The sequence below is a fragment of the Mobula birostris genome, chromosome 13 (genome assembly GCF_030028105.1).
Source record: "Mobula birostris isolate sMobBir1 chromosome 13, sMobBir1.hap1, whole genome shotgun sequence".
Taxonomy (NCBI): Eukaryota; Metazoa; Chordata; class Chondrichthyes; order Myliobatiformes; family Myliobatidae; genus Mobula; species Mobula birostris.
This window is the reverse complement of record NC_092382.1, coordinates 25,994,948-26,057,912: the sequence shown is the minus strand read 5'-3', so window position 1 is coordinate 26,057,912 and position 62,965 is coordinate 25,994,948. Positions and strand designations below refer to the sequence as shown.

The following is a 62,965-nucleotide window of genomic DNA, read 5'->3' as shown; positions in this document are numbered from 1 at the left end:
ACATTGTCCATATGTGATTCTCTTGCTAAATGATGCTTGAAAAAGTCAGATTTCCAAATATCACTCCATTTCTTCCCACTTGCAAATTCTCCAGCAACTTTTGCATCACCACAATACACACAGGTAACACCAGTTTCTGTATTGTACATAAATATTTCCCCTGAACCCTCCCCCAGGTGACTGATGGTGGTGAACTCAGTGATGGCAATGCCAATGAATATGAAGGGAAGGGCAGTAGTCTGTCTCATTGGAGTCTGGCACATTTGTGATGTGAAAGATACTTGTTGCCCAGGGCAAAGGTGTTTGATATCATTATGTACCCAGAGAGAGTGGGACAAAACATGTTCTCACGGGTAGAAAAGTCCAGAACAAGAGGGGGTGGAACAAGCAACAGACACAAAATGCTGGGGGAACTCAGCAGGCCAGGCAGCATCTATGGAAAAGAGTACTAATGCTGAGTTCCTCCAGCAATTTGTGTGTGTTGCTCGGATTTCCAGCATCTGCAGATTTTCTCTGGTTTGTGACTGGAGGCAGAACAAAGGTGATTTTCTCAACAGCTGATGTAAAAGATTTTGTTCCCTTTCTCCGAGTTCCCGATCCTTGCATTTAGACAGCTGGAGCTCAGCTCTGTCTGAGAGACCCATCGGTTCCCATTCCCTCATCAGCCGGAAGCTCCCCGGGGCCCGTGTACGGATGGTGGGGCTGAGAGAGAGGGAAGAGAGCAGGACTGTCCCGGGATTGCGGGTCACGGAGTCCGGAGTCACAGCAACTACCCGAAGTCGGTGTTGGAAACGCCGCCCGGTGAGACCCCCAACCCGGAGATCCCTTCTCACCTCAACCGATCATCCGGGGCCTTTTGTGCCCCGCGCGCTGGTGAGCTCGAGCTTGGTCGGTTTAACGGCTGGGCTACTAATCACGTGACCAGCCCCTCCCCCACCGCTGTCAACAGAGGAGTCACGCGCGGCGCTATTCCCATTGGTACGAAGCGATGTCAATCACTGCTTCCAGCCAATAGCGGAGGCGGACCTGCCGAGAGGGCGTTACCCCCGCTGACACCGTCTCCCGAACTTTCCGTCACGGCGGGACAACCGTCAAAGTAAATGTCCGCTTTCTGATTTATTTCCATTTCCCTCCGAGGGAAGTTGGGGCGTTTGTGAAGCGTCTCCTGCGGCCGGAGTCTGATGTGTCGCTGAGAGGTAGGAGGAGACCGCTCGGCCCGTCGGTTTGATGCCGGTTCCCCGGGGAGGGAGAGGATGAAGACGGGGAGAGAGGGGGCGGACAGGATGTTTGTCCCGGTGGGGACAGGAGGGGCTCATCTGTGGAAATGTCTGAGCCCACGGTGGTGGCGATTCACCACATTGGGGGGCAAACACCGGCAGACTGTTGCCCTGCAAGCGGGGCCAATGGTCCGGGCAAAGTGACAATTATTTGTGTTTTGTTGAGACTGTACCGGGAATATGGTGTAAAATCCCGCTCCCCACACTAACACGGGTCACACAGACCAAAGAACAAACTGCCGGAGGAACTCAGTGGGTCGGGCAGCATCTGTGGAGGGAAATGGACCGTCAACATTTCGGGCCGAGACCCTCCCTCTGGACTGAGAGTGGACGGGAAATAGTCCGAGAAAAGAGGTGAGGGGTGGGGATGGGGCAAGAGCTGGGGAGTGAGAGGTGGATCCAGGTGAGGGGGAGGTGGGAAGGTGGAAATAGTGACGGGGTGGGAGGTGAGTGGTTGGGGCAACACGGGGCTGCAGAAGATGGAAATTAATTCCATAGAGGATTAACAAAGAGGTTAGAGAGTATTTGTTATGGAGAGTGCAATGAAGATTCACCAGACTGATCCCTGGAGTGGTGGGGTCATCACATGAAGAAAGATCAAATGTGATAACCCTTTCATTTGGAGAATCGAGGACTGAGAGGTGAACACATTGAAATGCACAACATCATTACTGGCTGAACCAGGGATCCCAGTCTCTGAAAAAGGGGGTGGACTGTCCAGGACTGAGATGAGGGGAAATGTCTCCACTCCGAGGGTGGTGAATGTCTGTAAATCCCCACCACAGAGGTCGGTGAAGACTCAGTGATCGTCCTCACATAAAACAGAGGCCGGCAGATGTGTGGAGACCAGAGAGATCGAGGAAATGAGGATCGGGCAGAAACATGTGGCTGAGATGGGAGAGCAGCCTTCATCTTGTTGATGGTTAGAGGGGCTGAATGGCCACCTCCTCCTGTTTCTCACCTGATGTTTCAGTGTTCCTGTCCAGTGAGGCTGGAGGAATGTGAATAGAAATTAGTGTTTATAAACATGGACAGATTTAAATGAAACCTGCACATTTCCGGTTTGGGTCTGAATTGTGTGTTGGACCGGGATGGGAATCGGGCCTGTGACTCTGTGACCTGGGGGTGGAGGGAAAGGGACAGGGAAGATCTGGAGGAAGTAGTAAAAATGTATCTTGTGTAAATATGGAATGTGGGAAATGCAGCGGATGGGTCAGGCAGCGTGTGAGGGGCGAGGAGCAGAGTCATCGGTTCAGGTGGGAGACCCTCCACCCGTCACGCGATCCCATGTCCTGTTCACATTTTCCCGCAGATCTGCAGCATTTGCCGGTCACTGCTCTACGTGTCCGTGTAGCTTCATCTTTCGCCCGTTCAGACAAGGCAGTGAGATCCGGATCTGTCACGTCCTCTCGTTGTGGGTGGACAATGTTTTATTCTGCAATATTTTCAGCATGTTTCCATATAACCACATAACAATTACAGCACAGAAACAGGCCATCTTGGCCCTTCTAGTCTGTGCCGAATGCTTACTCTCACCAAGTCCCAGACCATAACCACTGGGCTGAGGCCTGGGACTAGGCCTCAACCAGTGTTTTTACCAGCTGAAGTGCAGCCAGTGTTTCTGAATGTCTGACCCATTCATGTGAAAATTAGCCTTTTCTATTTATCTGAGCTTCTCATAAATGTGTACAGTTTAGTTCAGCTTCACTCCAGAATTTCCAAAGCAACAACCCAGTCAGTCAAATAGTTCCACACAATTAAAATAGTTTACAGTATTACATTCTTAAAATGTTTTTGTACTACTTATATAATTTAACTATTTAATATGTATATTCTTATTTTAAATCACAATGGTTAAAATCTATTGTTATGAATTAGGTTCTATTGCTGCCGCAGAGACAACAAATTCCATGACATCTGCCGGTGCTATTAAACCTGATTCTGATAATTGGTCTGGGAGACCCACCACCGGTCACCTGATCCCAGTTACTGCAGATCGTAATGCGAGATTGAATCCTTTTCTACTTATTTGCTTTCCTCAGAAATGACAACAGTTAAGTTTCCCTCTGTGGTTTCAAAGCAGAAGCTCAGTCTGTCTAATATTTCCACACAATTAAAATGGGGAATTTGTTTATTCTTATCACGCACTAAGCTACAGTGAAAATCTTGCCCGACCTACCATCCACACAGATCAATACATTACTACGGTACATTGAGCTGATATACGACAAAACAATAACTGTAACAAAGCATTATGGCTGCAGAGAAAGTGCAGTGCAGATAGACATTTGGGGCAGGGTCACGTCGAGTTACATTGTGAGGTCGAGTTCATTCTATTGGACTGGAGACCATTAATTTGGCTGACAACTGCAGACAGGAAGCTGTCCATGAGCCTGGTGGTATGCGCTTTAAGGCTTTTGTATCTCTTCCCAGATGGGGGATTGGGTTTGCAGCAATAATGTCCAAAGTTGTGGGCATCTTTGAGTACACGGCCTGCTTTCCCGAGGCAGGGGAAGTGCAGGAAGAGTCCATAGAGGGGAGGCTTGTTTCTACGATGTTTCCAGATGAGACCAAAGTTCTCTGCAGTTCCTTGCAGTCATGGGCAGAGCTTTAGCCATACGAAGACGTGAAGTATCGACAAGAAGCTCAGAGACCTCGCCCTTCACCCTGATTTGTGTAGCTGGATCCTGGACTTCCTGTCAGATCGCCGGCAGGTGGTAAGAGTGGGCTCCCTCACTTCTGTCTCTCTGACCCTCAGCACACATGCCCCACAGGGTTGAATCCTTGGCCCCCTCCTTTACTCTCTGTGCACCCATGACTTGTGTCGCCACCCACAGCGCCAATCTGTTAATTAAATTTGCTGATGACGCTACATTGATTGGCCTAATCCCAAATAATAACTTTCAGTTGATCAAATGCTTCCTGACAAGGCTCGGTCCAAACAAACTTTTCACCCTTCTTCAGGAGATTAGTCAGAGGAAGAGCGATATCAGCAAAGTTCTTACAGAACTTACGATAATATCCAACCATTCCCAGAAACCTTCCAAGAGCCTTCTTACCAGTCTGTCACAAAAACTGTGGGTCAACTGTCTAAGAAAAATAACAAGATGGCTTGAGTCGTAAAAATAGATTGAGGTGCTTTTATTTACAAAAATAGTGGAAAAAGAAAAACTTGGATGTCCACATCAAAACAAGAAATTTTTAAAAAACTATATATATATATACATACAGCTTGCAATTGTCACCTGTCTGGTTAACAGCCACCCTCAGACTAGACAAAAAAGAACCCAAAGCCTTGGTAACTCGAGGCTTATAACTGCTAAGCCAACCCCCCCAGACTAACCAAAAGCTAATTAACTCAATTATCTTCCATTTCACACAATCTGAAACTCTACCACCAGTTCTCACAATAAACACATAGACTTCATCATAGGATTCACCATTTCCCAGTTAAGTAACTTGTATAAACCCCAAAACTTTACCACAAGATGAGTAATTAGGTAACATAACCCTTGTCCCAGGTAAAGATGGTATCCTCCACCATCGGCACACCTGTGCAGGTTGCTGCTGCCTCTATATAAGACAGCTCTATGCAGCAGCTCTGTTTCAGACCCAGTGACTGTGGAGGAGAGAAACGTCAGATTATCATGACACTTCGGCAAAACACTTATTGGAAAGATGAATATGAATAAATTGACCTGAGATAATAAAACTGTGACATAGTGTGTTTCTTTTTTTCATACCTATTACTGCTGGGGATGAGTGTAAAATTGTGACTGTTGATTTATTGTGACATGTGCACTCACCACAATAACAGAGGGGAATAATGTGTGTGGATGACCCTTTGAGTGTTTTACTGAGTGTGCCATGAAACATCTGTAATCAGTGACGGGCCTTTGTCACACAGTCGGAATAGGAACTTCAGAAATGGCCTGGATTTTGCCTGCACAGGAGCCAACTTGCCTTGACCTACAACACAGCCAAGACAGATCACAGTGGCATGGCCAAATTCACTCTTAGCTTAGTCAGCTGTAAGGTTGGCCCTGGAGAGCCTGTCAAACAGCTTTTCTACTACAGAGATATGCTCTTCCCAAGTGTCACTCCCTGTGACTAAGTCATCAATATAGGCATCTGTGTGTCCTAACCCTTGAATTACAGAATCCATCATTCTCTGGAATGTTCCTGGAGCATATTTCATTCCAAATGGTGAAACATTGTATTTATACAACCCAGAAGGTGTCACAAATGCAGAAATTTCTCTACCTCAGTCCGTCAATGGAACACACCAATACCCTTTCAACAGATCAATCTTTGTAAGAAATTACCTTTTCCAACCTTATCGATGCAATCATCCACCCTAGGGATAGGATAGGCATCTGTTTTTGTTACTGCATTTACCTTCCTATAATCAGTGCAAAATCTAACACTACCATCAGCTTTGGGCACAATAATGCAGGGTGAGCTCCAATCTGATGTTGAAGGCCTAATAATACTATTTTCAGCATATATTCAATTCTTTGCTCAGCCAATTTACACTTTTCTATGTTCATGCGATATGGGTGTTGTTTAATCGGTTTGGCTTGACCAATATCTACGTCATGTACTGCGACTGTGGTTTACTTGGGAGCATCAGGAAATAAATCTTTAAACTTCAGAATTAATTCCTTCAGCTGTTGTTGTTGCTTTGGCTGCAGATGAGCCAACTTGTTGTCAATGTTTTCGAGAACAACTGAGTTCATTAGCCTAACCGGGACCATGTTTGGCTTGTGAAAAGTCTCGGACAAGTCAATTGTTTCATTCTCAGGGCTGTCAGATTTATATGTTTGACAACACTCACCGATGGTGCCTGCTTGTCTGAATAAGGCTTTATCATATTGATGTGTACCACCCATGTTAGTTTACGTCAGTCGTGTGTTTTAATACCATAATTCACATCATTAATTTGAGAGACTATTTCATACAGTCCATTGAATTTCGCTTGAAGTGGATTCGTCAACATTGGAGATAAGGCAAGCACATTATCCCTTACCTTGTATTTTCTTTTGTTTTGGTCCGCTTATCAAACCAACACTTCATTTTGCTTTGAGAAATCTTCAAGTTTTGTCTCGTTAGACGACAGGCTTGGTATAGTTTATTTTTGAACTTCAAAACATAGTCTAACAAGTTAACATGTACATCCCCATCAATCCACTGTTCCTTTAACAAGGTCAAAGGTCCCCTCACTCTATGACCAAATACAAGTTCAAATGGACTAAAGCCCAGTGACTCCTGTACCAACTCTCTTAAGCCTGATTTATACTTGTGCGTCAAGTGTACACCGTAGGCACTATGTACCCTATGCCGTACCCACGCTGTACCTTACGCCGTAGGGTGACGCGCACCTCCTCTAAAAAGTAACTCACGCGTCGTGGCGACGCAGACCGCAACAACTGTGATTGGTATGCTTGGTAGCATCGCATTTCTGGTTGCTTTTCTCTGCCATGTCTGTACACTGATGCAAAATAAATGGTTGGAGACAATGAACCAACTCGTCAAATCTACCTGCCGACATCCGAAAATATTGGAAATGCATTTCCTCATCCATGTCTCTCACGAAGAAGCTCAACAGTGTCAGAGAAACCCCACCGCCAACTTGCGTTTTGGTGGTGAAGTGCAGAGTGATGCAGACACAACTACGCATGCTCGCTACGGTGTTGGGCTACGCAAAAATTAAATCGGGCCTATGGTGTAGGATATGGCGTATCCCGAATGCACAAGTATAAATCAGCCTTTAGCATGAACAAAAGCAAATGTATTCCTTCACCCCAGTGTTTTCCATTTTCAACACAGTATGTCTTAATCATTGTTTTGAGGGTAGAATGAAATCTTTCTAAAGCCCCTTGTGATTCCGGATGGTACGCAGACGATGTAATTTGTTTAGTTCCCAGTTCATAAACTACCTGCTAGAATAATCCAGATGTAAAATTACTTCCTTGATCAGACTGGATCTCTTTAGGCAAACCAAATAAAGTAAAAAACTTGTTAAGAGCCTTCGCCACAGTTTTAGCTTTAATATTTCTGAGAGGTATTGCCTCTGGGAATCTGGATGCAGTACACATAATAGTTAGCAAATACTGATGGACAGCTTTAGTCTTTGGTAATGGGCCAGCACAATCCACTATAAATTTGGAACAGGGTTCTCCGAATGCAGGTATAGGCTGGAGTGGGGTCACTGGGGTGACCTGATTAGGTTTACCCACAACTTGACAAGTGTGACAGGATCTGCAAAAGGTCACAACATCTTTTCTCAAATTAGGCCAGTAAAATTCCTTTATAATCCTGTTTACAGTTTTATTCACTCCAAAATGGCCACCTAAGGGCATACTGTGAGCCAAAGTTAAAATTTCAGTCCAATAAAATTTAGGAACTACAACTTGGTGAACAATTGCCCATTCCTCACTCGCAGGTATAGCAGGTGGCCTCCACTTCCTCGTTAACACTCCATCCTGGAGATAATACCCTACTGTCATTTTCTTAATTTCATCATCTGAGAGAGATGTTTCCTATAAAGCTTCAATCTCAGGGTCCCAGTTCTGTTCTGCTATAAACTCCTTCCTGGACAGGGATAAATCTTTCTCATCAGACTTGCTCCCTGAATCCTGTTGAAACAATGAAGGCAGAAAAGTCCCTGACAAGTCATCATAACCTGAATCCCAATTTTGGCTACCTTGGGTATCAGAATCGTGCTGCACAGAACCGTCTGCATTAGCAGACTTTTTCACCGTACTTCGAGTTACTGTGCAGGAAGGATAAATGTTAAAATCCATCTGTGGGTCGTCAGTGGTTGGCTTAGTTGTCGACTGCACTGCAGGAACAACATTATCATATGCCAGGTCATTCCCTGACAGCAAAGTAACATCGTCCACCGGTAAACTGGAGCATAATCCAATCTTAACAGGTCCCGAAACCAACCCTGACTGTAAAGTTACCTTGTGCAATGGCACAGAAACAATGCTGCCCCCAATGCCTTTAATAAGATTTACCTCACCAATGTCAGTCTCATCACCAAACTTTAGAATGCTGTCTAATATAAGTGACTGAGAAGCCCTAGTATCTCAAAGAATTTTCACTGGTACCGGGGTTGACCTTTCCATTACTAATACAAACCCACCTGACATAAAGTGATCGAATCCCTTCTTAACTCAGTCAGACCTCTCAGTTCTTAACTGAGCCTCAACAGAATGTTCAGAACCCTGTGGGTTTATAGGTGCTTCAACATACTGATCACAGGCATGTGGGACTGCCTCCTTTTCCTTCTTCAGGACAGAACAATTAGCCGTCATATGACCAGCTTTCTTACAATAGTAACAAGAGAGACCAGAATATTTCTCCTTCAACTGCTTCTCTTCATCCTTACTCTTGTCACTAGTCCCAGCTTTAATTTCTGATTTACCCTGGTTATCCCTGCTACTCTTTTGGAAACTCTTACTCGGGGTAAACATAACCTTGTGGGTTAAAGCAAACTCATCTGCTAATCTAGCAGACTCCTGCAAAGTGGCAGCATCCTTTTCATCTAAATCTAAATCAAGGATGCAACTTTTGAATTCTTCAATTAAAACCAACTCTTTCAAGCTGTTAAAATCATCATTTACATTTTTATATGTGCACCAGCGGTCAAAACACACAAACTTCTCATAAGCAAATTCCATATAACTCTGGTTCACAGGTTTCCTCGAATTTCTAAACTTTTGCCTGTATGCTTCTGGGACCAACTCGTAAGCCTTCAGCACAGCCTGTTTCACTATGTCATAATCAGCTGCTTCATCAACTGTCAAAGCAGAATAGGCTTGCTGAGCCTTTCCCTTAATTACACTTTGTAAGAGAATAGGCCAACCCTCTTTTGGGCACTTTAAACTCTGAGCAACCTTATCAAAATGCTGAAAGTATTTATCAACCTCTGCATCGTCAAATGGAGGTACCAATTTAACATCCTGACTGCCCTCAAATTTATCACCAGAGTCTAATGCTAGACCCCTTTGCTGCAATCTCTCTATCTTTTCCAGTTCAAACAGCCACTGTCTTTCTGCTTCCTCCCTGTTTTTCTGCCTCTTCTCTCTGTTTTCCTGCCTCTCTAGCCTCAACCTGCCTCTGCCTTTCCACAGCCTCCATCTTGAATTTTTCTAACTTGTACGGGAGGCCAAGCTCACTAGGTTTACTTTCAGGAAACACCTCCAACTCCTCCACTTTAAACACACCCTCAGATACATAATGTTCAGCTATTATCCTCTGCATCTGTGACCTCCTCATTGTCGATTTCACCTTAGCAAGTTTTAACCATTTAACAATACTCAACAACTCAATACTTCTGGTGTCCTTCAGTGCCTTAGAGGTTGGCGCTTCCAGAAATCTATCAACATCCATTGCTGCTTATTTTCCACACACAAATAAATCAAAAGGGATTTCTCCAGTGAAATCGATAATTAATCAATACACCTCCAAATCTTTTCCTATCCCGGATGCAAGTCCCAATTTTGTCCCCGTAACACTTTAGAAATGAGTCAGCAGCAATAGACTACACCTAGAGTCTGTTTTTGATGTTAAATCCACTATCTTTATTAGTACCTACAAACAATATAGTAACTTAAGCAAGACAAACAAAAGTTAACAGTGTTATGTGTATAAATGTGGGTAAGTATAACTCCCAAACTACTGAGCTCAGGGGAAACAAGGCTTGGAGTCTTGAGATGGTAAGCTATGAAAGTTCAGTTCAACCACAGAATAGTTGAGGAGAGAGAGATATTTGTAATCCAGGGTAAATGTCGAGAGGAGGCAATAACGTTGAATTCCACAGCATCCATGGTGGTAAAACGAGAGAACAGTCGCTGTAGATTTTATCCATCGTTGTTCCAAATCCACATACAAATTATCACCGAAAGTGACTTTTCACAAGGGGTATCGTCTTCAAGTGAATTTCCACACTACACCCAGGCAAGGGTTAACACATAAGTGGTCTTCACAGGATACCCCAAATCCGATCCACTCCTATGGATCAAATGAGGTGACAACCACACATTCAATGTATGCTGAATCGATAATTAATCCACCTTTGTGGGCATAGGAAAGTTTGAAACAGTGACCTTTGGCCACTAGTTCCCTTGTTTCGAACCTTCCATTTTTCCTCCTTCATCTCCGTCTGACTCTGAGTGTCTGTGTCCTTGGTTAAAACTAAACAAGCTGTGAGTGATGTAAACAAGCTGCAAGTCAGACTGATTTCCATTCTTAATCTCTCTCTCTCTCAAAATGACAGTCCACAGCAAACAAAATCTAGGGATTCATAACAATGGCCATTCCCCATTGTGAACTGACTGGTGTGCCAGCAGTTTGGATGACTGAGTGAATCCTTTCCCACATTCTGAGCTGGTGAATGGCTTCTCCCCAGTGTGAACTCGCTGATGACTCTGTAGGTTGGATGACTGAGTGAATCTCTTCCCGCAGACTGAGCAGGTGAACGGCTTCTCCCCAGTGTGAACTCGCTGATGTTTCTGCAGGGTGGATAACTGAGTGAATCTTTTCCCACAGACTAAGCAGGTGAATGGTTTCTCCCCAGTGTGAACTCGCTGATGATTCTGTAGGGTGGATGGGTGAGTGAATCTCTTCCCACAAACTGAGCAGGTGAATGGCCTCTCCCCAGTGTGAACTCGCTGATGACTCTGCAGGAGGGATGACTGAGTGAATCTCTTCCCACAGACTGAGCAGGTGAACGGCTTCTCCCCAGTGTGACCTTGCTGGTGTGCCACTAGGTTGGATGACTCAGTGAATCTCTTCTCAGAGACTGAGCAGGTGAACAGCATCTCTCCAGTGTGAACTCGCTGGTGAGCCATTAGCTTAGACGAGCAAGTGAATCCCTTCCCACAGTCTGAGCAGGTGAACGGCCACTCCCCACTGTGAACTGACTGGTGTGCCAGCAGTCTGGATGACTGAGTGAATCCTTTCCCACATTCTAAGCAGGTGAATGGCTTCTCCCCAGTGTGAACTCGCTGATGACTCTGTAGGTGGGATGACTGAGTGAATCTCTTCCCACAGTCTGAGCAGGTGAACGGCTTCTCCCCAGTGTGAACTCGCTGATGATTCTGCAGGCTGGATGAATCAGTGAATCTCTTCCCACATTCTGAGCAGGTGAATGGCTTCTCCCCAGTGTGAACTCGCTGATGACTCTGTAGGCTGGATAACCGAGTGAATCCCTTCCCACATTCTGAACAGGTGAACGGCTTCTCCCCAGTGTGAACTCGCTGATGACTCTGTAGGTTGGATGACTGAGTGAATCCCTTCCCACATTCTGAGCAGGTGAATGGCTTCTCCCCAGTGTGAACTCGCTGATGACTCTGTAGGTTGGATGACCCAGTGAATCTCTTCCCACAGACTGAGCAGGTGAATGGCTTCTCCCCAGTGTGGACTCGCTGATGTCTCTGTAGGCTGGATGACTCAGTGAATCTCTTCCCACAGACTGAGCAGGTGAACGGCTTCTCCCCAGTGTGAACTCGCTGATGTTTCTGTAGGCTGGATTGATCAGCTAATCTCTTCCCACAGACTGAGCAGGTGAACGGCTTCTCCCCAGTGTGAACTCGCTGATGTCTCTGTAGGGTGGATGAATTAGTGAATCTCTTCCCACAGACTGAGCAGGTGAACGGCTTCTCCCCAGTGTGAACTCGCTGATGACTCTGTAGGTTGGATGACTCATTGAATCTCTTCCCACAGACTGAGCAGGTGAATGGCTTCTCCCCAGTGTGAATTCGCTGATGTCTCTGTAGGGAGGATGAATCAGTGAATCTCTTCCCACAGACTGAGCAGGTGAACGGCTTCTCCCCAGTGTGAAACCGCTGGTGAGCCATTAGGTCAGATGACCGAGTGAATCCTTCCCCACAAATTCAGCAGATGACCAGCCTCTGCCCAGTGTGAGTTGCCTGGTGTGTCCACAGGTGGGATGACCGACTGAATCCCTTCTCACACACAGATCAGATGAATGGCCTTGTCTGGTGTGAACTTGTTGATGTACCTTCAATTGAGATAACCGAGTGAATCCACTCCCACTGTCTGAGCAGGTGAACGGCCTTTCCCCTGTGTAAAATGACGGGCGAGCCAGTCGGTCAGATGACCAAGTGAATCCCTCCCCACAGTCTGAGCAGGAAGGGTGGTTGATTGAAATCCTTGCTCCACTTCTCAAACATCTGGACAGAGACAGCAAAACTGGCGTGCCGTGTTTGAGATCCTAGGAGCTAAATTCCTTCTCGTTTTTAACCTGTAAAAAGATTTACAAAATCCATCACTGGGTTAGGACTAAATTTCAGATGAGATTACTTGAGTTGTCAAGGTTTGATCTGGTATCACACTGTTACAGTGAGGTTCAACCCAAGTTGGAGAGAGAAATCATCTTCTAACTGGGCACAGTGCTGGTATCTGGAATGACCATCAATTCCTTGATGCTGTTCCTGTCTCTATAAGAATGGGGCATTTCTGCCATCTCCAATTTGCTGCTTGGCTCAGTTTGACTCTCTCCATTGGTATTATTCCCTGTTCCTGCTGAGCAGCATGGTTGCCTGGCCCCACAGTAACTGAAACAGTATCAGGCAAATTGTCTTTCTTGTCAGGCACCTGGGATTTTCTTTTATGTATTATTAACTTAAAAGTGCCAGAGTTTTAACACCATATACAAAATTCCTGCTGAGATGAATGGTTGGTCCACACAGCTGTTAAAAGAACTTAGAGGGAATTTTTGTATTATTTCAGGTTCTTGTCACAGTCACAGAAAATTACAGCACAGAAACAGGCCCTTTGGACCATCTGGTTTGTGCTGAACTATTTAAACCACCCACTCCCATACCCCTACCATCCAGGTACCTATACAAACCTCTTAAATGTTGAAATTGAGCTCGCATGCACCACTTGTGCTGGCTGCTCATTCCACACCCGGATGACCGTCTGCGTGAAGAAGTTTCCCCTCATGTTCCCCTTAACGTTTCACCTTTTACCCATAACCCATGGTCTCTGGTTGTCGTCCCACCCCATCTCAGTGGTAAAAGCCAGCTTGCATTTACCCTATCTATACCCCTCATAATAGTGGTATACCTCCATCAAATCTCCCCTCAATCTTTTATGTTGCAAGGAATAAAGTCCTGACCTGTTCAATCTTTCCTAATAACCCAAGTCCTCCAGACCTGGCAACATCCTTGTGAATTTTCTCTGAACTCTTTCAACCTCTTTTACAACCTTCATGTAGGTAGGTGACCAAAACTGCACACAATACTCCAAATTAGGCCTCACCAATGTCTTCCACAAGTCAACATAACGTCTATCTATTGTTGTCAGTACTTTGGTTCATGAAGGCCAATGGGCCAAAGTCTTTCTTTCCGTCACATCCATGACACCATTTTCAATAGACAATAGGTGCAGGAGTAGGCCATTTGGCCCTTCAAGCCGGTACTGCCATTCACTGTGATCATGGCTGATCATCCACAATCAGTACCCCGTTCCTGCCTTCTCCCCATATCCCTTGACTCTGCTATCATTAAGAGATCTCTCCAACTCCTTCTTAAAAGCATTCAGAGAATTGGCCTCCACTGCATTCCACAGATCCACAACTCTCTGGCTGAAAAAGTTTTTCCTCAACTCCATGCTAAATGACCTACCCCTTATTCTCAAATTGTGGCCTCTGGTTCTGGACTCCCCCACTATCAGTGAATTAAAGACTTGTATTCCCAGATCCCTTTCTTCTACAACACTCCTCAGTGCCCTACCAGTCACTGTGAAAGACCTCCCTTGGTACGTCATACCAAAGTGCAACACCTCACACTTGTCTGCATTAAATTCCATTTTCCATTTCTCAAACCATTTTCCCAGTTGGTCCAGATTGCACAGCAAGCCATGACAGTCTTCCTCACTGTTCACTACACCACCAATCTTGGTGTCATCCGCAAATTTGCTGATCATCCAGATTACTGATATAGATGACAAACAATAACAGATCCAGCACTGATCCCTGTGGCACACCACTAGTCACAGGCCTCCGGTCAGAGAGGCAACCATCTGCTACCACACACTGGCTTCTCCCAAAGACAGTGTCTCATCCAATTTACTGTCTCATCTTGAATGCTGAGTGACTGAACCTTCTTGACCAACCTCCCATATGAGACTTTGTCCAGTGCCTTGCTCAAGTCCATGTGGATAACATCCACTGCCTTGCCTGATAACTTCCTCGGGAGACTCTACAAGATTGGTTAGACATGACCTACCATGCACAAAGCCCTGATGTCTATCCTTAATCAGTCCACACCTATCCAAATACTTACAGCATATCTCCAGTTCCTGCACATGCATTCCAATAACTTTCCCACTACTGATGTCAAGCTCACCAATGTACAATCTCTTAGTTTATTTTTAGAGCCTTTCTTGAACAGCGGAACAACATTGGCTGTCCTCCAATCCTCCAGTACCTCACCTGTCTCTAAAGATCATTTAAATATCTGTCCTCGTGCCCCGACAATTTCTGCACTTGTCTGCCGCAGAGTCCCAGGGAACAACTTGTCAGGCCCTGGGTATTTATCCACGCTAATTTGCCTTAAGACAGCAAACACCTCCACCTCTGTAATCTGTACAGGATCCATGAAGTTGATGCTGCTTTGCCTCACTTCTATAGACTCTGTGACCATCTCCTGTGTAAATACGGATGCAAAAAAAAATCTCCCACATCTATTTTGCCTCAGATCAGAACTACTGTTCTGATCTTGCATAGGATTATTTTTTTTTCCCCCCTTGCAATCCTTTTTGCTCTTAACATATCTGCAAAATCCATGAGGATTCTCCTTCACCATGTCTGCTGGGGCAACCTCATGCCTTCCTTGTCTTTCATAAGTGTTCACTTTAATTTCCTGTATTTCATAAGTATCCCATTTGTTCCTATCTGCCTGTACCTGGTATGCACCTCCTTTTTATTGATCTGGGAGATGAAGCACAAAGGGCTGATAGAGCTGCATGGTGGGAGGTGGGGGTGGGGGAGGGTTAAACTAAAGTTGCAGGGGGAATGGGAGCCTGAATAACAGAACAGATACTGGAGACGTTGTGGAGACAGTTGTTGTTCAGACCTCAGACAAAGACAGGAATGAAAAAGTTGAGCATGGTGCAGTGGATATGCTCAATCCTGTATATTTCAATACAGGGAGTAGCGTAGGAAAGGCAGATGTGTTCAGAGCACGGATCAACACCTGGAATTATGACACTAGGATCTGGCAACTGTGGCCTGGGACAGGCTGCTTTCTGGCAAAGGTGTGCTTGGTAAATTGAGGCCTTCAAAGCAAAATTTTGTAAGCACAAAGTGGGTATGTGCTTGTCAGAATAAAAGATAAAGATAGAAACTGTATCTCTTGGTTTTCAAGAGATATTGAGAACCTAGTGAAGCACAAAATGGAGTTGCATAACAAAGATAGGCAGGTAGGTTCTTATGGAGTATAAGAAATTCAAGAGAAAACATAAGAAATAAATCAGGATGGCGAAAAGAAAGCATGAGATTGCCCTCGTAAAAAAGATAAAGGATAATTGTCGGGGATTCTAGAAATAGATTAACAACAAACGGATTGCAAGGCATAAAGTTGCTCCTCTGGAAGACCGGAATGGCAATCCATGTGTGGAACGAAAGCAGATGGGTGAGATCTTAATTTTTTTTTTTATCTCATTTACTCAGGAGATGGACAGAGTGTCAATGAGAGTGTGGAAAAGCAGCATTAAAATTGTGGACCCTATACAGATTAAAGAAGAGGAGATGTTTGCTATCCTGAGGCAGATTAGGGTGGATAAATCTCCGGGGCATGACAAGGTGCTCCCTCGGACTCTACGGGAGGCAAGTGCAGAAATAGTTGGGGCCCTAGCAGAGATAATTAAATCATCCTTAGTAATGGGAGAGTTATCAGAGGATTGTAGGGTAGCCAAAGTAATTTTGCTGTTCAACATAGAACATAGAAATCTACAGCATATTCCAGGCCATTCAGCCCACAATGTTGTGCCAACCATGACACTTACTCTAGAAACTGCCTGGAATTTCCCTAGCACATAGACCTCTATGTTTCTAAGCTCCATGTACCTATCTAAGAGGCTGTTAAAAGACCCTCTTGTATCTGCCTCCACCACCACTGCTGGCAGTGCATTCCACACACCCATCACTCTCTGTGTAAAAAAACTTACCACTGACATCCCCTCGGTACCTATTTCCAAGCACCTTAAAACTATGCCCCTCGTGTTAGCCATTTCAGCCCTGGGGAAAAACCTCTGGCTATCCACACGATCAATGCCCCTCATCATTTTATACATCTAAAAAAGGCTCTAAGCGTAAAAAAGGATATTATACATTGCTTTGATGATTTGTTGGAAGTTTAAAAAGGTATGAGGGTATAGATAGGGTAAATGCAAGCAGCTTTTTCCACTGATGTTGGGCAGGACGACAACCAGAGGTCATGGGTAAGTGACTTCCCCATTTATACAACAAATACAATACAGCACAATACAGGCCCTTCAGCCCACAATGCTGTGCCAGACATTACTTACTTTAAAAATTACCTAGAGTTCCCCATAGCCCTCTATTTTTCTACGCACCATGTACCTATCCATGAGCCTCTTAAAAGACCCTATTGTATCCGGCTTCATCACAGTCGCCGGCAGCCCATTCCACGCACTCACCACTCTGTGTAAAAAACTCACCCCTTGTGGTGATATCACGTGTCAGGACCTGACTGGACAGAGTTCCCAGCATGCGCAGAAATGAAGAATTATCAAGAAGCATGGCAGTGTAAAACTTGTTTTTTTCTGCTGTTAAATACAAGTTCAATTCTGCAGAATATGGTTTGTTATCAGTAACCCACGGTACGTATAAAGAACACAACACCCCTGACATCTCCTTCGTACCTGCTTCCAAGCACCTTAAAACTGTGCCCTCTCTGCAGATTTTCTCTGGTTTGTGACTGGAGGCAGAACAAAGGTGATTTTCACAACAGCTGATGTAAAAGATTTTGTTCCCTTTCTCCGAGTTCGCGATCCTTGCATTTAGACAGCTGGAGCTCAGCTCTGTCTGAGAGACCCATCGGTTCCCATTCCCTCATCAGCCGGAAGCTCCCCGGGGCCCGTGTACGGATGGTGGGGCTGAGAGAGAGGGAAGAGAGCAGGACTGTCCCGGGATTGCGGGTCACGGAGCCCGGAGATCACAGCAATTGTCTCTCTCCCTCCGCTCTCCCCTTTCCATGTCTCCCCTCACCTTCTCCCTCATCCCCGGGGACGCGCTCTTACCTGCTGTCGGTCTGCTGAGGCCTACCGTGCACTGCGCGCATGCGTGATATTCGGCAACGTCACAACGCCGACGCCTGCGCATTTGATCGGTGCTTCGGCAAGGGCGAAATTTCTATCGCACGGCTTTATGGGTAATCACGGTGCCATTAAAGGTTTCTGCAAGCACCAGTTCCACGTCCATAGCTCAGGTTTTTTTGTGCATATAGAAAATTCAGCAGCTGTTTTAATGCAGAAAGCGGCTCCCGTAAAAAATATACTCAATATCACTGTGTATCTAATGCCAAAGTACAATCCTCTTACAAATGTAGATATAAAACTCAAGAGATTCTGCAGTTGCTGGAAATACAGTACAGAGACACACACACACACACACACACACACAAAGTGCTAGAGGAACTCTGCAGTTCAAGCAGCAACTAAGCAGAGGAGTACACAGTCTCGGTATGCTGAAGGGGCTCAGCCTAAACGTTGTCTCCACTCCACATTTGCTGCCTGATCTGTTGATTTCCACCATTAATTTGCAGAAATTAAACACTTTTTTTCCCAAGCAAACTGTTTCAAAATGTCCCTGATCTTTCATTTGTAGCCACATCCTGCCGGCCTGATTTCTCTTCCTCTTCCTCCTTATAAACTCTAAGTCCCATCTCTTTCTGGAGCCCCAAAGCCCTGAATCAGGCTGACAACTCTTTGTTTTCTGACTCTGCTCCATCAATGACTCACTTGCTCGTCTACTGTCAGACTTTAGAGGCACATTGCAACAACCCAGCTGTCTGAGACACAGTCCTTTGAAATTAGTGAAAATGACCCAAAACGTTGAAAAGAGCAGGGAAGAAGGAGCTTCAGCACCTTAGTCCAGAGCCCTGAAGAACGTTAAAACCACAGTGAGCTCATCATCTTATTCAGCCTGGAGAAAAGCATGCAGAAAATTTCTTGCAGGTGAATGAGAGCCAAAGGCTTTTTCCCAGGGTTGAAACGGATAACACGAGGGGGCATAGGTTTAAGCTGCTTGGAAATAGGTACAGAGGAGATGTCAGAGCTAAGTTTTTTTAAACAAAGAGTGGTGTTTGTGTGGAATGCACTGCCAGCGACGGTGGTGGAGGTGGATACAATGAAGTCTTGTAAGAGAATCTTAGAAAGGTACATGGAGCTTATGAAAATAGAGGGCTATACGGTTGGGTAACTCTAAGCAGTTTCTAGAGTAGGTTACATGGTCGGCACAACATTGTGGGCCGAAGGGTCTGTAACGTGCTGTAGATTTCTATGATTCTATGACATTCAAGGGAAATCTCCTATCCCACGGAGTGGTGACATGTTGTAACCTGTCATCACAGGGAGAGTGAGAGGGAAATGGCAGGGATAGATTGTGATATACTGATATGGAACAGAAACATGGGCAGGAACTAAATGGGCCGAGTGGCCTCTCTACTGTACATCGTGAGTGTGGTAGAGACAGTAAGTACCTGAGACACGGGATTTGATACAGAACTAATTTGTCTTTCACAGATCCATAATATTAAACACCACTCTAGTTTAGGGCTAACATCAGCAGAACTGACTCCTCCAATGCTCAGTGACTATGGTTCGGTCCTGGGTGCGATGAGCAGCCGCAAGAACTGCAGATTTTGACAGTAACAGAAAAGGAAGATGAGGCTCTGTTCTGGGGAGATGTTGAAAAAGAGGATTTGCCATAAATGCCAGCTGAACTGAATGTGGATAAATCATCTGGTACAGATAGATTGTATGTGAGGAAACTGCGAAGTTGTGGTCCAACATCTACAGCTTTGGGGTGCATCTGAGGACAAGAGAATAGGATATACAGTATTTTTGCTCAAAAGAGATGCAAGGATAATTCTAGCAATCCTAGATCAGGCAGATTAACCTCAGTGTAGGAAAGCCTTGCAAATGATAATCAGTCTCAGAACTAACACTTCGACAAAGTGTGACAATAACAGAAAAAATAGACTTATGAAAGGCAAGTCATGTTGAACTGATTATATAATGGAGAGGGGGATTGATAGTTAGATATGGCCCTGGTGGCTAAAGGGATCAGGGGGGTATGGAGAGAAGGCAGGTACAGGGTTCTGAGTTGGATGATCAGCCATGATCATACTGAATGGCGGTGCAGGCTCGAAGGGCCGAAGGGCCTACTCCTGCACCTATTTTCTATGTTTCTAACAGTCCCTCAGTTACCTTGATGGTTAAATATTTAACATAGAGCTGATTTGAAGTTCCTCCCTGATGTGAAGTTGCTGGCGTTGCACCAGCTGGGATGATTGAGTAAACCTTTTTGCTCACTCCGGACAGAAATGTGACCTCTATTTTATTGTAAACTCACCGGAGCATCATAAAGTGGATTAAGTGAATGAGTCATTTCGCACACACGGAGCAGATGAACGGCCGAATCCCAGTGCGAAACTGTCGGTGCACAGGTATTTTAAAATCTTTCCCTGCCGTTCAGCTCTCACTCTCCATGTGATGACAGGTTGGAACAAGTCACCACTCCCTGGGAGAAGAGACTTCCGCTGAATTACATAGAATCACAGGAATCTGCAGCACATTACAGTCCCTTCGGTCCAGAATGTTGCTCCAGCATTTTGCGTGTGTGTGTTTGTGTGTGTACATGTCAAGCAACTGCAGAATCTCTTGTTTTTTATATCTGCATTGTAAGAGGGTTTTACTTTGGCATGAAACACAGGGAATGCCTGTTGATATTCAGTATATTGTTTATGGGAGTTGCTGTCTGCATTAAAACAGGTGCTGAGTTTTTTGTACATACAAACACTGATCCATGGGCATGGAACCGGTGCTTGCAGACACTTTTAATGGCGTCGTGATTACCCAGAAAGCCCAGCGTTTAAATTTCGCAGTCGCTGACTCACCGATTGAATGCGCTGGTGTCAGGGTTGCCGATGTTCCCGAATATCACGCATGCGCGCAGTACACAACCGGCCTCGGGAGGTCCAAGTTGCAGGTAAGAACGATTCTCTGGTCGGACTTTTTCCAACACCGATTCTTCCCTTTCTCTCTCGATCACTATACGGGCCCCAGGGGGCTTCCGGCTGATGAGGGAATGGGAACCGATGGATCTCTCAGACAGAGCTGAGCTCCAGCTGTCTAAATGCAAGGATCGGGAACTCGGAGAAAGGCACAAAATCTTTCACATCAGCTGTTGAGAAAATCACCTTTGTTCTGCCTCCAATTACAATCAAGAGAAAATCTGCAAATGCTAGAAATCCAAGCAACACACACAAATTGCTGGAGGAACTCAGCATTAGTACTCTTTTCCATAGATGCTGCCTGGCCTGCTGAGTTCCTCCAGCATTTTGTGTGCGTTGCTTGTTCTACCTCCTCTTGTTCTGGACTTTTCTACCCGTGAGAACATGTTTAACCCATTCTCTCTGGATCCATAATGATATCCAACACCTTGTCCTGGGCAACAAGTAGCTTTCACATCACAAATGTGCCAGACTCCAATGAGACAGACTACTGCCCTTCCCTTCATATTCATTGGCATTGCCATCACTGAGTTCACCACCGTCAGTCACCTGGGGGAGGGTTCAGGGGAAATATTTATGTACAATACAGAAACTGTTGTTACCTGTGTGTACTGTGGTGACGCAAAAGTTGCTGGAGAAAGAAGGATTTTGGCACATTGGCCTTCATAAGCCAATGTACTGAGTACAGGAGATGGATGCTATGTTGACTCTGTATGAGAAATTGGTGATGCGTAACTTGGGACTATTTTGTGCAGTTTTGGTCACCTACCTAGAGGAAAGAAGTAAAAGAGGTTGAAAGAGTTCAGAGAAAATTCAGAAGGATATTGCTACGTCTGGAGGACTTGGTTATAAGGAAAAATTGAACAGGTCAGGACTTTATTCCTTGGAATGTAAAAGATTAAGGGAAGATTTGATGGAATTGTACCAAAATTATGAGGGTTATAGATAGGGTAAATGCAAGCTGGCTTTAACCACTGAGATGGTGTGGGACTACAACCAGAGGCCATGGGTTAAGGATGAAAGGTGAAACATTAAGGGGAACATGAGGGGAAACTTTTTCACACAGATGGTCATCCAGGTGTGGAATGAGCAGCCAGCAGAAGTGGTGAATGCGAGCTCAGTTTCACCATTTAAGAGGTTTGTGTAGGTACCTGGATGGTAGGGATATGGGAATAAAACATTTAAATAGTTCAGCACAAACTAGATGGGCCAAAGGGTCTGTTTCTGTGTTGTACTTTTCTATGACTGTGACAAGAACCTGAAATAATACTAATATTCACTCTAATTCCTTTTAACAGACCAACCATTCATCTCAGCAGCAAATTTTTATATGGCGTTAAAACTGCGGCACTTTAAATTAACAGTGCATAAAAGAAGGTCCCAGCTGCAGGTCAACAAAGGCTATTTGTGTGAGAGTGTTTCAGTTCCTTTGGGGCCAGGCACCCATACAGCTCAGTGGGAACAGGGAATACTACCAATAGAGAGAGTCAAACTGAGCCAAGTCAGAGATTTGAGATGGCAGAAATGCCCCATTCTTATTGAGACAGGAAGAGCATCAGGGAGTTTGATTCCAGATACCAACACTGTGCCCAGTTAGAAGATGATTTCTCTCTCCAACTTGGGTTGATCCTTACTGTAACAGTGTGAAGTCAGTTCACACCTTGGCAACTCAAGTGATCTCATCTGAAATGTCCTTCACCCATTGATGGATTTTGTAAATCTTTTTACAGATTAAAAACGACAAGGAATCTCTCTACAGGAATCTTGAAAACAATACGCCAGTTTTTCTGTCTCTGTCCAGATACTGAAGAATTGGAGCAAGTGATTCACTCAATCATCAGTCCTGCTCTGACTGTGGGGAGGGATTCACTTGGTCATCGAACCTGAAGGTACACCAGCGAGTTCACACTGGGGAGAGGCCGTTCACCTGCTCAGACTGCGGGAAGGGATTCCTTTCATCATCTAAACTGAAGGTACATCAGAGAGTTCACACTTGAGAGAGGCCATTCACCTGCTCAGACTGCGGGAAGGGTTTCACTTGGTCATTCCACCTGCAGAGACACCAACGAGTTCAAATTGGATCGAGGCCTTTCACCTGTTCAGACATTGGAAAGAGTTTCTCTCAGCCATCTCCATCAAATGTGCATCATTGAGTTCACACTGGGGAGAGACCGTTCACCTGCTGTGAATGTAGGAAGGGATTCACTCAGTCATTTAACCTTGTGACACACTGCCGGGTTCACACTGGGGCGAAAGCTTGAATAAGCTGCTTGCTGGGTATTTGTCCATCACCGTTGCTGATTGCAATTTCGAGAGTGACTGTCGGTGCTGAACTCTGCAATTATTGCTGCTGCTCACCCCACCCATTTCTGCACCCTGGTCACTGGGCATGGGAGGAGTTTCTTCTGCTGCACATTCACCTTTAATGGGACTGTTGTTTAATATCCTGGATCTGAGGCAAATAAATCAGTTCTGTTTGAATTCTTGTCTCTGGTACTTAGTGAATTTATAATGCACCTAGTGTACAGTAATGAGTCAACTCAGGCCGGCTGGACCCTGCCAGTGATTCTGTTCCACGATAGTCCTTTTAAATCCTCCCCTGTTGTTCCCCTCTTGCTCTCCCTGTGGTGATGGGTTCCAAACAGTCACCACTGTGTGGCTGAAGGGGTTCCCCTTGAATTTTCTGCAGACTGAAGAAGTCAAATTGACTGCAGTTCTAGCTGACATGTTCTTCACCCCTCAAATCCCTGGGCTGAGGAAGAATGACATTGGTAGTTCACCTTCTTATTTCCACATTATGGGTCATTTTCCCTGCTTCTGAAGGATTAACAAAGAAACATAGAAAACCTACAGCACAATACAGGCCCTTCAGCCCACAAAGTTTTGCCAAACCTGCCCCTACCTTAAAAATTACTAGGGTTACCCATAGCCCTCTGCTTTTCTAAGCTCCATGTACCAATCCAAAAGTCTTTTAAAATACCTGATCGTATACACCTCCACCACTGTCGTCGGCAGCCCATTCCAGGCGCTCACCACTCTCTGCATAAAAACTTACTGCAGACATCTCCTTTCTACCTACTCCCAAGCACCTTAAATCTGTGTCCTCTTGTGGCAGCCCTGGGGCAAAAAAGCCCCTGGCTATCCACACGATCAATGCCTCGCATCATCTTATACACCTCTGTCAGGTTACCTCTCATCCTTCTTCACTCCAAGGAGAAAACGCCGAGTTCACTCAACCTGTCTTCAGAGAGCATGTCCCCCCCACCCCAATCCAGGCAACATCCTTGTACATCTCCTCTGCACCCCTTCTGTGGTTTCCACATCCTTCCTGTAGTGAGGCAACCAGAACTGAGAACAGTACTCCAAGTGGATTCTGACCAGCATCCTACATAGCTGCCAGGGTTGTTAGAAAAAGCCACTGTCCTCTCAAGACTGAAAACAGAATGAGAAGCCATTAGTTGGATGTTGAACGGAGCAGGGTCAGAAACCAGAGGCGAGTCTGCACAGGGCAGAGTTTGGGGCTCTGGACGATGGTCGGGGTAAGAACGTATGATGAGGAGAAGGGAATCAGCAGCAGGGTGTGCAATAAATGACAGAGTAGCAACATTTGGAAGCTGATTGACAGAGAAAATAATTTGGTTGTCTGACTGATGACAGAAACAATGCCTGTGGTGAGGTGCTCCACTGGTCGAGGAACATGTGTGTGTTGGGAATGGTTTTATCTATTGAGGGAGTTGTTCCTGCTTGGTTATCCTGTAATATTATATCTGGATGGTTATTATGGATTGTCCTATCTGAAATAATGTATTGACTATCATATAAATTGTGAGATTTTGACTCTAAAACCGGATCAGGCTTGAATTTATGGTGCCTTTATGAAGTTACGGTGGTCATTCATAAGTTTATATTTTAAAGCAAGGTTTTAGTGAATGATATTTGCTATTTGATTGTACCTGTGTACGTAATCCGATTGAGTTCAACTGCTGCAGGATCCCAGAATGTGTTGGACTGTGTCTGGTTTCTCTTGGCATTTTCTGCATTAATCACCTTGCTTGTTTGTATTTTATGCATTTTTGATTTATTTTCTTTGTTAACCACCTTGGCCTGTATTTCTGCGAGGAATCCCTCTGTTTCAGGGAAGAGGTCTCCAACTCTCAGTCAGGGGCTCGATGCTTCCTTGTCACCATTTCATCTGCTCAGATCATTGGGATGTCTCCCATGGAGGGTGATACTCATTCCACTGGTTAGTTATTTCTTCCATAGTGGTAATACATTTTTCTGAGTTGGCTTCTCAATTAAGTTTTCTGGCCTGTGTTTTTTTTTATCAGACTTTCATATATACTCATTATACTCATATAATCATGTTTATTTTTGATGAAAATAGATAGTTTAGAAATTCTATCAGACTGTTGGGTGATTTTTTTTTTAATGTTTGCTTTCCAACCCTACGCCACCTTTCTGATGATTTGATTTGATTTGACTTTTTACCAACACAGCCACAGCACCCTCTCTGCCTACCTGTGTCTCCTTTCCAGAAACGTACCAGTATATGGGACACAAGAGATACAGCAGATGCTGGAAGTTTAGAGCAACAAGACAATGTATGTGAGGAGCTCAACAGGTCAGGCAGCATCTATCGATGGGAATCAATGTTTTGGGCCAAGACCCTTCATCGGGACTCTTGATACACAGTTATCTGGAATATCGTCGGCAGCCCATACCACGCACTCACCACTCTCTGAGTAAAATACTTACCCCTGACATCTCCTCTGTACCTACTCCCAAGCACCTTAAACCCATGCCTTCTTGTGGCAGCCATTTCAGCTCTGGGAAAAAGCCTCTGACTGCCCTAAATGATCAGTGCCTCTTGTCATCTTATACACCTCTTTCAGGTCACCTCTCATCCTCTGTAGCTCCAAGGAGAAAAGGCCAAGTTCACTCAACCTATTCTCATAAGGCATGCTCCCCAATCCAGGCAACATCCTTGTAAATCTCCTCTGCACCCTTTCTATGGCTTTCACATCCTTCCTGTAGTGAGGCGACCAGAACTCAGCACAGTACTCTTCAGTGGGGTCTGACCAGGGTCCTATATAGCTGCAACATTACCTCTCGGCTCCTAAATTCAATTCCACCATTGATGAAGGCCAATACACCGTACGCCTTCTTAACCACAGAGTCAACCTGTGCAGCTGCTTTGAGCATCCTGTGGACTCGGACCCCAAGATCCCTCTGATCCTCCACACTGCCAAGATCTTACCATTAATACTACATTCTGCCATCATACTTGACCTAACAAAATGAACCATCTCACACTTATCTGGGTTGAACTCCATCTGCCACTTCTCAGCCCAGTTTTGCAGCCTATCAATGTCCGCTGTAATCTCTGACAGCCCTCCACACTATCCACAACAACCCCAACCTTTGTGTCATCAGCAAATTTACTAACCCATCCGTCTACTTCCTCATCCAGGTCATTTATAAATATGATGAAGAGTAAGTGTCCCAGAACAGATCCCTGAGGCACATCACTGGTCACTGCTCACCATGTTGAGCCCAGCTGGGGATCAGCTATTCTGGATTTGGTGTTGTGCAATGAACCGAATTAGAGCACTTAAGGTAAAAGAACCCTGAGGAGAGAATGATCTTAATATAATTGAATTCACACTGAAATTTGAGAAGGAGAAGCTAAAGTGAGATCTATCAATATAACCGTGGAATAAGGACAAATACAGAGGAATGAGAGGGGAATTGGCCAAATTTGATAACAGACAAAAAACACTGGCAGGGATGACGGTAAAGCATCAAAGGCTGTAAATGCGGGAAGCAATTCGGAAGACACAGGATATATACATTGAAAAAGGAACGACTATTCTAAAGAGAGCGTCATACAACCACGGCTAATGAGAAGGCAAAGCCAACATAAAAGCCAGAGAGAGGGCATATAACAGAGCAAAAATTGGTGGAAAGCTAGATGATTGGGAAGCTTTTATAAACCAACAAGAGGCAACTAAAAAATTAATTAAGAAAAAAAAGATGGAATACGAAGTTACAAGATGATACCAAATGTTTCTTCAGGTCTATGAAGTGTAAAAGAGGCAAGAGTGGATGTCGGACCGGGGGAAAACGATGCCTGGGGAGGGTGGGTGACAAGGAGATGGCGGCTGAACTGAATAAGTATTTCACACCAGTCTTCATTGTGGATGCACCTAGTGGGATGCTGTATGTCCAGATGTCAGTGGTCAGAAGTGTGTGAAGTTGTCGTTACTCGAGAGAAGGTTCCTGGCAAACAGAAAGGTCTGAAGGTAAATAGATCACCTGGACTAGATGGTGTACATCCCAGAGTTCTGGAAGAGGTGGCCGAAGAGATTGTGGAGGGATGAGCAATGAAGTTTCAAGAATCAGTGGAGTGAGTCTGGTATGGTTGCGGAAGACTGCAAATTCAGAAATGTATCTCCACTACTCAAGAAGGGAGGGAGATTGAAGAACTGAAATTTTAGTACAGTTCGTCTGACCTCACTGGTTGGGTAGATATTGAAGTCGGATGTTGGGGATGTGTTTCCAGGGCATTTCGAGGCATGTGATAAAATCGGCACTCAGCATGTTTGCCTCCAGGAAAATCTTGCCTGGAAAGTGTGTTGAAATTCCTGGAATTTATTGAAGTCGTTAGACAAGCTAGACAAAGGAGAATCGGTTAATGATGTACATCTGCATTTTCAGAAGGTCTTTGACAAGGTGCCACACATGAGGCTAGTTAACAAGTTATGAATCCATGACATTACAGGAAAGATTATTGTATGGATAAAACAGTGGCTGATTGGCAAAGGATAGTAACAAAGGGGACGTCTTCTGTTTGGCTGCCGGTGACTAGTGATGTTCCACAGGACTTGGATGGCAGAATTGATAGCTTTATTGGAAAGTTTGCCAATGATATCAAGATAGCTGGAGGACCGGGCAGAGAGGCTATAAAAGAGGCTATAAAAGGCCAGGCAGAAAGGCTATAAAAGGACTTTGACGATTCAAGGAATGGGTGTAAATATGGCAGATGGAATACCGTGTAGGGAAGCGTATAGTCATGCACGTTGGGAAAAGAAATACTGGGGTACACTATTTTCTAAATAGTCTAAACTTAGGAGCCCTTGTGCAGGATTCCCTAAAGGATAATTTATAAGTTGAGGTGGCAGTGAGGCCAAATGCGATTTCAGGAGGACTAGAATATAAAAGCAAGAACTTAATGTTGAGGCTTTATAAAGCATTGGTGAAGCTTCACTTAGATTATTGTAAGCAGTTTTGCACCCCTTATCTTAGAAAGGATGGGCTAAGACTGGAGAGAGTCTAAAGGATTGAATGTCTTGTCCTGTGAAGACCATTTGATGATTCTGGGCCTGTATTCACTGAAATTCAAAAGAATGAAAGGTGATATAATTGAAACTTATCGAATGTTGAAAGACCTGAGTAGACTGGTATGTCCCATGGTGGGAGAGTCTAGGACCAGAGGAAACTGTTTCGGAACAGAGGGGCGTCCTTCTGGAACGAAGGTGAGATTAGACAGAGGGTGGTGGATCTGTGGAATTCATTGCCACGTGCAGTTCTAGAAACCAAGACTTCATGTCTAGCGATCGTCCGTCTATAGAGAGTTTGTCAACCTATAATAATTATTGTTTTTCAGCTGCAGCTGGTAAAACTTGAGGTGCAGGCATCGCAAAGCATAATCATTTCTCAGTTTGCGCGGAATCTGTCTACTCAGATCGCGGGATGTCTCTCTGGAGGGACATGAATGGATAACTTCATCTTCCATAGTGACCATTTCTTCATTTTTCTGGATAGTGCTTTCATTTAACTTTAGTATTGTGTACTTCTTATTAGTTTTACACACGGTGGCATGGAGTGCTCAATCCTGGTTTCGTTGAGGAAAACTTTATCCTTGGGTATATTACTTCACCCCTCCCCATCTCCAGTTTCACCCATGACCTCCCACCTTGGACTTCTTCCTCCCCTGTCCCCTCTACATCCCTTACCCTGACTTTGCATCTTTTTTTCCCCCAAAAATGCCAAGACCTCAAGAATATTGGGGCAGAAGTGAGAATAGGTGCTATTACAGAGGAGAAAATGTGCTTTGGAAGCTGGAAGGTCTGAAGGTAGATAAGACTCCCGGCCAAATGGTGTAAACCCAAGGGTTCAGGAAGAGGGAGCTGAAGAGTTTGTGCAGACATTAAGGACATAGAGCACGACAGCACAGAATAATGCCATTCGGCCAATCTGGTCTGTGCCAACCTATCAATCTGCTGAGTTCCAGCAACTTCCACTGGGACCATATTCCCCCTCCCATCTATGAACCCATCCAATCTTCTCTGAGATGTTGAAATCGAACCTGCCACTTGCACTGGCACCCCATTCCACAACCTCACCGCCTCTGAGTGAAGAAATTCCCCCTCATGTTTCTCTTAAGGAATGAGTAATGATCTTTCAAGAATCACTAGATTTGGGAATGGTTATGGTGAACTAGAAAGTTGCAAATGCCACTCCGTTCTTTAAGAGGGGAGGGAGGGATAAGAAAGAAAATTATAGGACAGTTAGTCTGACCTCAGTAGGTGGGGAGATGTTGGAGTCCATTAACAATGAGGATTCAGGGTACTTGGAGGTGCACAATACAGTACGGCCAAAGTAGGCATGGTTTTCTTCAGGAGAAATCTTGCCTGACAGATCTGTTGGAATTCTCTGATGAAACAACAGGCAGGACACACAAAGGAGAGGCAGTGGATGCTGTTTGTTCGGATTTTCAGATGGTCTTTAACAAGGTGCTGCACATGAGGCTACCTAACAAGATCATAGCTCATGGTGTTTGATGTTTCTGTGCCTGTTCCCACAGGAGTTTGGAAGTTCCTGAATACTGTAAAACCCGAGATAGAAAGGATGTGAGAGGACGTTTCCCATAGTGCAGAGCCCAGGACCAGGGGGCAGACTCTCAGATGAGACGGAAATCAATTTAGACCAGAAATGAGGAGGAATTCTCCTGCTGTATCTCATGATCTTATGATTGTTTAACACGGCCGTTTCTGACCTGTACTTTCGTGGCCATCCCCCTCACTCTCTTAAATACTTATCTCTCTCCACCTCAGATGCACCCAGCCTTCACACCCTCGGGGCAGTGAATCCCAAAGATTGTACACTCAGCCAGATAGATGGACACTTCCCTGATCCCAGTGGAACTGCATCTCCACACACACTCCTCACTTGAGATGACTGTCTATACTCATGACACAGGACATCACATCACTGTCATTCTCTTAATACCTTGTGTGACCTGCTGATCTCTGGGTATCCTCCCTCAAAAAGCTTCTCCTCGGTCACCATCTGTGAGATTATATAAAAAACAATTAAAACGATCTCTCAGACAGCTCCTGTACTCCTCCACCCCGGACTATGTTTCGCTGCTTAAAACTCTCCCACTTCAGCCCCTTCCTTTCTCCCTTTCCCCTTCCAAACTCCAGATATCCCACCAGATCCGAATCCACTGTAAGGACATTTATATCTCACAAGCGGCTGTACAAACCCGTGTTTTTCTCTGATACAGAGGTCACTGACGCTCCACCGCCATCCCAGTCTGCACCAACAGCCCATAACTGTGACAGCTGTTCCCAGACTCTGGGGTTTTGTAACAAACACGATGTTAACAGCAAGATTAGACAGTGATGAATTTGAAAAGAGATTGTTGCTCATTGAAAGGATGCCCGAGCGTCCGATACAACGGAGCAGATCCTCCCGTTGACAACTTTATTTGACCGACCCGGGTCACGGAACGTCCGATCATCCCAGTTCCTCACAACAGCAACCCCACCCGACTACGGTCCCACACCCTTCCCTCCACTCACCCCACACCCACAGTCCACCCATAACCTCTACCCACACACAGACAGATACCCTTCGCCCCAAACCCTCTCCCAGCCTGGGAACAACAACTGATCCCACCACCCGGGCTCGGGTGCAAAGCTAAAATCGGGGCTGCGGGACCGGAGAGCCCGGAGCCTCCAGCCGTCCAGCAGAACTCGGTCCCGGCCCTTTCGCACTGCAGTCAGCCCCCAACTTACACAAAAGCGGGATCGGTCCTTCCTCACCGCCGCCTGAACAGGAGAACCGCCGGCGACGGCTGCGGTCGGCACAGCGACTGCGTTTAGCGGGAGGTTCGCCGCAGCACCACCCGTGGTCGGAGGTCTGCACATCGCCACCGGTGTCGGAGCTCCTCCACAGCGCCACCGGGGTCGGAGCTCCCCACAGCGCCACCGGTGTCGGAGCTCCCCACAGCGCCACCAGTGGCTGGAGCTCCCCACAGCGCCTCCAGTGTCGGAGCTCCCCACGGCGCCACCAGTGGTCGGAGCTCCTCCACAGCGCCACCGGGGTCGGAGCTCCTCCACAGCGCCTCCAGTGTCGGAGCTCCCCACGGCGCCACCAGTGGTCGGAGCTCCCCACAGCGCCTCCAGTGTCGGAGCTCCCCACAGCGCCTCCGGTGGCGGAGCTCCTCCACAGCGCCACCGGGGTCGGAGCTCCTCCACAGCGCCACCGGGGTCGGAGCTCCCCACAGCGCCACCGGGGTCGGAGCTCCCCACAGCGCCACCGGGGTCGGAGCTCCTCACAGCACCACCCGTGGTCGGAGCTCCCCACGGCGCCACCGGGGTCGGAGCTCCCCACGGCGCCACCGGGGTCGGAGCTCCCCATGGCGCCTCCGGTGTCGGAGCTCCTCCTCAGCGCCTCCGGTGTCGGAGCTCCTCCTCAGCGCTTCCGGTGTCGGAGCTCGCCACAGTGCCACCAGTGTCGGAGCTCCTCACAGCGCCTCCAGTGTCGGAGCTCCCCACAGCGCCTCCAGTGGTCGGAGCTCCCCTCAGCGCCACCGGTGTCGGAGCTCGCCACAGCGCCACCGGCGTAGGAGGTCCTCCACAGCGCCACCGGGGTCGGAGCTCCTCCACAGCGCCACCGGGGTCGGAGCTCCCCACAGCGCCACCGGGGTCGGAGCTCCCCACAGCGCCACCGGGGTCGGAGCTCCCCACAGCGCCACCGGGGTCGGAGCTCCCCACAGCGCCACCGGGGTCGGAGCTCCCCACAGCACCACCCGTGGTCGGAGCTCCCCACGGCGCCACCGGGGTCGGAGCTCCCCACGGCGCCACCGGGGTCGGAGCTCCCCATGGCGCCTCCGGTGTCGGAGCTCCTCCTCAGCGCCACCGGTGTCGGAGCTCGCCACAGCGCCACCGGCGTAGGAGCTCCTCCTCAGCGCCACCGGGGTCGGAGCTCCCCACAGCGCCTCCAGTGGTCGGAGCTCCCCTCAGCGCCACCAGTGTCGGAGCTCCCCACAGCGCCTCCAGTGGTCGGAGCTCCCCACAGCGCCTCCAGTGGTCGGAGCTCCCCACAGCGCCACCAGTGTCGGAGCTCCCTACAGCGCCTCCAGTGGTCGGAGCTCCCCACAGCGCCTCCAGTGGTCGGAGCTCCCCACGGCGCCTCCAGTGGTCGGAGCTCCCCTCAGCGCCACCAGTGTCGGAGCTCCTCCTCAGCGCCACCGGCGTAGGAGCTCCCCACCGCTGAAAACCAACGCTCCAGGAGCTGCGCTATTGCCATTGGTGAAAAGGAATGTCAATCACTGGTTAGACCCAATAGCAGAAGCGGACCAGCGGAGAGGGCGGTAACCCCACTGGTTCCGTCTTCCGCTTCGGCTCCGATTTCTCCGTGAAAGCGGAACAAACCCCAAAGTAAATGTCCGCTTTCTGATTTATTTCCATTTCCATCCGAGGGAAGCCGGGGGCGTTTGTGAAGCGTCTCCTGCGGCCGGAGTCTGATGTATCGCCGAGAGGTAGGAGGAGACGTACGAAGGCGTGAACTCGGAGACCTGGGCCTTCACCCGGCCTTGCGTGTCTGGATCCTGTCAAATGTCCGGCAGGTGGTCAGAGTGGCTCCCGCACCTCTGTCTCTCCGACCCCCGGCACACACACACACCCTGTCCCCTTCACTCTCCGTGTGTTCACCCGTGACACACACACACACCCTGTCCCCTTCACTCTCCGTGTGTTCACCCGTGACACACACACACACACACCCTGTCCCCTTCACTCTCCGTGTGTTCACCTGTGACACACACACACACCCTGTCCCCTTCACTCTCCGTGTGTTCACCCGTGACACACACACACACACCCTGTCCCCTTCACTCTCCGTGTGTTCACCCGTGACACACACACACACCCTGTCCCCTTCACTCTCCGTGTGTTCACCCGTGACACACACACACACACCCTGTCCCCTTCACTCTCCGTGTGTTCACCTGTGACACACACACACACCCTGTCCCCTTCACTCTCCGTGTGTTCACCCGTGACACACACACACCCTGTCCCCTTCACTCTCCGTGTGTTCACCCGTGACACACACACACACACCCTGTCCCCTTCACTCTCCGTGTGTTCACCCGTGACACACACACACACCCTGTCCCCTTCACTCTCCCTGTGTTCACCCGTGACACACACACACACCCTGTCCCCTTCACTCTCCGTGTGTTCACCCGTGACACACACACCCTGTCCCCTTCACTCTCCGTGTGTTCACCCGTGACACACACACACACACCCTGTCCCCTTCACTCTCCGTGTGTTCACCCGTGACACACACACACACCCTGTCCCCTTCACTCTCCGTGTGTTCACCCGTGACACACACACACACACCCTGTCCCCTTCACTCTCCGTGTGTTCACCCGTGACACACACACACACACCCTGTCCCCTTCACTCTCCGTGTGTTCACCCGTGACACACACACACACCCTGTCCCCTTCACTCTCCCTGTGTTCACCCGTGACACACACACACACCCTGTCCCCTTCACTCTCCGTGTGTTCACCCGTGACACACACACACACACACACACACCCTGTCCCCTTCACTCTCCGTGTGTTCACCCGTGACCCACACACACACACACCCTGTCCCCTTCACTCTCCGTGTGTTCACCCGTGACACACACACACACACCCTGTCCCCTTCACTCTCCGTGTGTTCACCCGTGACACACACACACACACCCTGTCCCCTTCACTCTCCGTGTGTTCACCCGTGACACACACACACACCCTGTCCCCTTCACTCTCCGTGTGTTCACCCGTGACACACACACCCTGTCCCCTTCACTCTCCGTGTGTTCACCCGTGACACACACACACACCCTGTCCCCTTCCCTCTCCGTGTGTTCACCCGTGACACACACACACACACCCTGTCCCCTTCACTCTCCGTGTGTTCACCCGTGACACACACACACACACCCTGTCCCCTTCACTCTCCGTGTGTTCACCCGTGACACACACACACACACCCTGTCCCCTTCACTCTCCGTGTGTTCACCCGTGACACACACACACACCCTGTCCCCTTCACTCTCCCTGTGTTCACCCGTGACACACACACACACCCTGTCCCCTTCACTCTCCGTGTGTTCACCCGTGACACACACACACACCCTGTCCCCTTCACTCTCCGTGTGTTCACCCGTGACACACACACACACACCCTGTCCCCTTCACTCTCCGTGTGTTCACCCGTGACACACACACACACACCCTGTCCCCTTCACTCTCCGTGTGTTCACCCGTGACACACACACACACCCTGTCCCCTTCACTCTCCGTGTGTTCACCCGTGACACACACACCCTGTCCCCTTCACTCTCCGTGTGTTCACCCGTGACACACACACACACCCTGTCCCCTTCCCTCTCCGTGTGTTCACCCGTGACACACACACACACCCTGTCCCCTTCACTCTCCGTGTGTTCACCCGTGACACACACACACCCGGTCCCCTTCACTCTCCGTGTGTTCACCCGTGACACACACACACACCCTGTCCCCTTCACTCTCTGTGTGTTCACCCGTGACACACACACACACCCTGTCCCCTTCACTCTCCGTGTGTTCACCCGTGACACACACACACACCCTGTCCCCTTCACTCTCCGTGTGTTCACCCGTGACACACACACACACCCTGTCCCCTTCACTCTCCGTGTGTTCACCCGTGACACACACACACACACACCCTGTCCCCTTCACTCTCCGTGTGTTCACCCGTGACACACACACACACACCCTGTCCCCTTCACTCTCCGTGTGTTCACCCGTGACACACACACACCCTGTCCCCTTCACTCTCCGTGTGTTCACCCGTGACACACACACACACCCTGTCCCCTTCACTCTCCGTGTGTTCACCCGTGACACACACACACACCCTGTCCCCTTCACTCTCCGTGTGTTCACCCGTGACACACACACACACACACCCTGTCCCCTTCACTCTCCGTGTGTTCACCCGTGACACACACACACACCCTGTCCCCTTCACTCTCCGTGTGTTCACCCGTGACACACACACACCCTGTCCCCTTCACTCTCCGTGTGTTCACCCGTGACACACACACACACCCTGTCCCCTTCACTCTCCGTGTGTTCACCCGTGACACACACACACACACCCTGTCCCCTTCACTCTCCGTGTGTTCACCCGTGACACACACACACACCCTGTCCCCTTCACTCTCCGTGTGTTCACCCGTGACACACACACACACACCCTGTCCCCTTCACTCTCCGTGTGTTCACCCGTGACAGACACACACACACACCCTGTCCCCTTCACTCTCCGTGTGTTCACCCGTGACACACACACACACACACACCCTGTCCCCTTCACTCTCCGTGTGTTCACCCGTGACACACACACACACACCCTGTCCCCTTCACTCTCCGTGTGTTCACCCGTGACACACACACACACACCCTGTCCCCTTCACTCTCCGTGTGTTCACCCGTGACACACACACACACCCTGTCCCCTTCACTCTCCGTGTGTTCACCCGTGACACACACACACACACCCTGTCCCCTTCACTCTCCGTGTGTTCACCCGTGACACACACACACACACCCTGTCCCCTTCACTCTCCGTGTGTTCACCCGTGACACACACACACCATGTCCCCTTCACTCTCCGTGTGTTCACCCGTGACACACACACACACCCTGTCCCCTTCACTCTCCGTGTGTTCACCCGTGACACACACACACACACACCCTGTCCCCTTCACTCTCCGTGTGTTCACCCGTGACACACACACACCATGTCCCCTTCACTCTCCGTGTGTTCACCCGTGACACACACACACACCCTGTCCCCTTCACTCTCCGTGTGTTCACCCGTGACACACACACACACACCCTGTCCCCTTCACTCTCCGTGTGTTCACCCGTGACACACACACACACACCCTGTCCCCTTCACTCTCCGTGTGTTCACCCGTGACACACACACACACACCCTGTCCCCTTCACTCTCCGTGTGTTCACCCGTGACACACACACACACCCTGTCCCCTTCACTCTCCATGTGTTCACCCGTGACACACACACACACCCTGTCCCCTTCACTCTCCGTGTGTTCACCCGTGACACACACACACACCCCCTGTCCCCTTCACTCCCCGTGTGTTCACCCGTGACACGCACACACACCCTGTCCCCTTCACTCTCCGTGTGTTCACCCGTGACACACACACACACCCTGTCCCCTTCACTCTCCGTGTGTTCACCCGTGACACACACACACACACACACACCCTGTCCCCTTCACTCTCCGTGTGTTCACCCGTGACCCACACACACACACACCCTGTCCCCTTCACTCTCCGTGTGTTCACCCGTGACACACACACACACCCTGTCCCCTTCACTCTCCGTGTGTTCACCCGTGACCGTGACACACACACACCCTGTCCCCTTCACTCTCCGTGTGTTCACCCGTGACACACACACACACCCTGTCCCCTTCACTCTCCGTGTGTTCACCCGTGACACACACACTCACCCTGTCCCCTTCACTCTCCGTGTGTTCACCCGTGACACACACACACACCCTGTCCCCTTCACTCTCCGTGTGTTCACCCGTGACACACACACACACCCTGTCCCCTTCACTCTCCGTGTGTTCACCCGTGACACACACACACACACCCTGTCCCCTTCACTCTCCGTGTGTTCACCCGTGACACACACACACCCTGTCCCCTTCACTCTCCGTGTGTTCACCCGTGACACACACACACGCACCCTGTCCCCTTCACTCTCCGTGTGTTCACCCGTGACACACACACACACACACACCCTGTCCCCTTCACTCTCCGTGTGTTCACCTGTGACACACACACACACCCTGTCCCCTTCACTCTCCCTGTGTTGACCCGTGACACACACACACACCCTGTCCCCTTCACTCTCCGTGTGTTCACCCGTGACACACACACACACCCTGTCCCCTTCACTCTCCGTGTGTTCACCCGTGACACACACACACCCTGTCCCCTTCACTCTCCGTGTGTTCACCCGTGACACACACACACACACCCTGTCCCCTTCACTCTCCGTGTGTTCACCCGTGACACACACACCCTGTCCCCTTCACTCTCCGTGTGTTCACCCGTGACACACACACACACCCTGTCCCCTTCACTCTCCGTGTGTTCACCCGTGACACACACACCCTGTCCCCTTCACTCTCCGTGTGTTCACCCGTGACACACACACACACACCCTGTCCCCTTCACTCTCCGTGTGTTCACCCGTGACACACACACACACCCTGTCCCCTTCACTCTCCGTGTGTTCACCCGGCACACACACACACCCTGTCCCCTTCACTCTCCGTGTGTTCACCCGTGACACACACACACACCCTGTCCCCTTCCCTCTCCGTGTGTTCACCCGTGACACACACACACACCCTGTCCCCTTCACTCTCCGTGTGTTCACCCGTGACACACACACACCCCCTGTCCCCTTCACTCTCCGTGTGTTCACCCATGACACACACACACACCCGGTCCCCTTCACTCTCCGTGTGTTCACCCGTGACACACACACACACACCCTGTCCCCTTCACTCTCCGTGTGTTCACCCGTGACACACACACACACCCTGTCCCCTTCACTCTCCGTGTGTTCACCCATGACACACACACACCCCCTGTCCCCTTCACTCTCCGTGTGTTCACCCGTGACACACACACACCCTGTCCCCTTCACTCTCCGTGTGTTCACCCGTGACACACACACACACACCCTGTCCCCTTCACTCTCCGTGTGTTCACCCGTGACACACATACACCCTGTCCCCTTCACTCTCAGTGTGTTCACCCGTGACACACACACACACACACCCTGTCCCCTTCACTCTCCGTGTGTTCACCTGTGACACACACACACACACACCCTGTCCCCTTCACTCTCCGTGTGTTCACCCGTGACACACACACACACCCTGTCCCCTTCACTCTCCGTGTGTTCACCCTTGACACACACACACACACACCCTGTCCCCTTCACTCTCCGTGTGTTCACCCGTGACACACACACACACCCTGTCCCCTTCACTCTCCGTGTGTTCACCCGTGACACACACACACCCTGTCCCCTTCACTCTCCGTGTGTTCACCCGTGACACACATACACCCTGTCCCCTTCACTCTCAGTGTGTTCACCCGTGACACACACACACACACACCCTGTCCCCTTCACTCTCCGTGTGTTCACCTGTGACACACACACACACACACCCTGTCCCCTTCACTCTCCGTGTGTTCACCCGTGACACACACACACACCCTGTCCCCTTCACTCTCCGTGTGTTCACCCTTGACACACACACACACACACCCTGTCCCCTTCACTCTCCGTGTGTTCACCCGTGACACACACACACACCCTGTCCCCTTCACTCTCCGTGTGTTCACCCGTGACACACACACACCCTGTCCCCTTCACTCTCCGTGTGTTCACCCGTGACACACACACACACACCCTGTCCCCTTCACTCTCCGTGTGTTCACCCGTGACACACACACCCTGTCCCCTTCACTCTCCGTGTGTTCACCCGTGACACACACACACACCCTGTCCCCTTCACTCTCCGTGTGTTCACCCGTGACACACACACCCTGTCCCCTTCACTCTCCGTGTGTTCACCCGTGACACACACACACACCCTGTCCCCTTCACTCTCCGTGTGTTCACCCGTGACACACACACACACCCTGTCCCCTTCACTCTCCGTGTGTTCACCCGGCACACACACACACCCTGTCCCCTTCACTCTCCGTGTGTTCACCCGTGACACACACACACACCCTGTCCCCTTCCCTCTCCGTGTGTTCACCCGTGACACACACACACACCCTGTCCCCTTCACTCTCCGTGTGTTCACCCGTGACACACACACACCCCCTGTCCCCTTCACTCTCCGTGTGTTCACCCATGACACACACACACACCCGGTCCCCTTCACTCTCCGTGTGTTCACCCGTGACACACACACACACACCCTGTCCCCTTCACTCTCCGTGTGTTCACCCGTGACACACACACACACCCTGTCCCCTTCACTCTCCGTGTGTTCACCCATGACACACACACACCCCCTGTCCCCTTCACTCTCCGTGTGTTCACCCGTGACACACACACACCCTGTCCCCTTCACTCTCCGTGTGTTCACCCGTGACACACACACACACACCCTGTCCCCTTCACTCTCCGTGTGTTCACCCGTGACACACATACACCCTGTCCCCTTCACTCTCAGTGTGTTCACCCGTGACACACACACACACACACCCTGTCCCCTTCACTCTCCGTGTGTTCACCTGTGACACACACACACACACACCCTGTCCCCTTCACTCTCCGTGTGTTCACCCGTGACACACACACACACCCTGTCCCCTTCACTCTCCGTGTGTTCACCCTTGACACACACACACACACACCCTGTCCCCTTCACTCTCCGTGTGTTCACCCGTGACACACACACACACCCTGTCCCCTTCACTCTCCGTGTGTTCACCCATGACACACACACACACCCGGTCCCCTTCACTCTCCGTGTGTTCACCCGTGACACACACACACACACCCTGTCCCCTTCACTCTCCGTGTGTTCACCCGTGACACACACACACACCCTGTCCCCTTCACTCTCCGTGTGTTCACCCGTGACACACACACACACACACCCTGTCCCCTTCACTCTCCGTGTGTTCACCCATGACACACACACACACCCGGTCCCCTTCACTCTCCGTGTGTTCACCCGTGACACACACACACACACACACCCTGTCCCCTTCACTCTCCGTGTGTTCACCCGTGACACACACACACCCTGTCCCCTTCAGTCTCCGTGTGTTCACCCGTGACACACACACACACCCTGTCCCCTTCACTCTCCGTGTGTTCACCCGTGCACACACACACACACTCTGTCCCCTTCACTCTCCGTGTGTTCACCCGTGACACACACACACACCCTGTCCCCTTCACTCTCCGTGTGTTCACCCGTGACACACACACACACACCCTGTCCCCTTCACTCTCCGTGTGTTCACCCGTGAGACACACACACACACACCCTTGTCCCCTTCACTCTCCGTGTGTTCACCCGTCTCACACACACACACACACCCTGTCCCCTTCACTCTCCGTGTGTTCACCCGTGACACACACACTCTGTCCCCTTCACTCTCCGTGTGTTCACCCGTGACACACACACACACACACCCTGCCCCCTTCACTCTCCGTGTGTTCACCCGTGACACACACACACACACACCCTGTCCCCTTCACTCTCCGTGTGTTCACCCGTGACACACACACACACCCTGTCCCCTTCACTCTCCGTGTGTTCACCCGTGACACACACACACACCCTGTCCCCTTCACTCTCCGTGTGTTCACCCGTGACACACACACACACACACACACCCTGTCCCCTTCACTCTCCGTGTGTTCACCCGTGACACACACACACCCTGTCCCCTTCACCCTCCGTGTGTTCACCCGTGACACACACACACACACACCCTGTCCCCTTCACTCTCCGTGTGTTCACCCGTGACACACACACACACCCTGTCCCCTTCACTCTCCGTGTGTTCACCCGTGACACACACACACACCCTGTCCCCTTCACTCTCCGTGTGTTCACCCGTGACACACACACACACCCTGTCCCCTTCACCCTCCGTGTGTTCACCCGTGACACACACACACACCCCCTGTCCCCTTCACTCCCCGTGTGTTCACCCGTGACACACACACACACACACACACCCTGTCCCCTTCACTCTCCGTGTGTTCACCCGTGACACACACACACACACACACACCCTGTCCCCTTCACTCTCCGTGTGTTCACCCGTGACACACACACACCCTGTCCCCTTCACTCTCCGTGTGTTCACCCGTGACACACACACTCTGTCCCCTTCACTCTCCGTGTGTTCACCCGTGACACACACACACACACACCCTGCCCCCTTCACTCTCCGTGTGTTCACCCGTGACACACACACACACACACCCTGTCCCCTTCACTCTCCGTGTGTTCACCCGTGACACACACACACACCCTGTCCCCTTCACTCTCCGTGTGTTCACCCGTGACACACACACACACCCTGTCCCCTTCACTCTCCGTGTGTTCACCCGTGACACACACACACACACACACCCTGTCCCCTTCACTCTCCGTGTGTTCACCCGTGACACACACACACCCTGTCCCCTTCACCCTCCGTGTGTTCACCCGTGACACACACACACACACACCCTGTCCCCTTCACTCTCCGTGTGTTCACCCGTGACACACACACACACCCTGTCCCCTTCACTCTCCGTGTGTTCACCCGTGACACACACACACACCCTGTCCCCTTCACTCTCCGTGTGTTCACCCGTGACACACACACACACCCTGTCCCCTTCACTCTCCGTGTGTTCACCCGTGACACACACACACACACACACCCTGTCCCCTTCACTCTCCGTGTGTTCACCCGTGACACACACACACACCCTGTCCCCTTCACTCTCCGTGTGTTCACCCGTGACACACACACACCCTGTCCCCTTCACTCTCCGTGTGTTCACCCATGACCGTGTCGCCACCCACAGCTCCAATCTGCAGGTTAAATCCGCTGACTGACCGGTCTCATCTCCAATAATAATAGGTCAGCCGGCAGAGAAGGAGTCATCACCCCGACTCAAGGAAACAACCTCTGCCTCCCGGTGACAGAAACAACGGAGCTGGTTGTGGGCGACAGGAGGAATGGAGATAGGGGCCAAATTCAACATTTCCAAGTCTGTTATTGACACAAAATGCATATTTCAATACTGATCAAGGCACAATGTGTTTTATTTATTGTTAATGGCATAACACATATTTATAGATGGTTACTGACACAGAATCGTATAATTTGTGTTCTGTGTGTTATCTGAATGTACTTGCCTGTGATGCTGCTGCAAGTCAGTGTTTCTCTGTTCCTGTACCTTCCCGTACTTGTGCACTTGGCAATAAACTCAACAGGACCTGAGACAACTCAGTGAGATGTGATTAGTGACGATCACCTTGGCAGCTCGGTAGGTTGAATGTCTGAGACAGTACGCTGTTAAATGCAAAACCCTGAACAGTGTTGATGATCAGAGGGATCTTAGACTCCAAGTTCATTGCTCCCTGAGAGAGACTGCACAGATTGATCAGGTGGTTAAGAAGGCAAATGGCGTGGTTGTCTTCATTAGTTGATGCATTGAGTTCAAACGTCAGGAAGTTGTGTTGCAGCTTTATAAAACTCCAGTCAGGCCACATCCGGAGTGTTTCATACAGTTCTGATCACCCCACTCTGGGAAGGATGACGGGGCTTTGGAGAGGGCGCAGAAGAGGTTAGCCTGGGTTAGAGGGCATGAGCTGTAATGAGAGGCTGGACAAACTTGGGTTGTTTTCTCCAGAGCGGAACAGGCTGGCCTGAGACTGGATGGACGTTTATAAGATTATGAGAGGAACAGATGGAGTGGACAGACGATTCAAAGAGGTTGAAAAGTCGAATACATTTAAGGTCAGAGGAGATGTGAGGGGCAAGTTTCAGTGAGTTTTGTTCTTAGTAACATTAAGCAGAAATGTTTGTTTTTCCTTTTTATTGTTAATGTGCTTCATTGTCTTTCATGTTAAAGTTAGACCTGCGGTGAGAGATTTATTGGAAGAAAAACCCCAACTGGAAGCGAACCACGACTGAAGATGAGGGAACAGCAACAAGTGAACCAGCCCGAGGGTTGAGAGCATCAACTGGAGAGCACCCATCTGACTCAGAGAATCCAGTGATTCAGTCAGGAGAAAGTTTGGTGAGTCTCATTTACTCAAACACTGGTCCTTTAGACATTGCGTACCTGTACAAAGGAAGGCAGGAAATAGTTGGTGTGAGACTGAATGTGCCCAGAAGAACCAGTTATGCCTCTGTCAGACCCAGCTGCAATCACTCCAGGTCTGGTAATGTGCTTCCAGCAGCCCAGCCCTTTAATACCACTCCCATTCTGTGGAAGTCGAATCCAGATAAAGTCTCTCAGAGACCGTGTAAGTACAAACTCTTTATTCCACGCACTTTGGCCTTACTCAGTTAGCCGCTCAAACAGGAACAGTGTATGACTGTTCTGCCCAATCCACTAACTGACTAACAATTCCCCTTACACCACAGATATATCCGTCCAGATACCCCCCACACAAGACAGGCTGGAGCCAAAGTTATTTGCTAAAGACAAATTACAAAATAGTCATAATGGCTTACACACACACAACAGACTGAATCTGTCCTATCTCTACACATGAGTGCACAAGGAGATAAGCATCCTGAAACCCCAGCTAGCCACCCTCAAGGAGAAATGTGGCTCAGCGTGGCTTAGCACATCTGTTGACAATCAGCAGTTTCTTTCAGAAAAACAGGCTGCTATTGTTTAACAAAGAGTTAATCCTTTAACATATCTTATCATTAGATTCAACTTTATTGTCATTGTGCTGAGTACAAATACAAAGCCAATGAAATGCATTTAGCATCTGACCAGAAATGCAAAGAATAGTGTTACTTACAAAATAACTGTGAATTAAAAAAGTGCTACAGCACACAAATATAAAAGTACTGAGACAGTACAATACGGATGCAATACTGCTTAGTGCTGTGATGTGAGGTTCAGCAGGGTCACAGCCTCAGGGAAGAAGCTCTTCCTGTGCCTGCTGGTGCGGGAGCGGAGGCTCCTGTAGCGCCTACTGGATGGGAGGAGAGTAAAAAGTCCATGGTTAGGGTGAGATGCATCCTTGATAATGTGTTTCGCCCTGCCCAGGCAGCGTTTATGGTAGATGTTCTCAATGGTGGGCAAGTGGGTGCCGATAATCCGCTGTGCAGTTTTCATCACACACTGGAGTGCTTTGCAGTCCGATACGGGACAATTGCCATACCACACTGAGATGCAGTTGTTGAGTATGCTCTCAATGGTACAGCGGTAAAAGTCCGTCAATATCCTGGGACAGAGGTGAGCTTTCTTCATGCTGCGCAGGAAATAAAGGCGAGTTGCGCCTTTTTGATCAGGATGGAGGAGTTCAGGGACCAGGTGAGATCTGCGGAAATGTGGACACCAAGGAATTTGAAGCTTGATACACGCTCCATTACAGATCCGTTGTTGTAGATGGGGACGTGAGTGTGACTCCCGCCATGCCTGAAGTCCACAATGATCTCCTTTTGACCATTACATGATGATCAAAGCAGTAATGTTTTACAGAGAAAGCAACCGAATACAGCATTGACTTATCAGTGGGTAAAAACAGTGTACAACAGTAATTATAACAATGATATCTACAACTATTAGGCCATAATGCAATATCATGCCCCACATATTACCGAACAGGCCTTTGAAGACCCCCATTTCGACCCTTTGGTGACCCCATGTAAATCCTGCCCTACTTAATGCTGCAGTCTCCTTGGCCAGAGAGGGATGTAATGTTAGTAGGCTCATTAGGGAAATAAGTGTAGCATTCTGCATCAATAATAGCACAGGTTCCCCCTTTCTCAGCTGGGATAAAATCTGAAGCCATACGATTCTGTAGGACTGTTTGCCAAATTGCAATCATTTCAGTGGATATTTTTGTTCCTTGGGCCTGTGTTTCTGTCAGGGCCCCTGCAGTATTGTGGCCAGCTCCTCAAGTGCTGTAGCCAAATTGATTATCTCTCGTGAATTCCTGGCTACTCCATAGGAGAGAAAAGTGATCATCCAAAGTTGTTCAGTCTTCGTTATTCTTCTCTGCAATGCTGAGCACCTGCAAGTATGGCCAGGATGCATGTTTCCCAGTATAGGAACTTCTGTTTGGTGGAGGCCTGAGATACCATCCCTCAAAACACTGACAGCCACAGTAATCTCTGACTAGACCACAGTTCCTCACCTCTCTTCCCCGGGTGTTATTTGAGAAAGCCCAGGCTGAGAGTTCCTCACTCTGGTTGAGCGGGATTTCTGACATTGTAATCATAGTTTTACCATGCTGTGGAATTGTGACACAAACCCAGCAGACACCTAGTTCTACCTGTTTGGCATACGTGTGACACAGAGACAGAAAGGTGTTAACACGGGGGCCCCCGGATGCTGGGGTGAGCCCTCTGAAAGACATAAACACAAATGCCACTATCAACCAATACATCTTCCTTTAGTCCGAGAGAGTCCTTCTGCTCAGTTCCTTTAGTAACATGTTTGTAGTCTGTTCGATGTATCCACCGAGATTGCCCCTTCAGTTTCACAGCCGTGGGAGTGGTCAGTAACTCCTGATATGGTCCTCTCCACCGAGGTTCGAGTTTCCCTCGATCCCAGTTCTTAATCAGGACAAAATCCCCAGGTTCTAGGGTGAGATAGTAACTCCTCTCTGCGGGGTAGTTCTCTTCCTTGTAAGCCTGTCGTACCTGTGAATGTAATGCTTGGAAAATTTTGGTTAGTTTGCATGTATATTTCCCCATCTCTTCCCCTAGGGTATGCATATTGAATTTTGCTGGTAGACTTACTGGGAACAATGGTACCCAAGGTCTTGGTCCCCAGGGTGTCCTCATGGGCCGTCCATAAATGATTTCAGCTGGTGACAACCCTGTTTTCCCCTGTGGGGTAACCCTCATGTGGAACAGGGCTAACGGTAGAACCTTCAACCAAGTGAGTCCAGTCTCCACCGTTACTTTGGCCAATTTACTCTTCAGAGTGCCATTGGCTCTTTCCACAATGCCAGTGGGCCGTGGGTTGTGTACACAGTAGAATTGTTGCTGGATAGCCAAGTTGTTACATGTTGTTACATGTCTCTTTATCTACTTTCACCACAAAGCGTGGGCCATTGTCAGAGCTCAGTATCTCTCAGTTTCTCAGTACCTGGGAATTATTTCCCATAATAATACCTTCACAACAGTCATACCAGTATTATTGGTAGTTGGAATAGCTTCAATCCATCTACTAAACACATCTATAATAACTAAGGAGTATCTATAGCAATATACTCTAGGCAATACAATAAAATCAACTTGTAGACACGAGAAAGATTCACCTGTCAAGGGAGTCGTACCCGGTGTGCAGGGTACAGGTTACCGACCATTCCCTCCTTTTCCAGGTGTGTACAATTATGTATATAATCGACCAATATTGGTAAAAACTGTGTAGGAACACAAACCTGTCCCACTGGGGTGATCTGAAAACCTGGGTCGGGGTCTTTCCGACACCCCATCTGGGACCACAGTTTGAGCTCCTCCTCAGAGGCGTCCCCCTGAAAAGTACGTACCTCCCGCATGTCTGGCAAACCCGTTCTGCTTCAGTCACAGAGGGTTGCTTGACGGGAACCCGAGGGGACTACAACTACCGAGGATTGTGCTGCACTTTTCACTGTCTAATCTGCTAAAGCGTTGCCTTTAGTGACCCGGTCAGACATGTGGCTGTGGGCCGCACATTTAGTAATAGCCAGAACTCGGGGTAGCTGTAGAGCGGTGAGCACGAGGGGTGATTGATAAGTTCTTGGCCTAAGGTAGGAGGAGTCAATTTTAGAAAACCTCACATATTTATTTTTCAACATAGCCCAGTCCTACATTTACACACTTAGTCCAGCGGTCGTGCTGCATACGGATCTTGGACCTCCAGAAAGTGTCCACAGCAGGGGTGATTGATAAATTTGTAGCCTAAGGTAGAAGGAGATGAGTTATACAGCTCTCGTTAATTAAGATGTTCACCTTTAATACTAGTTCCTGTTGGGGTTGATATGGTTTGGAAAACCGGGTCCCAATAATATGTCAAAGCTTGTTGCATTTGATTTTGGTCATTGTCAGGCCAATCCTTATTATTAGTTTTAATCATGTTGGCTAATTTAATTGGTCAGCATTCTTAATTACTTAGATAAGAGAGTTCACTAAATCAAGGTTTTAATTACAGATTGATAAATTGTCCAGTCCTTATCAGGTATTCCCTTTGCAAGGCCCTGATTTAATTACAGAGAGATGTTCATTCCTGTCCTTATCGGCGAGTCCTCCTCTCTTTACTCAAATGAGGATACAATGTATAATATTATCAGCTAAAGAGGGTGCAAGGTATAATGTTATCAGCTCTCAGTGCATCTCTCTGCAAGCCGCAGAGAACCAGTAATGAGCCTGTCTTAGCTAACCGCAGAAGACAGAGTTTACTTGTTCAAAAATTCCTATACAGTCCCAGTTATCCTTGCAGCCAGAGGTTACATAGGATCAAAATGATTTTTTTAATATCCTCAATTCCTCAGGAGGGTTCAGGGGAAATATTTATGTACAATACAGAAACTGGTGTTACCTGTGTATATTGTGGCCATGCAAAAGTTGCTGGAGAATTTACAAGTGGGAAGAAGTGGAGTGATATTTGGAAATCTGACTTTTTGAAGCGTAATTCAGCAAGCAAACCAAATATGGACAATGTGCAAAAGCTCTGGTGAGAAAATCCTTCATTACCCGTTACAGGCCTGTTACATAGGTTGTGTGAGAATGCAGATGGGACTCGATCAAACCCAGAGGAAATCAAAGTTCTTATTGACAATGATTTGATAGCTGTTAAAATGAATACCACTCTATATAAAATTCACTGTGCACACTGGGTAAAAAAAAGCACAATACAAGATTTATGTGCACACTGGTCATTGCAAATTAGGGAGGACATTGGTGGGAAGGTGGGGAGACCTCCAGTGTCCCTGATGCCCTCACCTACAAGATGTGCATCCAGCTGCAGCTTGTAACCCTGCACTTTAAGGAGTTGGAACTTGAAACGGATGAATTCCGGATCATCCAGGAGCTGGAGGGGGTGATAGATATGACATGAAGAGAGGTGAGTTACACCTGAAGTGCAGGACACAGGAAACTTGGTGAGAGTCGGGAAGGGGAATGAGGTTAAATAGCCATCGCAGAGTACTCTTGTGGCCATCCCACACAACAACAGGTGGATCCACTTTAGAAACTGTTGGGGGGATTTACCTGGCAGAGGAAAGTCAAAGGGGTGATAGGGGATTCGTTTGTTAGGGGAACAGAACAAGAGGGGACTAATATCCCAGTGGTAAGGCTTGCTAGTGCTAGTGTGGGGGTAGGGGGTGATGTGGTTAAAATAAGTTGTTGGGGGAATGGGAGCCAGAATGACAGAACAGATAGTGGAGAGGGTGAATTGAATTGAATTGACTTTTATTACATACATCCTTCATATACATGAGGAGTAGAAATCTTTACATTATGTCTCCAGCTAAATCAGCAATGTGTAATTTATAGTAAATTATAATAAATAATTTGTACATAGGTCAGTCAATATAACATAGTTATGCAATTGTATCAGCATGAATTAATCAGTCTGATGGCCTGGTGGAAGATGATGTCCCGGAGCCTGTTGGTCCTTTTGCTGTGGTACCGTTTCCTGGATGGTAGCCGCAGGAACATCCAATGGTTGTGATTTGTGGTTGTGAATTGGGTCCCCAATATCCTTTGGGCTCTTTTTGCACACCTTTCTCTGTAAATGTCCTGAATAGTGGGAAGTTCACATCTACAGATGCATTGGGCTGTCTGCACCACTCTCTGCAGGTTCCTGTGATTAAGGGAAGTACAGTTCCCATACCAGGCAGTGATGCAGCTGGTCAGGATGTTCTCAATTCTGTTCCTGTAGAAAGTTCTTAGGATTTGGGGCACCATCCCAGCCTTCTTCAACCGTCTGAGGTGAAGGAGGTGCTGTTGTGCTCTTTTCGCAACACAGCCGGTATGAACAGACCGTGTGAGATCCTCGGTGATGTTTATGCTGAGGAACTTAAAGCTGTTCACCCTCTCAGTCCCAGATCCATTGATGTCAATAGCGGTTAGCCTGTCTCCATTCCATCAGTCATCCACAATCAGCTTTGTTTTTATGACAATGAGGGAGAGTTTGTCCTCTTGACACCAGTCAGATGTTGTTCAGACCTCAGATAGAGTCAGCAATCAAATGGTTGAGCATGGTGCGATGAATGTGCTGAGCTGTGTATATCACAATGCAAGAAGCATCGCAGGAAAGCCAGATGAGCTCAGGACAGGGAATTATGATATTGTAGCCATTATTGGGAATTGGTTGCAACCAACAGTCTGAGGGATTTAGAGGAACAAATTTGTAGAGAGATCGCAGACCATGCCAAGAAACAAAGATTGATTCAGTGAGTGATTTTAACTTTCCATATATTGACTGGGACCTCCATACTGTAAAAGGACTAGATGGGGTAGAGTTTGTCAAATGTGCCCTTAATCAGTACGTAGAATTCCTGACGTAGAAGTGTGCAATGAGCTGATGATCCAGGGCTGGTGACAGAAATTAGTGATCATAATGCCATAAGATTCAAAGTAAATATGGGAAAAGATAGGTCTGGACCGCGGGTTGAGATTCTAAATTGGAGAAAGGTCAATCTTGATGGTATCAGACAGGATCTGGCAAGTGTGGTTTGGGACAGGCGTTTTCTGACAAAGGAGTACTTGGTAAGTGGGAGGCCTTCAGACGTGAATTTTGAGGGTGTCTAGTTTGTATATGCCTGCCAAAATAAAAGTTGAAAGGTAACTGGTGCAGGGAACCTCGGTTTTCAAGAGATATTGAGGCCCGGGATATTTTGTTCCTCCAAATGCCTCAGACTGTTGGGTGCTACCAAGACTCATTAATGACTACAATATCATAATTCCACCCCCGAGCTCATCCGACTTTTTTTTTGTTGTCTTCTGTTGGTTTCTGAAAGCTTCCCAATAGTTTTTGCTCTTCTGTTTGCCCTCTCTTTGGCTTTTATGTTGGCTTTGGCTTCTCATTTCATCCACAGTTGTGTCCTCCTGCGTTTCCAATGCTTCCACTTCTTTGGGATGTATCGATCACTCAACTCCCGAATTGCTCCCAGAAACTCCAGCCATTGCTGCTCCATTGTCACTCCTACCTTTTCCCTTCCAAACAAGTTTGTCCAGCTTCTCTGTCACAGAAACATGGAGAGGTTCAGTACACAAACAGGCTATTTGGCCCATCTAGTCAATGACGAAAAATCATTTAATCTGTCTAATGCAACTACCAGCACTGGGACCATCGCTCTCCATACCCAAACCATCAAGGCTTCCATCCAAACTTCTTTAAATGGTGAAACCGAGCTCATATTCACCACTTGTGCTGGCATCTTATTCCACACGCTCACGACCATTTCAGTAAAGAGCTTTTCCAAATGTTCCCGTTAAATTTTCACCTTCCCCACTTACCCATGACCTCTGGTTGTCATCCCACCCAGCCTCAGTGGAAAAAGCTGCTCGCATTTACCTTATCTATACCCTCATAATTTTGTATATTTCTAACAAATCCTCAAAGCAGTGTATAATTTCCTTGTTCATGTTTAGAGCCTTTCTTAGATGTATAAGATGATGAGGGACATTGATTGTGTGGATAGCCAGAGGTTTATTCCCAGGGCTAAATGGCTAACACGAGGGGACATAGTTTTAAGGTGCTTGTAAATAGATAACGAGCGGATGACAGGGGTAGGTTTTTCACACAGAGAATGGTGGAATGCACTGCCGGCTATTCGTGTTTCAGTTACTGTGGGACCAGGAACCCATGGAATTCAATGGGAACAGGGAATAATACCAATGGAGAGAGTCAAACTGAGCCAGGTCACAGATTGGAGATGACAGAAATGCCCCATTCTCATAGAGACAGGAAGAGCATCAGAGAGTTTGATGGTCATTCCAGATACCAGCACTGTGCCCAGTTAGAAGATGACTTCTGTCTCCAACTAGGGTTGAATTTCGCTGAAACAGAGTGATGCCAGACCAACCGTGACAACTCGTGATCTCATCTGAAATGTTGTCCTTCACCCATTGATGGATTTTGTAAATCTTTTTACAGGTTAAAAATGACAAGGAATTTGTCTATGGGAACCTCGAACACAATACGCCGGTTTTGCTGTCTCTGTCCAGAAATTTAAGAAGTGGAGCAAGGGATTCGATCAACTATCCTTCCTGCTCAGACTGTGGGGAGGGATTCACTTGGTCATCTGACCGACTGGCACGCCCGTCATTTTACACAGGAGAGAGGCCATTCACCTGCTCGGACTGTGGGAAGGGATTCACTCTGTCATCTGACCTAATGGCACACCAGCGAGTTCACACCGGGGAGCGGCTGTTCACCTGCTCGGACTGTGGGAAAGGATTCACTTCGTCATCTCAACTGAAGGTACATCAGCGAGTTCACACTGGAGAGAGGCCGTACACCTGCACAGACTGTGGGAAGGGATTCACTCGGTCATCTAACCTAATGGCTCACCAGCGAGTTCACACCGGGGAGAGGCCGTTCACCTGCTCAGACTGTGGGAAGGGATTCACTTCGTCATCTCAACTGAAGGTACATCAGCGAGTTCACACTGGGGAGAGGCCGTTCACTTGTTCAGTGTGTGGGAAGGGATTCACTCAGTCATCTCAGCTTAAGGTACATCAGCAAGTTCACACTGGAGAGAGGCCGTTCACCTGCTCAAACTGTGGGAAGGGATTCACTCAGGCATCTCACCTACTGAGACACCAGTCAGTTCACACTGGAGAGTGGCCATTCACCTGCACAGACTGTGGGAAGGGATTCACTCAGTCATCCCCCCTAATGGCACACCAGCGAGTTCACACTGGGGAGAGGCCGTTCACCTGCTCAGACTGTGGGAAGGGATTCACTTGGTCATCTGACCTAATGGCTCACCAGCGAGTTCACACAAGGGAGAGGCCGTTCACCTGCTCGGAATGTGGGAAGGGATTCACTACATCATCTCAACTGAAGGTACATCAGCGAGTTCACACTGGGGAGAGACCATTCACCTGCTCAGACTGTGGGAAGGGATTTACTTTGTCATCGAATTTGAAGGCGCATCAGAGAGTTTACAATGGAGAGAGGCCATTCACCTGCTCAGATTGTGGGAAGGGATTCACTTCGTCATCTCAGTTACTGAGACACCAGTCAGTTCACACTGGAGAGTGGCTGTTCACCTGCTCGGACTGTGGGAAGGGATTCACTTCGTCATCTCAGTTACTGAGACACCAGTCAGTTCACACTGGTGAGAGGCCGTTCTCCTGCTCAGTGTGTGGGAAGGGATTCATTCTGTCATCACAACTAAAGGTACATCAGCGAGTTCACACTGGGGAGAGGCCTTTCACCTGCTCAGACTGTGGGAAGGGATTCACTTCATCATCTCAGTTACTGAGACACCAGTCAGTTCACACTGGTGAGAGGCCGTTCACCTGCTCAGACTGTGGGAAAGGATTCACTTCGTCATCTCAACTTAAGGTACATCAGCGAGTTCACACTGGGGAAAGACCATTCACCTGCTCAGAGTGTGGGAAAGGATTCACTCAGTTAATCCACCTACAGAGACACCAGCAAGCTCACACTGGGTAGAGGCTGTTCACCTGCTTTGGTTGTGGGAAGGGATTCACTCGGTCATCTCAACTACAGAGATACCAGCAAGCTCACACTGGGTAGAGGCCGTTCACCTGCTCAGACTGTGGGAAGGGATTCACTCGGTCATCTCAACTACAGAGACATCAGTGTGTTCACACTGGGGAGAGGCAGATCTCCTGCTCGGACTTTGGGAAGAGAATCTCTCAGCCAAATCAATCAGGTTTGCATCATTGAGTTCACACTGGGGAAACCCGTTCAACCGCTGTGAATGTGGGAAGCGATTCACTCAGTCATCTAACCTTGTAACTCTCACTTCGACTAGCAGTTTAATGTGGGGGTCGATAGCTCCCGGCCCGGCCAATCTTAAGAAATCTCGTTTGGGTGGATGCTGCACGATGTGTCCCCTGTTACAAATCAGTACCCCAAAATAACAAGCAGTACACAATATGTGATTAAATAATTGAGAATTATAATTCTTATTTTGACTACAGGGTTAGTAAAGAAAACAAAATAAAGAAAAAGGGCCCACTCTCTCCATTCACGTCTTCTGATCCCTCCTTGGCAAAAGACCATGAAAATCTCTCTTCCAGACTCTCAAGAAAGAACATTTCTCCCATTGGATAGCCCCGTACTCCAAAACCCTGTTATCTCTAGTCATAACCTAAATGTTACTGCTACAGAGAAACCACTACCTCAGCAGTGAACCATTGCAGAGAGGCCATTACATTAGCAGTGAAACCTTACAGCATGTTACACTTGTGACATACTGCCAGGTTCACACTGGGGAGAAAGTTTCAATAAGCTGCATGCTGGATATTTGTCCATCACTGTTGCTGAATGCAATTTCGAGAGTGACTGTCGGTGCTGAACTCTGCAATTATTGCTGCTGCTCACCACACCCAGTCTGCACCCTGGTCACTGGGCATGGGAGGAGTTTCTTCTGCTACATATTCACCTTTAATGGGACTGGAGTTTAACATTCTGCATCTGTGACAAATTAATCAGTTCTATTTTAAACTCTGTCTTTGGTACTTAGCGTGTTTATAACACAACCAGTGTACTCAGGCCTGCTGGACCCAGCCAGTGATTCAGTTCCACGACAGCCCTTTTGAATCCTCCCCTGTTGTTCATCTCTCACTCTCCCTGTGGGATGGGCCCCAGTCACCACTGTGTGGGTGAAGAGGTTTCCCTTGAATTTTCTGCAGACTGAAGAAGTTGAGCTGACTGCAGTTCTGTCTGAGATGTTCTTCACCCCTCAAATCTCTGGACTGAGAAAGAATGACATTGGGAGTTAATCTCCTTATTCAGGGCTCATTTCCACATTATGGGCCATTTTCGCTGCTTCTACAGTGTTGTTGAAAACACTACTCTCCTCTAAAGACTGAAAGCAGAATGGGAAACCATTAGTTGGATGTTCAATGGACTCAGGGTCAGAAACCAGAGGTTGGTCCGCACAGGGCAGAGTTTGGGGCTCTGGACGATGGTCGGTATAAGAATGTATGATGAGGAGAAGGGAATCAGCAGCGGGATGTGGCAACGAATGACAGAGTGGCAACATTTGGAAGCTGATTGACAGAGAAAATCTTTCCATTGTCTGACTGATGATACAAACAATGCCTGTGGTGAGGTGCTCCACTGGTCGAGGAACATGTGTGTTTGGAATGGTTTTATCTATTGAGGGAGTTGTTCCTGCTTGTTTATCCTGTAATATTATATCTGGATGGTTATTGATTGTCCTGTTAGTAGTAATGTAGTGATTATTATATAATTTGTAAGATTTTGACTCTGAAACTGAATCAGGCGTGAATCTATGGTGCCTCAATGAAATTATGGTGGTCATTCATGAGATTATATTTTGAAGTAAGATTTTGGTGAATGATATTTGCCACTTGATTGTACCTGTGTAAGTAATCAGATTGAGTTAAACTGCTGCAGGATCCTGGAATGTGTTGGATGGTGTCTGGTTTCTCTTGGCATTTTCTGCACTTGCTGCATTGTTGGTTTGTATTTCATATATTTTCATTTGTTTGTTTCCTTTTGTTACCCACCTTGTCCCGTATTTCTGCAAGGAACCCCTCTGTTTCTGGGAAGAGGTCTCCAACTCTCAGTCAGGTGCTCGATGCTTCCTTGTCAACATCTCATCTGCTCAGATCGTTGGGATGTCTCCCATGGAGGGTCGTACTCATTCCACTGGTTAATGTTTTCTTCCATAGTGATGATTCATTTTTCTGAGTTGGCCTCTCATTTAAGTTTCTGGTCTGTATTACTTATCACAATTGCATATACACACCTGGAGTGCTGAATTGTGTTCATTTTTGATGAAAATATTTACTTTCAAGTTGTATCTGACTGTTGTGTGATTTCTTTTTCATGTGTGTTATTTCTCTTCCTCATTCTGTCCAATCTAAGTGGGTTTGAGTGTAAATAGCCTTTTCTAAAGTTATCATTTCAGTTCTTAGTTATCTTTGTAAATTTTGCTGATTGAAATGGGACCAAGATATTTTTATTTTAAAAAAAAGTCAATGTCGGTATTGATGAAAGTGTTTATTGCCTTTGTTGTATTTGTTAACAATTGATCTCTGTTTGGCAGGTTTTTTTTAAGCCTTGAACTAAATTTTGACAAAGGTTTTCCCTATTTCACACTACTTTTTATTTTCTTTGCTTGTTGATATTCCAGATAGGTGGGTATCAAGAGTCCCGATGAAGGGTCTTGGCCCGAAATGTTGATTCCCATCCATAGATGCTGCCTGACATGCTGAGCTCCTCCAGCACTTTGTGTGTAGTTCTCTAGATTCCTAGCATCTGCAGGTCCTCTTGTTTCCCAGATACTTGTATGTTTGTTGAAAGAACAATCTAATAGTGGGGTTGTGTGGCTCTGTTGGTAAAATATTAATTAAAATCATTAGAAAGAGGTGGCATTGGGTTGGAAGGTGTAGAATCTGTGGGTAGAATTAAGGAACAGCAAATGTGAAAACAAAGATCCCTGATGGGAATTGTATAGAGACCTCCAATCAGTTGTAAGTATGTGGTCCACAAATGACAATGGGAGATTAAAAATGCGTGCCAAAAGGGCAATGTTACAATAGTCATGGAGGATTGTCATGCAGGTGATAAGGAAAATTAAGTGTGTTGTTCTCAAGAGGAGGAATTCCTAGAATGCCTACAAGATGCTTTTTTAGAGCAGCTCGTGGTTGAGCCCACTTGGGGATCAGCTATTCTGGATTGGGTGTTGTAATGAACTGGAATTAATTAGGTCACTTATGTTCAAAGAACCCTTAGGGGCAAGTGACTAAATATGATCAAATTCACCCTGACATTAGAGAAGGAGAAGCTCAAGTCAGATGTGGAATAAATGTGAGGCTGCTTAACAAGATCACAGCTCATGGAATTACAGGAAAGATACTTGTATGGGTTGAAGATTGCCTGACTGACAAGGGAGAAAGAGTCAGAATAATGTGGGCAATTCTGTTTTGCTGTCAGTAACTAATGGTGTTCTGTAGGGGGCAGTATTGAGACCACATGTTTTCATATTAAATCTGAATGATATGGATGACGGAATTGATACCTGGGTGATGAACTTTGCAGTTGATACAAAGATAGGTACGGGACAGGTAGTTTAGAGCAAAGCCGGAGTCTGCAGAAGGACTTTGATAGGTTTGGAGAACAGACAATGAAGTAGCAGATGAAATACAGTGTATGCAAGTGTACGGTCATGTACAATTGGTAGAAAGAATAAAGACAGAGAGAAAAAAAATAAATGGGAGAAAATACAAAAATCAGAAATAGGTACTTGGGAGTCGGTGAGCAGGAGCCCCTGAAGGTTTGCTTGCAGATTGAGTTGATTAAGGATGACAACTGTAATGTTCGCATATAAGAGCAAGGATGTGACACTGTAGCTTTATAACACATCGGTCAGATTGCTGTTGGTGTATTGTGAGCAGTTTCCGACCCCTTATCTGAGAAAAAGATGTGCTCGTATTGGAGCGCGTCCGGAGAAGGTTCACAAGAATGATTCCAGGAATGAAAGGGTTAACGTATGAGGAGCGTTAGACGGCTTTGACCCTGTACTCACTGGTCCAGAAGAAAGAGAGGGGATCTCATTGAAACCTATCAAATATTGAAAGGCCTGGACAGAGTGGCTATGAAGAAGATGCACCCTACGCTGTGTGGGTCTGGGACCAGAGGCCACGGCCTCAATGTATAGAGCATCCACTGACAGCAGAGATGAGGAGGAATTTCTGTAGTCAGGGAGTGGTAAATCTTTGGAATTCATTGCCACAGATGGAGCAGAGGCCAAGTCACTGAGTGTGTTTTCAATGGATGTTCACGGATTAAGGGGAGAAGGCAGGAGAATGGGGTTGAGAGAGATAATCAATTGGACACAAAGGAATGGTGGAACAGACTCGATTGGCTGAGCAGCCTCTGTCTCATATCTCGTGGCTCATGTTCTGAAGAAGAGGCTAGTGAGGTTGCATTAGGGTTAGGGTATTGTTACGGTATCCGTGCCTGGATTATTGTATCCAGTTTTGGTCGTTCTGCTGTAGGAGAGAGGACGTCAAGCAGGAATGAGTGCAGGAGAGATTTATGAGAATGTTGCCGGTACTCGAGGGACTGAGTTCTGGAGAGAGGCTGGGCAGGTTGGGACTTCACACCTTGAAGTGCAGGAGATTGAGGCTGACATGATGCAGGTGTCCCAAACCCTGAGGGTACAGAAATGGGGAACGTGAGCAGATGAGTGAACTCGGCCTTTTCTCCTTGGAGCAACGGAGGATGAGAGGTGACCTGATAGAGGTGTATAAGTTGATGAGAGGTATTGATCGTGTGGATAGTCAGAGGTTTTTTTCCCAGGGCTGAAATGGCTGCTACAAGAGGGCACAGGTTTAAGGTGCTGGGGAGTAGGTACAGAGGAGATGTCAGGGGTAAGTTTTTTTTTAACGCAAAGATTGGTGAGTGTGTGGAATGTGCTGCCGGCAACGGTGGTGGAAGCAGACACGATATGGTATTTTAAGAGACCTTTGGATAGGTACATGGATCTTAGAAAAATAGAGAGCTATGGGTAAGCCTAGTAATTTCTTAGGTAGGGACATGCTCGGCACAACTTTGTGGGCCAAAGTGCCTGTATTGTGATGTAGGTTTTCGATGGTTTTTTTTCCCTTTTTCCCCACTTTTGTGGAACCAACAACCAGTGGGCACCACTTTAAGGTGAGAGAGGATCGATTTAATAGGGATCGCAGGGGAAAGTTATTAATCCACTCTCCCTTCCGGTTTCACTAACACGATGAGTCCACTCTCAGGTTAAAGGAGCAACAACACATACTACATCTGGGTAGTTTACAACTCGATGGCATGAACATCGATATCTTTAACTTCCACCTCCACCTTTTCCTTTCATCAATCTACACGCCCGTCTCCTCCATTCTGTCTCCCAACTTCTCTCTTCACTGCGGATCGTCTCCCTCTGGTTCCGCTTTTACTTCCTTTTCTCCCCATGGTCCGCTCTCTGATCCTATCAGATTCCTTCTTTTCAGCCCTTTGCATTTTCCAGCTTCCACCTCACAGCGTCTCACTTCATCTCCCACCTCCCCCACCCACTCACCTTCACTCTTACCTGACTTCACCTATTATCTACCAGCTTGGACTCTTTCCACTCCCTGCACCATCTTATTCCGGCTTCTCCCCACTTCCAGTCCTGATGAAGGGTCTCAGCAGGAAATCTCTGTTTTGATTTATCCCCCTCTGTAGAAGCTACCTGACCTCCTGACTTCCTCCAACATTTTGTGTATGTGACTTTGCATCTCCAATATCTGCAGAATCCCATTGGGACAGAGTGCAGAATGCAGAGACTACATCGGGTCTCACTAATGTCGAGGAGGCCACACCTGGAAAACTGGAAACAGGAGATGACCCCAACAGTGATGATGTTGAAAAGTTGCCTCATGTGGAAGGACTGTTTGGGACCCTGACTGGTGGTGGGGAGGGTGGTTTGGGGCAGGACTGGCACTTCATCCACTTGCAGAGTTGGCTTCCAGCCCCCTGCACCCCTCCATATCGCTGCAAACCTCTCCCTTTTGTGGACAACACTGCCACTTGGTGGTGATTTGCCACAATAACAGGAGCCCCTGATTTGTGGATTCCATTGTCACCGGGTGACGCTCTGCCGCAGTAACACTGAGAGACAGAAATGTGACGCTGCAGTCTGCTGAAATGTTTATTCAAGGTTGTTTAATTCCATTTCCAGCAGACAAATGTAAACGAGATTGAATTAATTATTACTCTGGCTCCAATGCAGCACGAAAACACAACAGTAAAAACATATATCCACAGCTTATAAACTGTGCACGGATTGATTGTATGTCCATAAAGTGCCTGCACATAAGATGACAGACAGGAAATTATAAAATAGAGGTGTTTGGTGTGTGGAAGGGTGGGTTAGTTGGGTAGAGATATTTATCAGCCTTACTGCTTGGGGAAAGTAGCTGTCCCAGAGGCTGGCCGTCCTGGTGAGGATGCTGCATAGTCTACCCAGATGGGAGTGGGACAAACAGTCCATGAGTGGGATGGGTGGAGGGAGATTATGAAAATCAGGCTGGTGTTTGATCTCAAGAGAGGGAATTTGGAAAATACCAATGAGATGCCTTTTAGAACAGCTTGCAATTGTGCCCATTAGGGAAAAGTTAATTCTGGAGGTTTAACGCATGAGGGGCATTTGATGTCTCTGGGCTTGTATCCGAGACCATTTAGAAAAAAGCGAGGGAGACTCTCGAATGCCGAAAAGCTGAGAAAGAGTGCATGTGGAGAAGATTTTTCCTGCAGTCGGGGACCAGGGGAACACACCCTCAGAATAGTGGGACCTCCATTTAGAACAGAGAAGAGGAAAAGTTCTCCCGCTGTGTCTTATGATCTTATGATTAATCAACACGACCCTGCATGATCTAAACTCCTGCATTCATTCCCCTCATTCCCTTTAATTATTATCTATCTCCACCTCAAAAATACCCAGGCAACCGGCCTTCACACACTTGGGGCAGTGAATCCCAAAGATTGCACACTCAAATAGATAGATACCTCATTGATCACAAAGCAAAATTAAATAAAATGTAAAAAAAATCCTGGAATTTTCACACAACTCCATTTGAAATGAGCATCCCTTATCGACCCCTCTCTGTAGCTCTCTAACTGACGAGGAGAGTTACTCTATCAAGATGCTCCACAAATATCCTATCGTTTGTGAATATGCTCTAAATTCAGGGCCAAATCACCTCACCTCTGCTGGTAAGTAACATCTTCCACCTGTAAACTGGAGCATAATCCGATTTTAACAGGTCCCGAAACCAACCCTGACTGTAAAGTGACCTTGTACAATGGCACAGAAACCATGTCACCCCCAATGTCTTTAATAAGATTTACTTCATCACTGTTCGTCTCATCACCAAACTTTAGAACACTGTCTAATATAAGTGACTGAGAAGCCCCAGTATCTCGAAGAATTTTCACTGGTACCGGGGTTGACCCTTCTGTTACTGATACAAACCCATTTGACATAAAATGATGGAATCCCTACTTAACTCATTCAGACCTCTCAGTCCTTAACTGAGTCTCAGCAGAATGTTCAGAACCCTGTGGGTTTATAGGTGCTTCAACATACTGATCACAGGCATGTGGGACTGCCTCCTTTTCCTTTTTCTTCTTCAGGACAGAATAATTAGCCACCATATGACCAGCTTTCTCACAATAGTAACAAGAGAGACCAGAATATTTCTCCTTCAACTGCTTCCCTTCATCCTTAGTCTCGTCACTAGTCCCAGCTTTAATTTCTGGTTTACCCTGGTTATCCCTGCTACTCTTTTGGAAGCTCTTATTCTGGGTGAACTTAACCTTTTGAGTTAAAGCAAACTTATCTGCTAATCTAGCAGACTCCTGCAAAGTGGCAGCATCCTTTTCGACGCTGCCAATCAGTGTAAACGATTGGTGCGGGTACGGTGTGAGACACCACCCCCTCCCCACCCCACCAATATCAGCCCCGACCCTAATATCACACAATAGACCAAATGTGAGTAACGAAATATACTTTAAAGTAATTTGTAGTGATGGGTTAGTGGAAGCAAATAAAAGAAAAAGGCGCCACGTAAGTAACTTATCAGTCTTGCGCACATAATATTTTAATACGTTGGAGCTCACGCCTCCGATTCCCTCCACAACTTCCTTAAGAGACTCCGGCTACCCTCCGAACCCCCGAGGTCCGGTATCCGCCGCCCTGGAACTGCTGTCTGTTCCTCACACGTCCGTCCTCTCTGCTTGCCTCCCGAAAAAGCCCGCGCTCCTCACCCAGCACACACGTACAAGATAGCAAAACATGACTTCCGTTGGTTACCCAATGAATACAATTTCCATTATCACTAATAATAACACAAACATGAGGTTACAGTGAACTCAGCAGTTAACAGTACAAGAAGCCATTTTGAAATAAACAATTAACAGTTAACAGCCCATCGAATATTACGGAGAACCCTACACAAGTAAGACCAGAATACTTCTCCTTCAACTGCTTCCCTTCATCCTTACTCTTGTTATTAGCACCAGCTTTAATTTCTGGTTTACCCTGGTTATCCCTGCTACTCTCTTGGAAGCTCTTATTCAGCGTAAACTTAACCTTATGAGTTAAAGCAAACTAATCTTCTAATATAACAGACTCCTGCAAAGTGACAACGTCCTTTTCATCTAAACGCAAACACGAGGAAATCTACAAATGCTGGAATTTCAAGCAACACACATAAGAGTTGCTGCTAGGAAGAGGTACAGTCGACGTTTCGGGCCGAGACCCTTCGTCGAGACTAACTGAATGAAGAGATAGTCCGAGATTTGAAAGTGGGAGGGAGAGGGGGAGATCCAAAATGATAGGAGAAGACAGGAGGGGGAGGGATGGAGCCAAGAGCTGGACAGGTGATTGGCAAAGGGGATATGAGAGGATCATGGGACAGGAGGTCTAGGGAGAAAGAAAAGGGGGAGGGGGAGAAACCCCAGTGGATGGGCAAGGGGTATAGTCAGAGAGACAGAGGGAGAAAAAGGAGAGAGAGGAAAATAATGTGTGTATATAAATAAATAACGGATGGGGTACGAGTGGGAGGTGGGGCATTAGCGGAAGTTTGAGAAGTCAGTGTTAATACCATCAAGTTGGAGGCTACCCAGGCGGAATATAAGGTGTTGTTCCTCCAGCTTGAGTGTGGCTTAATCTTTACAGAAGAGGAGGCCGTGGGTAGACATGTCAGAATGGGAATGGGATGTGGAATTAAAATGTGTGGCCACTGGGAGATCCTGCTTTCTCTGGCGGACAGAGCGCAGATGTTCAGCAAAGCAGTCTCCCAGTCTGTGTCGGGTCTCGCCAATATATAAAAGGCCACATCGGGAGCACCGGACGCAGTATATCACCCCAGTCGACTCACAGGTGAAGTGTCGCCTCACCTGGAAGGACTGTTTGGGGCCATGAATGGTGGTGAGGGAGGAAGTGTAAGGGCATGTGTAGCACTTGTTCTGCTTACAGGTATAAGCGCCAGGAGGGAGATCGGGCGGGGGGAGGGATGGGGCGGGGGGACGAATGGACAATGGAGTCGCGTAAGGAGCGATCCCTGCGGAAAGCAGAGAGCTGGAGGGGAGGGAAAGATGTGCTCAGTGGTGGGATCCCGTTGGAGGTGGTGGAAGTTGTGGAGAATTATATGTTGGACCCAAACGCGGGGTGGTAGGTGAGGACAAGGGGATCCCTATTCCTAGTGGGGTGGCGGGAGGATGGAGTGAGAGCAGATGTGCTTGAAATGCGGGGAGATGCGTTTGAGAGCAGAGTTGATGGTGGAGGAAGGGAAGCCCCTTTCTTTAAAAAAGGAGGACACCTCCTTCGTCCTGGAATGAAAAGCCTCATCCTGAGAACGGATGCGGCAGATACGGAGGAATTGCAAGAAGGGGATGGCATTTTTGGAAGAGACAGGGTGAGAAGAGGAATACTCCAGATAGCTGTGAGAGTCGGTGCCCTTATTGTAGACATCAGTGGAGAAGCTGTCTCCAGAGACAGAGACAGAAAGATCTAGAAAGGGGAGGGATGTGTCGGAAATGGACCAGGTAAACTTGGGGGCAGGGTGAAAGGTGGAGACAAAGTTAATGAAGTCAACGGGCTCAGCATGCGTGCAGGAAGCAGCGCCAATGCAGTCGTCAATGTAGCGAAGGAAAAGTGGGGGACAGATACCAGAATAGGCACGGAACATAGATTGTTCCACAAAGCCAACAAAAAGGCAGGCATAGCTAGGACCCATACGGGTGCCCATAGCTACACCTTTAGTTTGGAGGAAGTGGGAGGAGTCAAAGGAGAAATTATTAAGAGTAAGGACTAATTCTGCTAGATGGAGCAGAGTGGTGGTAGAGGGGAACTCAACGTCATCCTCCCTTTCCAGCTGCATGAATACCTGACGCCGGAAAGAGATTACGGTGCGGAGGGTGCGTCTCTTAAATTTGTGTCTGATGGCAGTTATCTCCGACCTTACTTGTCCCAAGCGGGCTAGTGGGGGAAGCAGGTCCTCGTTGGG

At 47.8% G+C, this 62,965-nt stretch overlaps 3 protein-coding genes across 3 annotated transcripts in view; 1 reads left to right on the top strand and 2 right to left on the bottom strand.

Annotated features, from left to right (window-relative positions):
- The window catches only part of LOC140208640 (uncharacterized), a 9,100-nt gene extending 8,225 nt beyond the window's left edge, over positions 1-875 (bottom strand). The window contains exon 1 of the mRNA XM_072277474.1: positions 834-875. The gene's annotated coding sequence lies outside the window, so the exon portion shown is untranslated. The remainder of the gene's footprint in view (positions 1-833) is intronic.
- Positions 876-9,704: 8,829 nt separating this feature from the next.
- LOC140207502 (uncharacterized) lies at positions 9,705-17,638 on the bottom strand. Its single transcript, XM_072276027.1, has 2 exons — positions 17,580-17,638; positions 9,705-12,552 (listed from the first exon to the last, which is right to left on the bottom strand). The coding sequence occupies exon 2, from the start codon at positions 12,143-12,145 to the stop codon at positions 10,589-10,591; it is 1,557 nt and encodes a 518-aa protein (XP_072132128.1). The 5' UTR covers positions 12,146-12,552; positions 17,580-17,638; the 3' UTR covers positions 9,705-10,588.
- Positions 17,639-31,748: 14,110 nt separating this feature from the next.
- LOC140207857 (uncharacterized) lies at positions 31,749-54,945 on the top strand. The gene is made up of 3 exons (XM_072276406.1): positions 31,749-31,817; positions 42,690-42,827; positions 50,865-54,945. The coding sequence occupies exons 1-3, from the start codon at positions 31,749-31,751 to the stop codon at positions 52,392-52,394; spliced, it is 1,737 nt and encodes a 578-aa protein (XP_072132507.1). The 3' UTR covers positions 52,395-54,945.
- Positions 54,946-62,965: the final 8,020 nt, after the last annotated feature.

Excerpts from the sequence above, each read along its gene's own strand:
- LOC140207502 (XM_072276027.1), bottom strand. The coding sequence starts at position 12,145 with ATGGCTCACCAGCGGTTTCACACTGGGGAGAAGCCGTTCACCTGCTCA.
- LOC140207857 (XM_072276406.1), top strand. The coding sequence starts at position 31,749 with ATGGCGCCTCCGGTGTCGGAGCTCCTCCTCAGCGCCACCGGTGTCGGA. Across the intron at positions 31,818-42,689 it reads CTCGCCACAGCGCCACCGGC|AAAAACCCCAACTGGAAGCG; the intron begins GTAGGAGCTCCT and ends ATTTATTGGAAG. Across the intron at positions 42,828-50,864 it reads TTCAGTCAGGAGAAAGTTTG|GTTAAAAATGACAAGGAATT; the intron begins GTGAGTCTCATT and ends ATCTTTTTACAG.